We start from the raw sequence: 72,089 nt of genomic DNA, 5'->3' as shown, positions 1-72,089 counted from the left end.
GGATTGCTTCAAGTTTCTCTCCTCTGGTTTACTGTATATTGTTTTTACTGTGTTTAGGTATGGGCCTTGAATTCCTGAGTTTTCCAAGACTTTTACCTTGAAGGGGGTGCTGAATTTTGTCAAATGCTTTCTCAGCATCTAAGGAGATGATCATATGGTTCCCCCCCTCCCAGTTTGTTTGTATGGTGGGTTTGTTGATGGATTTCTGTATATGAACCATCCTTGCATTCCTGGGATGAAGCCTACTTGATCATGATGGATGATTGCTTTGATGTGTTCTTAGATTTGGTTTGCTAGAATTTTATTGAATATTTTTGCATTGATATTCATAAGGGAAATTGGTTCTCTGTTTCTTTGTTGGGTTTTTGTGTGGTTTAGGTATGAGCGTAATTGTGGCTTCAAAGAAAGAATTGGGTAGTTTTCCTACTGTTTGTATTTTGTGAAATAGTTCAGAGAGTGTTGGTATTAGTTCCTCTTTGAACATTTCATAGAATTCTGCACTAAACCCATCTGGTCCTGGGCTTTTATTGTTGGGAGACTTTTAACGTTTGCTTCTATTTCTTTAGGGTTTATGGGACTATTTAGATGGCTTATCTGATCTGGATGATTTCACTTTGGTACTTGGTATCATCTATCTAGATTATTGTTCATTCCCTCCAGTTTTGTTGAGTATAAGCTTTTGTAGTCGAATCTGGTTGTGTGTGTGTGTGTGTTTTTTTTTTATTTCTTCAGTTTCTGTTATCTCCTTTTTCATTTCTGATTTTGTTAATTTGGATACAGTCTCTCTGACATCTGGTTAGACTGGCTAAGGGTTTATTTATCTTGTTGATTTTTCTCAAAGCTGCCAGTTTTTTGTTTTTTGTTTTTTTTTCTTCCTTTTGATTCTTTTTATAGTCCTACTAGTTTCTACTTGGTTGATTTCAGCCCTGAGTTTAATTTAATTATTTCCTGCCTTCTACTCCTCTTGGGTATATTTGATTCTCTTTGTTCTAGACCTTTCCATGTGTTGTCAAGCTGCTAGTGTTTGCTCTCTCCAGTTTCTTTTTGAAGGCACTCAGGGCTATGAGTTTTCCTCTCAGCACTGCTTTCACTGGGTCCCATAATTTTGGGGTATGTTGTTACTTCGTTTTCATTTAATTCTGAAAAATCTTTAATTTCGTATTTCTTCCTTAACCAAGTTATCACTAAGTAGAGCGTTGTTTAGGTCCTGTGTATGTGGACTCTTATCGCTTTTGTTGTCATTCAAGACCGGCCTTAGTCTGGTGATCTAATAGGACCCACAGGATTATTTCTATCTTCTTGTATCAGTTGCTGCTTGTTTTGTGACTGATTATGCGGTCAGTTTTGGAGAAGGTACGATTAGGTGCCAAGAAGAAGGTATATCCTTTTGTTTTAGGATGAAATGTTCTATAGATATGTGTTAAATCCATGTGGTTCAGAACTTGTGTTAGTTTTCCTGTGTCTCCATTTTCTGTTTCCATGATTTGTCTATTGAGATTGGGACGTTAAAGTCTCCCACTATTAATGTGTGATGTGCATTGTGTGTTTCAGCTTTAGTAAAGTTTCTTTTATGAATGTGGCTACCCTTGAATTTGGAGCATAGATATTCAGAATTGAGAGTTCATTTTGATAGATTTTTTTTCTTTGAGTATGAAGTGTTTTTATCTTTTTTTGATAACTTTTGATTGAAAGTCGATTTTATTCAACATTAGAATAGGTACTCCAGCTTGTTTCTTGGGACCATTAGCTTTGAATATTTTTTCCCAGCCTTGTACTCTGAGGTATTGTATGTCTTTATTACTTTGGTATGTTTCCTATATGCAGCAAAATGCTGGGTCCTGTTTACGTATCTATTCTGTTAGATTTTATTGGGGAATTGAGTCTTTTGATGTTAAGAGATATCAAGGTGTAGTGATGCTGTTATTTTTGTTGTTAGAGGTGGAATTATGTTTGTGTGGGTATCTTCTTTTGGGTTTGCTGAAAGATTACTTCCTTGCTTTCTCTAGGGTGTAGTTTTCCTCCTTGTGTTGGAGTTTTCCATCTATTATCCTTTTAGGACTGGATTTGTGGAAAGATATTGTGTAAATTTGGTTTTGAGAGTTTTGCTGGATATAGTAGCCTGGGCTGGCATTTGTGTTCTTTTCGTGTCTGTATGACATCTGTCCAGGATCTTCTGGCTTTTAGATTTTCTGGTGAGAAGTCTAGTGTAATTCTGATAGGTCTGCCTTTATATGTTACTGTTTTTAATATTCTGTCTTTGTTTTGTCCATTTAGTGTTTTGATTATTATGTGATGGTAGGAATTTCTTTTCTGGTCATGTTTATCTAGAGTAGGCTTCTTCATGTTCACGGGCATTTCTTTTACGTTAGGGAAGTTTTCTTCTATGATTTTGTTGAATATATTTACTGCCCCTTTGAGTTGGGAGTCTTCACTCTCTTCTATACCTATTATCCTTAGGTTTGATCTTCTCATTGTGTCCTGGATTTCCTGGATGTTTTGGGTTAGAACCTTTTGCATTTTCTTTGACGGTTGCGCCAATGTTTTCTATGGTATCTTCTGCCCCTGAGTTCTCTCTTCTATCTCTTGTGTTCTGTTCATGATGCTTGCGTATGACTCCTGATCTTCTGTCTCCAGGGTTGTCTCACTTTGTGATGATGGTTTTGTTCAATTCCTTCACCTGTTTGGTTGTGGTTTCCTGTAATTCTTTAAGAGATTTTTTATGTTTCCTCTTTAAAGGCTTCTCTTTACCTGTGTTCCGCCAGTATTTCTTTAACTGAGTTATTTATGTCCTTCTTAAAGTCCTCTTTCATCATCATGAGATGTGAATTTAACTCTGAATCTTGCTTTTCAGGTGTATCGGAGTATCCAGGAGTTGTTGTAGTGTGAGAACTGGGTTGTTGGTGCCAAATAGCCTTGGTTTCTGCTGCTTAGGTTCTTGTACTTGCCTCACTCCATTTGGTTAGCTCTGATGTTAGTTGGTGTTCCTGCCTCTGATTGTAGCCTATCCTATCCGTGAGCCTGTGATATTAGGTGTGTCAGCACTCCTGGGAGACCAGCTCTCTCTGGGCGGGATTTGGGTCCTGTGAGCTGTGCCATAGGGTTAACTCTGGGGCGCAGTGACTGGAAGCTCAGTAACATTTGTTATGAAGTATGTAAGAGTAGTCTTTCTAAGAAACAGGCACACTATTTATCAAGTTTGTATTCAGCTAGGACTATAGTTCAATGGTAGAGTGTTCATCTTGACAGTTTCCAAGACCTGGTTTCAGTATCCCGCACAAAAATAGTGCAACATATCTGCAGTATTGAGCCCTTGATAAGATATTCCTGAGTGAGAATGTTAATACACAGATGTTGATTCATCTTTAATTAGTTTATGGATTTCTTCTGTCTCTAAAGTCCTAGGGAAAACTTTTAGAATTTGGCAGAGTGATCCCTAAGATAATTTGTAAAGAAAATAAAATTATACCTAGAAAATTTAGTAATGCTCCTACCATTTGAAATACTAAATTATACTTAAGCTTCAAATGTGACATTTGTTCATTGGAAGAGTGCATGTGTATGCTACTGTGCTCTTGTGAAGGAAGCTTGAGGACAGCTCATAGGAGCAAGTTCTGTTTCTCCACCACAGTTGTTCTGGGATGAAATCAGGCATCAGGCTTGCAGACAGACACCTTACTCACGGCTTAATCATTCTGGCCCTAAAATTGTACTTTATGAAAAGTTTTACACTGTTTTAAAGTTTATATATGAACCTATAGGTAGAATAAATACATAGTATTTTACACAGATGGATGTTTTGCCTTTGTGTATGTTTGGTCATCAGTGCACAAGAAGGCCATGGAGGGCCTTGGTTCCCAGGCACTGTAGTTACAGATGGTTTTGAGCTGACAGGTGGGTATTTGAAATCAAACTCAGGTCCTCTGGAAAGCAGCCTGTACTCCTTATTGCTGGGCCATTTCTTCAGCTCCAGCGTAGATGGTCTTGAAATAAGGCTATCATTATTGTAGACCTTAGCTGTAGTTATTAGCCCATGACACTACAAAAATTCATTAAGTATTTAGAATTTAGATGTATATCCTATTCCTATGAAAATTATAAATATGAATTAAGTGTGGAAAATGAGAGACCATTTCAAAAACAGTATATGTAGTATGTATTATCTCTTTTTAAAAAAATTTATTTATTTATTATATGTAAATAAGTATATATAAATAAGACTGTGGCCATCTTCAGACACACCAGAAGAGGGCATCAGATCCCATTAGATGGTTGTGAGCTACCAAGTGGTTGCTGGGAATTGAACTCAGGACCTCTGGAAGAGCAGCTAGTGCTCTTAACCACTGAGCCATCTCTCCAGCCCAACTTTTCTTTCTAAGATAAAAATATCTACAAGTACTGTTATCTGTTGGGGATTGGACTAGTCTGAAATTTAGCAGATGTGTCAGGTGGAAAAAGTGGGTCTAAAGAAGGTAGAAAGACTTGTTTTCTTGTTTTTAATTTTAAAAGATTCATCTTAATTCTAGCTATTATGTGTGGCGGTATGTGCTTGTGAGGGAGGTGGAGGACAGAAGAGCACTGAGTCTCTGGGCCGGAGTTAGGGCAGATGGGAGCCTCCTGACCGGTGCTAGGACTGCACTCTGGCTTCTGCTACAGTTGTGTACTCAGTCAGTTCTAGTACTATCAGGCTTTTTCCTTGTAATTGCTTCGGCTAGACATGCCAGATATTTTCTCCCCTTTGTGTGTGTGTGTGTGTGTGTGTGTGTGTGTGTGTGTGTGTGTGTGTGTGTGTGTGTGTACACAGGAAAACTTTCAGTAAAAAAAATCATTCACAAGATGGTATATATTTCTATAAGTTAGAGCAGGCTTTTCAGTGCCTGAAGAATGAGGTCATTGACCTTTTTTCAGTCTAGATTTATGGATTTAAAGTGAAAATACTTAATATCGAAAGTCCAAAGTACTATTTGAAATTAGTTGAAGAAGGCTGTCTGGTCCTCTAGAGGGTTGGGATCTGGGAAATGGAGCCAATAAATGAGGCTGACTAGTATATCATACAGTAAGTAGCTTTATTCAGAGCATCAGACAATTTATAATAACGCTGAAGATTAACATGAGTCCTGTGAATAAATTGTACAATTATCCAGATAAGCTCCAGGAGGCAAAAAAACCCCGTGTTTTTCTGCAGAGACATTTAAACAATAGTCAGTTATAATGAATAATTTGAAATAAACTCACTCTAATCCATTTCACCTGGGAGGGACACGAAAACACATTCCAAGAGCAGTTCTGTGTTTTGAAGAAACTGAGGTCCAGAATTGCTTTTTTTGGAGTTTTCTCATAAGCACTTGGAATTCCACTCACATGACTCCAGTTCATGGATATGTTCTGACAAAGGTTATCTTGTTTTAAGGGTAATTTTGGTCCATGGTTCTTTGCTTACTCTAGGAGGGCTTTTGCTCGTTGGAGAATGTACTCTATAATCTGTGAACTCTCTTCTTTGGAAAGAACACTTTGCTCATATTTATACACAATGTTTGCACAGTTTCAAGAGTGTTACAGATATCTGATACCTAGCTGCTGTTTCTGTAGGGACTCAGGATGTTGGGCCAGAACTTCTAATTTAGATTTCTTCCAGACACAAACTGAGGAAGAAAGTCAGGTGTGACTCTCTTAAGGAAACTTTGTGTTTTGTTAGCTTTGAGGCATAAATTTAAAAGAGCATTTGCTGTTTTAAATACTGTTCAGTTTTAGAGTTGCTAGTAAGATTTTATATGGATGCATTCCCTGTTGAGTTATGTGGTCTACAGTAACTTTATACAATAATTATTTTTCATTATCCTCAAGGTACTGTTTTTAAGGGTAAAAAATAAGTACATTAAAGTTTTGTTGATAGGTGGGGTAGGGTGGCTACATTTGTCAGATCCAGGACATATGTGCCTGTGTCACAAGTCTGAAGTAGCTTCATTTATAGATGTTACCATGTGTGGGGATGTGCATGAGTGCTTAATGGTTTTAGAAACAGTTGGTTTTTGAACTTTGTTTTTCAACAGGAGAATCTTATGTACGTGACTGATCCAGAATCTTTTGAAGTAAATACAAAAGATATGGATAGTACACTTAGTCGAGCATCTAGAGCAATAAAAAAGACTTCAAAAAAGGTGAGTTCTAGTGAAGTTCTGGACTTCTGGAACTTCTAGTTCTCTAGAATGTACTTTTCACACTAAATTAAAAGAGTGCTGCATTCAGCACCGATAACAAAATAGTCTAGAGCTGTTGTGAGACCTGAGTTCTGAATCTAGAACATGTGGAGCCGGGCACTGAGATATCGATAATCCTAAGTATGGGGCAGCAGAGTCCAGGGCATTTCTGGAACTCAGTGGTCCTTAGTGTAGCCTGTTTGGTGAGGCCAGCAGAGATCCCACCTTTAACAAGAAAAAAGTTAGAAAACAGCTGATACATGGCAGGACCCCTGTGACCTGCATGTGTATGTGCGCGCGCAAACACACAAACACACACACACACACACACACACACACACACTCTCTCTCTCTCTCTCTCTCTCTCACTCACACACACTCTCTCTTTCTCTCTCTCACACACACACACACACAGAGTCTACAACAGAACTGATCTACAGTACTCGGAAATGACTCACAGATTACATTTTATAGTGTTCAGTGGCTTCTTTGTCACAGCACTTACAGATTGCTGATGTATTCTTGGTGCAATGAATGTTGTATGAACCAGACTTGAGTGAGTTGTTGGTGTTTTAGACATAAATGCATTTACATTCATCTTAAATAACGTCAAGAACAGTTTTCAGCAAAGCATGACTTGAGTTAGGAAATGTATTCATGTTTTCATCTTATATTAGTAATGGAAAATAGAAGTTGGCTGGGTGTGCTGGCCTGCCTGGGCTATGTAGAGAGAGAATATGTTTCAAAAAACCAGAAAGAATAGAAGTAGAATTTCAGAGAGCCACATGACGTTTGCAGCGTTATAGCTTTGTTTTGTTTCCCTTTGAAAGGGAGGTCCTGTTCTACCTTTATATATGCCCTCACTTAACACATGTAACATAGGAGACAAACTAGATAGACTATGATTTAGAAGAACTCCTTCACTTGCAGTAAAGAAACTAGGGTTTTGGATTGCATGTCTACACTTTGGCAGAATAAGAGAAACTCCTTAGCTGGGGTTTAGCTGAGGATAAAGCTTTTTAGCACACAGAAAGCCTGGGTTCAATCCCACCCTACAAACAGGAAAATAGAAAACAAGCAACACAACAAGCCCTAAGTTCTTGTGTTCCAGGCTGGCTACCTTCCTTCCCATCCTCTCCTACTGGATTTCAGTGCCCCTACCTGCAGGAGGCGGGGATAGTTTATAGCATACTTCATTTCTCGCTGCGTGTGCCAGAGAGAGTTCTACCACATCCTGTTTGTGGAAAGTGATATATTTGGCTTCCTTTATGAAGACAGATTTTTATGGACCATCTTAAGTTTGTCTAGCTATAACTAATACTATTGCTTTTAAACCTCAGGTTACAAGGGCATTCTCTTTTTCCAAAACTCCCAAGAGAGCCCTGCGGATGGCTCTGTCATCATCCCATAGCTCAGAGGGAAGGAGTCCTCCGAGTAGTGGCAAACTTGCTGTGAGCCGTCTGTCCAGCACATCTTCCTTAGCAGTAAGTATTGGTTTAACATGGTGATGGACTCTCCTAGATGTATACGTTGGTGAACTTTTTAATACTGTAAAGTAATCTATTTTTCTAAAAAAACTTTTTGATAGTTTTTTTAATTGAAAATTTTAGGGTAGCCTACGAAGTAATGGAGTTTGTTTTATTGTCTAAACATGTAACTTTTACTTATAAAAGCAATTGAAAGATACACCCCCTTATCCTTTAGACAGAGTCTGTGTAGCCTTGGCTATCATGTAGCTGCTATGTAGACCTGACTGGCCTCAAACTCTCAGATCTGCCTGTGTATTTTAGCCTCCCAAGTGCTGATATTAAAGATGTGTGCACCCATGCCCAGCTAAGAGTCTCCTTTTACCGAGTTAGTTGCATGCCTACTATGTAGTTTATTGGATATGAGTTTTTTACTGGAACCGAGACATACTCTAATTTCCATAAGAAGAAAATCATGTTTTGGCCTGGCTTATCACTTTATAAATGTTATATTTCTATTTGAGTTCCAATAACATTGGGCAAAGGTTTATTTCTTGTCAATTATTTGATGTATAGTATAATCTGTGCAACCAAAGAATAGAGATTTCTCTGGAATCTCAAGTTGGGCAAATACTTAAGTGTTCCTGAACAGTCTGCATTCGGTTTTAGAATGATCGGGTGAAGACATTTGTAGGAGTGTCACATCACCAAAGTAGCCGTGTTATTGAATGGTTAGTAACCTGCGCTATTAACACTAAGGCTCGGGAAGTGAAGTAGCTGTCAGGTCAGTAATGCTTACCTCAGAGGACTAAGTTATAGTAAAATAATGCATCTATGTCATGTATACTGCCATGCAGGAAGGCAGGTGGGTACTGGTTAGAGCATGAAGCCCAAGTCCGTAAGCCTTGTTTTGGCATTACCATTGTGTAACTTGAAGCACGTTTTATTAAAGATCTGCTTCACTTTTCACAGCAGACAAGTCTCCAGCACTGGTGATAGAGGGTGAACTAATTGTATGTTCCGTGTTAGGGTCTGGGACACAGTGTGCTCTAGTGTTAACGAGTGGTTAGCTGTGTGCCATGCAGAGCTAATGCAGGCAAGGAGCTAAGACAGGTGAAAGCTGTCTTTTAGAAGATGGCTGAAGTCTGTAGCGCTCCACAGAGGACGACTCGGCTCATTGGTAGGGTTTGTCTCCGGTGCACAAGGCAACCAACACATGCTAACCACACACCTGCAGTCCCAGGATGCAGCGGAGTGGAGGCAGAGCCCCAAGTCCAAGGTCAGCCTCCGCCATGTAGTTATGGAAAGGATTCTGTCTTTAAGAAAAAAAAATTTAAACAGAAAAAGAAAATTAAAAAAAAAGTGTGCAAAATTATAAACACAGTGCAGACAAGCACTTGCTTGTTAGGTTATACATTTTCTCAAGGCCAAAGGTTTATCTAGTGTAATTTTTGTTGTAAATAATGTAAATGCCATTGCCTTTAAATTATAGTAAATGTTTTTTTAAAAAAGAATTGTTAGAAAATTCATATTACTTGTAGTAGTACTTGAAATATACTGTAAATGAGAAGTACCTAAAATATCTTTAAGGCTTCCACGCTCTCTCCTCAGTGGCCTGCTGTATACTAACACCCATAAGCAATGGTGGATTAAGTCCATGCGGCGCTCTCAGGCCCACTGTAGGGCATGCTCAGCGCTCCGGGTGTCCATCTCCCCACCATCCTACCTCCCCAGCTAGGGTCTTCAGAATTACTAGGGGAAGGTAGCAAATTGTTTTTTTGTTTTTTGTTTTTTGTTTTTCAAATTTCAAAAAAAGTTAGTCTCTGCTGACGCAAAACAGTGATGGAAACAAGTCTCATGAAGTCTAGTGGGAGCTCATTGTATTTGAAACTCGTTCTTGGAACAAAACACTCTGTCATCGAATCCCTTTCTGTGGGTTGGATCCTTTGACTTTACAACTTCTTCGTTGCTCTGCATTGATAGTGAATTGGATTAAATAGGTTTCGCATATTGCCAAATAAAGGTATTTTTACAAACATGTATTAGGTTCACGAGAAGCATGTTTTATTACACATTTTCTTCGATAGGAGAATGATCGTGTAAAGGAGAGTGGCGTGGTGATACATAGATCCTTACACTTGTGGCTTTTATAGAGTAAATCATAGAAACTGCCTGGGGAAGACAGTTTCCCTGTTGAAGTTCTTATCCTATCACTTGAATGGTAGTATTTTAGTTATTTTACTCCCTTTGGTGAGAACTTAGAGCCAGTTATCTTACTAGCCCTCAGTTTAGATAAAGTTAGTCATTTATATGCATTCTAATAAAAAGTAGACTTTTAGTTTATCTTGATTATACCCACTCTTGGGCTTTAACCTTCTGCATGTTTTGGATATAGTTTAAGATTCTAATGATGATTAACTTTGACCTTTGAAAGAATAAGTTTAGATTGCTTAGCAATCTGATAATTATTATTATTCAGAATGCTGCAGTTCTGTTCAGTTTTCATGTGGAGTGAAATATACACCCATGAAAATGCACACATATACATACATATAGGAGCTGTGCATATAATACAGCACTCTGGGAATATATGACTTAAAATTAGATGTCTTTTTATCCTTCCTAATTCTGTGTTAATAATTAAGAGGGTTCTGGAGAGGGGAGCCCAGAAATTAAGAATGTTTCCTGCTCTTTCAGAGCACCCAAGTTTGGTTCTCAGGACCCATGAGAGTGCACAGCACACCCTCCCACACACACCAACCTTTAATTAAGAATTAAGAAAGAACCAGTTGGATGATTCAGCAGGTGTAAGGTGCTTGCCTCCGAGCCTGAGTTCCAAGTTCTATCCCTGGAAGGGGAGATCCTGACACTCGTCCTCTGTCAAATAAACAAGTTCCTCCAGCATGTATGTATGTATGTATGTATGTATGTATGTATGTATGTATGTATGTATGTATTTATTCGGAGTTGAGGGCCTTGCTCTTGCTAGGTAAGCGCTCTACCACTGAGCTAAATCCCCAACCCCTCCAGTATTTATTTTTTAACTAAAGAGCCTACTGATTTTCCAAAACTTAACACTGAGCCATCAGTGTCTCATAGAAGAAAAGACTCCAGCGCTGTTACTAAGCCAGTGTCTTCTGGTGAAGTTAATTAACATCTGCTGAATCAGTCAGTCATCTAGCTTTTGTTTGAGAATGCTAAACTAGTTTTAATTGTGTTTTATTCCTTTCCTCTGATCTTAAGTTTTATATTTAGAGTCTGGAACTGTTGGTGTCTTGATTGTCATGTTAATTAGCAGAGGGTAAGAACATAGGCTTGGCTCTCAACTCTGGTACTCTGCAACTCTAAGTTTTGAGGAGAATAATGTAAATTATATTTGTTTTTTCTTTCATAGGGTATTCCATCGCCTTCCCTTGTCAGCCTCCCTTCTTTCTTTGAACGGAGAAGTCATACATTAAGTCGATCTACAACTCACTTGATATGAAACTTAAATCCCAAGGGACCTCATACTTCAATAAGATGCTGACTTACATGGTACTTTGAATTAGCACTTGGTAAAAGTTGTAGAGAAGATAAGTAACACTAACCAACAGTTTTATTTTCTTGAAATACATTTTCAAGATAGTCTATGTAAAAAAATACTAATTTTGATGTAATTTATCTCTTTGTTTGAATCTCACATCAGAAGACCAGTGGCTTTAAGTTATTCATGATAATCAGTAGCTTTGTAACCCTGATACAGTAAACTATTGTGTATTTGTACAGTAGCTTGAATGAATTTTGGGAAGTACATATTTGTGTATCTCAATTTGTACAGAGACTAAACATCAATTCGATTCCTGCTGAATAAAAGCCTCTGATTGTCGTCTGGAGGCTTGTTCTTCAGCTGGATTGTTTGATGTACTCAACTGCGCTTTTGCAGTTTATTTTCTTTTTAAATAAAAGATCTAACACATGAATTTTAAAAGACACACCGTTATTAACCATATAATTAAGATCACTCGAATTCTTTTTGCAAATTGAGATAAGAGAAAGATTACAAAACATTGTATATGTTGCAAAGACAAGATATTAGTGTGTACTTTATAATTGTTTCAGAAACTTTTTTTTTTATTTTATTTCCTTGTTCTAGACACTAGCAAATCTTGGTTTAGTTTTGACTACTGTATTGAATTTATTTCAAAGGATAAGACCACGGGGAAGCTGTTAAGAATTGCTTCTGTTCTCTGTATAGTTGTTCTGAGGTTGTCTTCACTCTTGCTAAGTGCCTGTGAAATGCATGGATGTAATGTATGGTCAACTCTTTATTGTGCCCATGTCATTAAATACAAGATTTGGAAGTTTATTGTCAGAAATTTTGCAAGTCTGCCATTATCTTGTACTATAACATTTCTTATAGTCAGTAAGGCAGAATGACTGGGTTCCTTTGGCCAAATGTATTTTATTTCCTACATGTTCAAGGGAATATTGCAAGATTCCTTGTTACGGACTTTTCAGTAATCTGCTTTGATAGTTTAGCTGACTGGATTTTTTTTCTATACCATGCATGTGCTACTTCACAGGTTAGTAAGTGGCCTTGTTTTGCTGTATTTTTAAAAGCAGTTATATTAGCAAGAACTTTGTAAATAAATAGCTTTAAAATGCAAGTATCTTATGTGTCCTGTCATAATTTCTTCAGGGGAATTTTTGTAGACATGTGAATGCTTTCTTAGTCTGGGTTGTTTGATATTTTATTCATGTGTTTCACTAATGGTTTTGAATATTTGTATACTGGGCTATTTGTAGTATAGGGGTTTTAAGCTCAGCTTTACAGGAGGGGGTGTAAATCCCGTATTTCATTTAAATTTTGTGTTTATGTCTATGTATACACTTTTTCCCCAGGAGAAAACACACAGCCTTTCTTGTTTTATCAGAGATGGAGGTATTGCCCTGCCACCAAAGACTGCATTTTCCAGGGGAAGAAATAGCAGAAGTTTTGAACTATTACTATTATTGGGTGTACCATTTGAAAATATCACATAAGCGAGTAATTAATTTTAACTTAAGCTGCTGTGTCTGAGTTTTATCATTAACTGTCTGCTGTAGGGCTTTGGTGTGTTCTCATTATCAGATAAAGGCAAATTGCTCGTGTAGTAAATACATTAGGAGTCTCTATCATGCAGAATTATCAGCAACTTTCCCCTCTGCTGAGAAAGAAACACTGCCTTATTTATCACAAAAGCCTTTACAATTGTTTTAAAGCTTCAGAGCATCAGATAGGGTTCTTTCAAGAATGCAAGGGTGGTTTAACATCAAGGTGTTTATTGATATGATTTATATTGACAATAAAGGTGAGATAATAATTCATCACCAAGTTTCAAAAGGTTGCTTAATAATATTCTTCCACAGTTACGTTCTGAGGACCACTCGGCAGCACAAAAAGCAACTGTATTTGATGCTGGCGATTAGACCCACTTTCTCATCACATAGGCAAGCAAGCTACCATTGAGGTGTCTGTGTTGCTAGCCCTAAAATCGTTCATTCCTTTATGAACTGTAACAAAGAATCATGTTGGTATGTAACCAAGAAGAAATGACACGGTGGAAATCATTAGTGTGAGGAACTGAAAACTAAAAGCCTATTGGTGGTAGCTAATGCTCGCTGACTCATTCTATTGACGATTAGGAGTTGGTACCTTGGCTGTGGAATGTTCTGGAGTTGATACCTTGGGAATGTGGATGATTATGTACAAATATCTCACATAAATTCTAAAATTTAAGATGTGGTCTTGCCACCCAGCAGAAATATCTTTAAACATGTCTCAGTTTCAAGCAACAGAAAAAGCCTGACTTGAAGGTAAGCTTGCAGTTAAAACAGGCAAAGTGTGAAAGATAAACAGATGACCAAGTAGAAAATAATAGATCGATAAAAAATACATACCCACCTAGATGCGGGTACTCAGGGCCAAAGGGGTGCCCACTGTTGTGCATGCTCTACGTGTACATGTGAGGACCTCAGCTCAGATCCTCAGAATCCATGTTAAATTCTGGCATAGCTCTGTGTGCCTTTAAGCTCAGCACTGGGAGCAGACGGTGGATCCTGAGACCTCACTGCAATCCAGCCCAAAGGTGAGCTTCTGGCTTAGTGACAGTCCCATCTTAAGGCAATGATATCTACAGCGAATACAAGTAGAAGGCACTGCTGCTCTGCTGTGGCCTCTGTAATTGTAAGTGTATGCAGCACACACACACACACACACACACACACACACACACACACACACACACACACACACACTGAGAGCAAAGAATCAGTAATGGATAATAGACCAGCATTATATTTAATAAAATATGTAGTGAGGGGCTGGAGTGAGGACTCAGCACTTAAGCACACGGTAAATTAAAAGAACTCTTCTAGCTTACTGTGTGGTTCTGCGGGTACATGTGCAGGCAAACATTTATACATAAAATAGTGATAAATATTTAAAATATTGTGAAACTGATCTTTTGAAGTGTAAACAGACTAACATAAGAAAAATTTAAAAATTGAAAATAATCCATTAGATAAAGATGCCATTATTGATCTTAATATTTACTACTTTGGTGAAAAACTGGGAAATTGTATGCCATTTTTTCCTAGTAGCAAAATAAAATGTCTGTAATCCTTATCCAGGGAATTTAGAAATACTAAAAGTAATACCACCCATTGACACGTACTCTTTTCCCACCTTGTGGGAATGGAGCAATACTGCAAAGTCAAGTCCATTGACGTAGGATTAGGTAATGAAAGCTCACCTGTACTATATATCGTACTTGAAGTTAACTTAGCTGTGTGTGTAGTGATTTCCAGAAAACCGTTTTGAAGCAACATTCAGGACAATAGTTTTGTGTTTATAAGAGAGTATGATGTGGTCCTTGGAGCCTGCTACAAACTCCAAGGAATTTCAACTAATGTAGGGACATCCGTAGCTGATCTTCTGCATAGATCATAGTCCTCGCCTTCTGGATGGTTCTTTGTTAAGGGAAATCCCAAATTGTTGAGGTCAAGGAAGAAAGGTAAGGAACAGAAACTTGATTACGTTGTGAAACCAAAGCTAGGGAGAAGGAATGCTTGATACAGAAAAAGCAATGGTCAGTCAGAGGCTGTTTGAGTTGGTCACAAGTGTGAGGTGACATTCTTGCCCAAGCTGCGGCTAGGAGGATAGCACAGTGACCTGGTGGTTGTGGATCCCCTGGTATGTACCGTGCTGTCATAATCGGATGAAATGGCCTATCTTCATAAGATCTCTTAGGAATCCTTTGTGCTTTCAATAAGGCTGGCATCAGTTTGTATCAGAGCAGCTGGGCTAGTCTTCTGCTTGTGAACTGGAGCTGGGACACCCTTTCATTTGGTGTTGTCTTCTTAATCAGTCTACACTGTATTTCTGACAGAGTCAGAATCAGATATAACTCATAAAACTTAGACAAGAGCCTGTCCCTCAGTCAGCTTTCTCAGTGGTCCCATCTTTATTCCTGGCTTCTGGTGAGATGGGTAAGTACATGTTTAGTCTCTTCAGAGATCTCAGAAGGTTTATTTAGTAGAGCCCTGTGTGTTGCTGCTGGTCGTATTAGAATTTTCCAGGAATACAGTGATATAATCAAGTCCTGAGTCTGAGGGCCTGAATCAGGGAGCTGAAAGGTAAACACTGCTTTTGCTGACCCTGCTTAGCTTAGGCTGACCCACCTCTACTTCCCGAGCACTGAAATGTCACGTTCGTGCCAAGACGCCTGGGTTATGTGGTGCTGGGGGTGGACTGCAGAGCTTCCTGTATGCTACGCATATGCTGTGCCTCATCTGTCAGGCTAGTGGGCACTTGAACCTAGTTATTAGGCTGAGAAGACAGCTGAGGAGACTCAAGCATTCTCTGGGTATAGCCCACTGGCTTGGACTTTCTCCTTAGCTGTGACCTCTTACTTAGGTGTGATACTTAGAGCTTGGGAATTCAGCCTGCATGTTAATCCTGCCACTCACAAAGTAAGGAGCTGTTTTTTTTTAATTGATTGGCTTTTAATCCAGGACACCTAGATTCTTTTAGGTCATTTATGCCGTGAACAAGTTGTGAAGTAGAACCCTTGAGCATGGTCATTTCTCTTGTCAGTGACATTGGGCACAATTAACCATGCCGTTCTGTCGCTTTGGAAGTGTTCACAACAAGCTGCTTTGCAGAGTTTTTTAGCTCCTTCTCTAAGTGCGCAGGAATGTCAAAGGCTGATATAAAGGTGACAACACAGACTAGCAAAGCTACTAGAAAGCAAGTCACTGATGTCTTAATCAGTTTAGAGAGCCAGCTTCAGGAATTGTAGTGCCAGTTGAGGAGTCTCATCCTCACAATTCTGTTTCTTTGGAAACATTGGTGGCACTAAACTTTAGATGGCAGTTCTTCAGAAGCAGAGCCAATTAGTATATAGAATTTAGTAAAATAGTCTTACAGGGAGTGGCTCACTTGATTTTGGAAGCTGGTATAATTCAGTCCATGTTTGAAGCTCTGAGCACCAGGGGAGCCAGTGATTAATTACTGGATCAAGTCCAGAGGTGTGAGAGTGAAATCCCTGGCGAACATGGAGACCCTCGAGTAAATGTGGGACGCTGGCTGTTCCCTGGTTTTTCTCTAGTTAGGCTTTCAGTAGCTGGATGATACCCTCTCACATTGGTGAGGGTGAATCTTCACTCATTCTGCTGCCAGTATCTTATAGGAATAATACGGATACACCCCAAAATTATGTTTAACTAGCTATCTGGATATCCCTTAATCCAGTCAGGTGGTCACGTGAAGTCAACTGACATTCTGATGTGGTTAGTGAAAGGTAGTCCTGCTTTCTCTCCAGAGGACACTGGTTGACAGCCAATCTCCTAAAGGCATCTCTTGATCACTAAGTGACTTGTTCCCCCAACTTCCCTTCTGCCTTGTTTCCAACAATTCTCATTTCTTCCAGAGACTTCTCAGCACACACAGCACGTATATGTCTACCAGCTGTCCTGAAGGATTCAGGTTCTTCTCAGAGAGAGGATGCAGTCCTTCTGCTGGGGTCCTTCTGAGTTTTCACTGTGGAATCACTAACATCCACGTTTCCTTTTGGTGGTTCGTTTTGTAGAGGCAGTCTCATGTAGCCCAGGATGGCCTTGAATGCATTTCATAGTCAGGTCTGGCCTTGGACTCCTGATCCTCCGACTCTGCCTTCTAGGCACTGAGCACGGTTCAGGCATTCTACACTACTGCTAGGTGTCTGTATTTCTAAAAAGCGCTCCCCACGCCCCGCCCCACCACTAGCATAAAGTTGAATCCCTTTTAGTATACTTTCTTTTTCTTTAATTTTTTAATTTATTGATGTTTTGCCTACATGTCTATCTCTACCCCAACACAATTATTGCCTGGTGTACACGGAGGCCAAAAGAGGGCATCAGATCCCCTGGAACAGATAGGTGTGAGCTACCATGTGGGTGCTGGAAACAACCTGGATCCACTGCAAGAGCAGCTAGGTCTGCCAACCCCTGAGCCATCTTCATTTCCCTCTCTTATTGGGGTTTTATTTCTTTTATGCTAATTTTTTCATTCATACAAGTATGTATTGTACCTTGAGCAATTTTTCCCCCGTATACTCTTACTCTCCCTTTTCTCATCTATTTTAAACTGATAAAAAGTTTTTTATATTATGGTATACAGCCTAGTATTTTGGTATATATATATATATATTATGTCCACACCCAACAATAATAAATTTTTGTATACTTGTGTATTTAATTCGTGTACCTTTTCACTGACTAATTTCCTAGCAATTTCTGCTTGCTGTTGTTTGACTTTGAGACAAGTCTCGGTTATCCCAGCCTAGCCTCAGAGTTCTGATCCTCCCACCTCTGCCTCCCAAGTGCTGGGACTGCAGGCATGTGCTTCCATGTATTTGTTTCCTGTTGGTGACATTAAAACGTAACCAGCTTAATTACAAACTGATAATGGATTGTGTGTGTGTCCAGACTGCTCTGTATATCTACGCCTTTTCTCTAACCAAACAAAACAGCTCTCCCAACCTCCACAAATTCCCTTTGTCTGGAGATGAGAAGTGTAGTATCACTGACTGCAGGTCAGTGGGGCAGGGTGCTTCTAGGAGAGAGCCCATTCCTTGTCTCTCCCACCTCAGAGCTCGGACTGTTTCTTGGCTGTCACTGCAGTCTGCAGAGGTCACACTGCCTTCCCTCCCAGAAGAACAGGAGAGATTAAATCAGGACAGCCCCACCTGGCCATTCCTAGAACATTGAATCTCAAGCACAGTCACTTTTACAAAGTTCCTTTACCACCTAACGCACAGAGTCCTGGGTTTTGGGGACATGTCGCATGTGTGGTAGCAGCTGAATGGTTTTCATCCGTAAAAAACATTGTAGTGTCAAGGCATAATTGTCAAGATCAATGGACAAGCCATTACCAGACAATTCACTCTGAATAACCAGTGGATATATGAACAATTACTCCATGTAGTAGGAAATGAGACTATATAAAAATGAAGTAATGCTTCTTCAAAAATCTAGGTGTGATGTGCTGCCGACAAGGGTGTGCTGTGCACCACAGTTTACATAAATGATTCTCAATCGAATACACATACCCACAGCCAGACCTTAGGCAGAGAGAGATCTTGGAATATTCAGCCCCAAATGGGATGTCTCCATCAGATCTTCCCCTCAGAGCTCAGGGAACCTCTTAAGAGGAGGCAGAAAGAGTTTAAGAGCCAGAGTGGGTGGAAGACACCAGAAGAACAAGGTTCTTTAACAACATGGTACAAACTTACAAACTCAGAAACTGAAGCAGTCTGCACTGGGCCTGCGAGAGTTTGCAGTAGGCCCCTTTTGTTTACACTATGGCTTCCAGTCTAGTGTTTTTATGGGTTTCCTGAGGTGTGAATGAATGAGTCTGATTTTGTGCCTTCTCTTGGGCTCTTTTTCTTCTGTTGATTTGTCTTGCCATATTTTATTTATATCTTTTAGAAGCCTGCTTTTTGTCTAAGAGTCAGGGTGGGAGTGGATCCAAATGGGAGAGAGGTAGGTAGGAACAGGAAGGAGAAAGGGGAAACTGTGGTTGGGACATGTTATGTGAGAGAAGAATTTATTTTCAATAAAAGGGGGGAAAAGGATCCAAAATCCTAAATGGTCCAAAATTGGGACTACAAAAGTTTCCAGCATGGCACCAAAGTACAGAACGCTATACCTAGCCTGTCCCTTTAAAGACAGTGCATTTATTTGTTTGTTTACTAATGGGCATGTGCGTGCCATTGCACACAGAGCACAGGGAACGATTTTCAGGCGTGTGTTCTCTTCCACAGTGTTGGCCTCAGATCTCAACCTGGAGTCGTCAGGCTTGGCATTGAGTTCCTTTGTCTAATGAGCCATCTTATGAGCCTCCCACCTCACCTCTTTTGGTGAACTGAAAACACTGTATAAAATTACCTTCAAGTTCTGTGAATAAAGTATACACAATATATTATTTTCACATTTCATTTGCACTTAGGTCACATCCCCAATATATCTCATTATGCACACACAGACACTCCTAAATATGAAGCAGATCTTGTCCTAAGCATTTATTTCCAATGCGGGATACTCAGAACAGAGTAGCCCCAAGGTGTACTTTCTTGTGTATATGGAATCGTTCCTCACCATTGTGAGAACAATGTGTTATTGTTCTCTAGACTGTGTTATTTTAGCTTGCTAGTTGCAAACACTCAAAAGCTGGAAAATACCATGGAAATACCTCAACTTCTTAGTCACATATTTATCTAGTAGTGGCCTCCTGTGACAGCCAGGCACACACTGGCAGCCCATTGGTCGATTTCATGCTCTGGCCCGACTGCTGAAGTTGAAGACCGGGGACATGTCTACTGCTGCCTCAGGCTGCACCACCCTGTAGACTGTTGCCAGTGCAGATCCCTTCTCTGCATGCAGACGCTGTATGTTGGGGTTACATCGATATTCTTCACAAAGTGATTGCAAGAGATGTATAAGCTCATATTTTGCTCTCAAAAAATTGTGCATCAAAGATTTCTAAAAAAAATTTTTTAAACGTGTGACCCTATAACACAGCTATGCACATTTGATTGTTTTCTTATCGTCAGCCTCCAGACGGCGACTCACTGAGTGACTGGATCTGTTTGTTTTAGGATTCCACCAGAACTGTACACGAGAAAGCAGACGCTGCAGACGCTGCAAACGCTTTGAGGGGCTCTCTGAAAAGCACTCAATAGTTTAACAAGGGACGTCGATTTCTTTCCCTGAAGCTTCTGCCTAACACGCCACATATCTCTTATCTCTGGATTCAATTCTTTGTATTTTACCTGCCTGTTTATACATACAAAGTTGTCTGCAGGATGTAAGCCCTCGAGTGATGTAAAACTCCATAGCTGCGTGTTCAAAGATCCTCACAGTCTATAAGTGTTTTATCTAGACTGTATAATAAACACCAAGTAATTAAGAACGACAACAAAAACCAAGACTGACATTCTCTAATTCTTGCCATGCCATTTTGTATGCTGACGTTGGCGTCAGTCATCACCTGCCCTACCCTACCTGAGCCAGAAACCCTGGGCTGCTCTCGCGCATGCTCATCTCTTTCATCATTCCTTCTAGCGGGCACTTTGATTCCAGGCTCTTACAGTTTTGTGAATGAATCTATTTCCTCATCAGCAGTCTATTGCTGGGCTTTACTTGAAGCGTGTACAGCTTTCTCCCGGATCTGCTTGGTAGCCTTCAGTTCTAACCCGAAACCCACAAAAGCAGAACCTGGAACAGAAGCTCCTGCATAAGTTTACCCGTGTATTTCACTCTGACTTGAGATAGAGGAGGAGGAAAAGCTAACAGTTTGCTTTATTGGGCTGGCCATGCTACAAACCTCTGCTGCTCAGCCCCGTGGGAACTCTCTACCGTTATGTGAGTTCTCGTAGCCTTCAAACCCACAGTTCAGAAGCATGATTTCAGTCCTTTGTGATCCCGGGTTGTGCTTGGTGTGAAGACCCAGCAGCTCGGGCACCTCAAATACTCAGAAGTCCCAAGGCACATCCTCCAATCCTGGCTTCAGCAAGAACAGTAGAATCTGAAAGGCTTAGGTGTGTGCAGTGAACTACTCTGTCTACCCCCGTGTGTGTGTGTGTGTGTGTGTGTGTGTGTGTGTGTGTGTGTGTGTGTGTGTGTCCCTGGACACCTATTCCCATATCGATTCTTCCTACAACGAATGTGATCTATTTTGGCCCTGCCTCTGCTCTCCCCTCTCCCAAGGATGTTGGCCTCCTATGCCTGCTTTTTCCTTCAAAAAGCCTCCGTGAATCCCCCAGCTGGGTTAGTTTCTTTTCTCTCCCCACATCATTTAGTGTTTCCTTTTGGCAGAGAATGAATGTCTTACACATGGAGGCAAGGGATCTACCCCTGAGGCACCCTTCCCCTCAAGCCAGAGTCCCAGCCTTACCTACTTTAGTCATCAAACCAGCAGAGCTCCTAGCACAGGCTGCTGCAGCACTAATGGGAGGGCACTATAGAGGGGAAAGTTGGCCAACTCACCACTAAAATGAAGACCAACTACATTTGATACACGCCTGAACCTGTCCTTAGGGTGCCGGTTCCTTCCAGGTGTTAATCTGGTAAGTTCCCAGCACATGTGCCTTGGGAGAAATAGGGATTGAGTTTTTTTTAATTATATTTATTATGTGTTTGTGTCTGTCTCTCTATCTCCCTGTCTCTCTATCTCTCTGTCTTTTTCTTTGTGTGTACGCATGCCTGTGCATGCCATGGTAGATCAAGAGGACAACTATGGGTCTCTCCACAATGTGGTTCCTGTCATCAGGCTTGCTGACAAGGGCATTTACCCTCAGAGCCATCCCACAAGCCCTAGCAGTAAGGATGTTAAGCACCGTGTGAAGGAGTGTTAGGTAAGAGGGTGGGAACCACAAAGGGGCCGCCCAGGCAGCATATCACATCAGTGCACTTACACATTCCTACTCACTGCAGAGCTAGTCACAGCAGCTAAGTTATGGAAACTAACCCAGTGCTCGACAAATGGATAACGGCAATGTGGCAAGCACACAGTGGGGTTTTCCACCCATAGGAGATGAAGTCATGTTGCTTGCAGGGAAATGGACATACATTGGAATTAAACAAGTTAAGACAGATATGCTGTCTCTCACTTCTCATACATTATATATAGATACACAGAATCGTGTGTGTGTGTGTGTGAGTGTGTGTGTATGTGTGTGTGTATGTGTGTGTGAGTGTGTGTGTGAGTGTGTGTGTGTGGGTGAGTGAGTGTGTGAGTGAGTGTGTGTGTGGGTGAGTGAGTGTGTGTGTATGTGTGTGAGTGTGTGTGTGTATGTGTGTGTGAGTGAGTGTGTGGGTGAGTGAGTGTGTGTGAGTGAGTGTGTGGGTGTGAGTGTGTGTGTATGTGTGTGGGTGAGTGAGTGTGTGTATGTGTGTGTGAGTGTGTGTATGTGTGTGTGAGTGTGTGTATGTGTGTGAGTGTGTGTATGTGTGTGCGTGAGTGTGTATATGTGTGTGTGAGTGTGTGGGTGAGTGAGTGTGTGTGTGAGTGAGTGTGTGGGTGTGAGTGTGTGTGTATGTGTGTGGGTGAGTGAGTGTGTGTATGTGTGTGTGAGTGTGTGTATGTGTGTGTGAGTGTGTGTATGTGTGTGTGAGTGTGTGTATGTGTGTGCGTGAGTGTGTATATGTGTGTGTGAGTGTGTGGGTGAGTGAGTGTGTGTGTACGTGTGTGTGAAGTAGAAGTGTAATTGTCCAAGGGGGACTAGCAGGAAGAGGAAGGAATGAGAAAAGGCAGGAGAGATAGAGGAGAGTGTGCAATACAAGGCTGTGGGAAAATGTCAGTCTACACCTACCCACTATAATGAAAATGAAAGAGAAAGGTGGCAGTAGCTGTTAGCTTGGCCATCTTGGAATGGTCCACTGTTGTCATGTGCCTAAGTGTGAAAACCAGCAGGCATGTGGCAGCTTCCGGCAGAGAGCCTCAGCCCTCCACAGTAGTTTTCACCACAAAAGGAGCCTCCAGCAGTCACACATGAGCTCAGATGGAATGGGGCCATGGACCAGTGTCATCGTGCTGGGTTGGAAACTATAACAAGGCATTAGTGCTATACCTCCCCAAAGCTGGAGTCTTGCTGCCAAGAGATGAGGTAATTCTGTCAGAGAGGTGTGGGAAAGACCTGGGGAAATATCATAGGCTGATAGATTATTTTTTAAAACTTCTAAATAAATCTGCCGGGTTGAATTCATTTGCATACATATATATATTCAATTTGAAATGCTGTGCTTTGACAATTTCAGTTTTCATAGACATAATTTTGCCAAATTATTGCAACTTTATTTTTAAGACAATAGCATGACTTAATTTGTTTAGAAAAATAATACTTGTAACTCTTTCTGGTTTCTTTCTTGTTTCCTTGTTTTTCGTTGTTTCTTTCTGAGACAGGTCTGAGGTGCCCTAGGCTATCAAAATCACTACGGAGCTCCATATTAAGGATGACTCTACCACCACAGCCACTGTTCTGGGGATTAAAATGTGTCCATGGTAGAAACCTGCTACCAACTGAGCTACATCAGTGGCCCCAGACTTGTGTGTTTCCAATGGTTGCAGTCTGAACTGTAAATGGGAACCAATGCTGCCGCTCTACCGCTGTCAGCTTCAGGTATTATTAAATGAACCATAAAATCTTAAAGATTTTAAGTAGGGTACTCAGGTAGAAAGAATTGTTCCTCTACAACCAAATGACAGACGTAAGCATCACCTTAGAAATACTTAGAAATGAAGCATGATGATTTCAGAACACTCCTCACCCTCCACCTCACCCCGGGCTAGCAGCAAAGAGCGAACTTTTATCAGATTCACCATTCATTAGACTCCTCTGTGGGCTTAATCACACTTACAGCACAATAATAATTAATGTTCATCTAGATGTCCTTGAGCGATGCAAAACCCTGGGACCTCCACAATCACGGGAACACAGCTAAGTGATGTTCAAGATTAATTTTAATTTGGGTATTTTAAGCTAGGTCTAAAGGCATTTGTGATAAATGTATTTGTTTTCTCACCATATTTCAGAACAGCCCTTGTAGTGTTTTCCATAAATATATTCTATAAAACAAAATGTAAAGGAAAGTGGGTAGAGGGGGGGCTGCTGGTAGGATGGCTCAGTGGGTAAAGACTGATGATCTGAATTCTGCCCCCAGAATCCACATGGTGGAAGAAGACAGCTGACTTCGGTCCTCTACTTATATGCTGATGTACTCCCACTCACATAAATGAAAATTCACAAACAGCAAGAGGGGAGGGAGTAGGGTGGTAAGATGAAGCTAGGGATGAGGGCAGTACTCTCTCTCAGTTGTTCATAAGGGGTCTCGAGCCCCTTCAAGCTCTTCCAGTCCTTTCTCTGATTCCTTCAACAGGGGTCCCATTCTCAGTTCAGTGGTTTGCTGCTGGCATTCGCCTCTGTATTTGCTATATTCTGGGTGTGTCTCTCAGGAGAGATCTACATCTGGCTCCTGTCGGCCTGCACTTCTTTGCTTCATCCATCTTGTCTAATTGGATGGCTGTATATGTATGGGCCACATGTGGGGCAGGCTCTGAATGGGTGTTCCTTCTGCCTCTGTTCTAAACTTGGCCTCCCTATTCCCTCCCAAGGATATTCTTGTTCCCCTTTTAAAGAAGGAGTGAAACATTCACATTTTGGTCATCCTTCTTGAGTTTCATGTGTTCTGTGCATTTAGGGTAATTTGAACATTAGGGCTAATATCCACTTATCAATGAGTGCATACCATGTGTGTTTTTCTGTAATTGGGTTACCTCACTCAGGATGATATTTTCCAGTTCCATTCTTTTGCCTATGAATTTCATAAACTCATTGTTTTTGACAGCTGAGTAATATTCCATTGTATAGATGTCCACACTTTCTGTATCCATTCCTCTGTTGAAGGGCATCTGGGTTCTTTCCAGTTTCTGGCTATTATAAATAAGGCTGCGATGAACATAGTGGAGCACGTGTCTTTTTTATATGTTGGAACATCTTTTGGGTATATGCCCAGGAGAGGTATAGCTGGATCCTCAGGCAGTTCAATGTCCAATTTTCTGAGGAACCTCCAGACTGATTTCCAGAAGCACCACTTTTACTGCTCCATCTGATGGCCTCTTACAACTCTTTGCAGCTACTGGAAACCATGGATGAAGGATCCACAACTTGCATTTTCCACCATAGGAATGGCACACCAAGTGTGAATCTTGCTCCTTTGAATCACATTTGCAGCAGTTCTTTATTTTCTGGAGCAGGGCACCCCTAGGCTTTCTCTTTTCACAAATTGGAAGCTTAGCTAGGTAGGGTCTTGTTCTGAGGAAAGTCTTCTCTTTATTTCAAAGAGGAGCTGAAGGCCCCTACTGAATAGCACCAATCTTGTCAATGGCATCCTCTCTTTCAACACATGGAACATTAAGCTTTCTCATGCTCTTTTTCTTCCCAACTGCACATTTCATACTGTTCTTTTTGTTCTCCTTCCTGCTGCTTTTCATTGTGGACCTACATAAGATTTTTTAGTGATAATTGTACCACAGACTCAACATCCTGCTGTTTTAAAAAGCTGTGTTAAGGAAGAGTATGTTTTGGCTCTAGGCTCTAGAGGACTAGATGTCCACAATGGTGAGGGAGGCATGGCCACAGCGAGCCAGGGCAGAAGGCTAAGAGATCACATGTCAACTGCACAAAAGGAAACAGCAGACTGGACGTGGGGGGTCTCTCAGTTAGGGTTTCATTGCTGTGAAGAGACACCGTGGACCACTGCAACTTATAAAGGAAAACACGTCGTAATTGGGGCTAGCTCACGGTTTCAGAGGTCTAGTCCATTATCATCATGGCAGGAAGCATGATGGTACACAGGCAGACCGGAGAAGGAACTGAGAGTTGTACATCTTAATTCCCAGACAGCTGAAGTGAGTGCCACAGTAGGACTAGCTTGAGCATCTGAGACCTCAAAGCCCACACCCACAATGGCACACTTCCTTCAACAAGGCCGCCACCCACTCCAACACCTCCTAATAGCCTTACTCCGTGGGCCAAGCATTCAAACACTTGAGTCTATGGAGGTCATTCCCACTCAAACCACCACATAGGGTGAGGCTATAAGTGTTCAAATTAACCCCCCCCAGAGCCTCCTCCAGCAAATCTATAAAAATTCCATAACTATCTTAAATAACACCACCAATAGGAGATCAAGTGTTCAAAGCCCTGGTGGGGGAGGAGTGTTTCTCATTCAAACCACTACACATGGTAAAGAAGATGAGTCATTACAATTTATTTCTGATAATCCCGGCAACGTTCTGCATTTGGAAAGTTCAGTGATGTGAGTGCAACTCCACAGGGTAGAACTCGATGCACTATTTTTCTTCTAATCTCTACACCATAGTCATTAGTCATTTCACACCTGATTTCCTGCTCCCTCGAGAGACTTCACTGATGGCTTTCTGATCATTCGCCACAAATTACATCTTTCCATTTATGTGTAGTGACAAGAATACTGTCCTCTGACGCAATTCTGTTCAGTTCAAGGAGATAACCGACACACTGAACCTCATTTGAGCTCTGGCCTCATACAGCTGGAGTGGCTCAAGAGGAGGTGGTCCATAGGTATCTTGCTTCCTTTGGGTCTTAGAACCTCATCTCTGTCTTTACTTCTGCTTCCTGGAGTTCTATGGTGGAAGAGAGAAGTCAAGGCCCTGGGATGTTGGTTGACTGAAGATGTCAGATCTTGGGGTGTCTTGGTGGATTAGTAATTCCTGGTCCTGGAATGTTGGTTGACTGGCAATGTTGGTTCAGGTATTGCTACTGCCTCCTAAGCCTGGGATTTTTTTGACTTGTCTGCCTGAGGTACGGTATTCTTCTTATTTTAGATGTCAAATTTCTAAACACTCTTTTGAAAGCCACCCTCCAAGCTCACTGTAAGGAAAAATCACAGTTTTGGTTCTTACTGGGGAAATAAAGCTCCCAATTATCCCAAAGTGAGCGGCTCAATGGTCCTGCATTGTGGATCTTAAAGAAGGTTTTATGAATATTCATGGGGTGAGTAGCATATTCATGAACTGCCATGGCCCCTTTTCCTTCCCAAATCGTGGTGGAATAGACTTCCCTTGTAGGGCATCTCTTCCCATGGTTCTCCAGAAAGCCCACAAGAGGTTGGGTCAAAATTACAGTGTGATGAGCATGACAGGCAGTCAGGGTCATCTGAGGAGGCAGATGCTCACCTTAGTGTATATCTGCGGCAACTGTGGAAGTCTGTTTTGGCCCTTCTCGTCTTACACAGTGGGAAGGGCCCATCTGCAGCCTGCGGGCAGTTCCATCACAAAAGGCCGCTCTGACGTCAGCAAATACAGCTGCCAAGGACAGCTGCAGTTTTCCCTGGTTACCCTGAGCTTATCTCCTCACTTAGCTAGTATCAGTTCTTTTATAAAGCCTTTTCATAATGTTGATTTTCAAAGCTTAAAAACCTGTTTTCTTCTCCTCCCTCTCCTTCTCCTCCCCCTCCTCCTGTGCAGGTACTTTGTGTCTTTTATCATCTTCCTTTCACATTTCTGGTGGCTTCCACTGAAATAAGAAAAAAAAAAAAGTCCAGTCTCAATATCCCATTATATTTTAAAGTTGTTTATTTGGGTGCATTGTGGGTAGGGTAGGGGTATATGCCACAGCTCTACTGTTGGGCTCATGTGATAATCTGAAAGAGTCAGTCTTCCTCTGTCACATAGGTCGCAGGGATGGAAGTCAGACTTGGTGACAAGTGCCTTGATTTGCTGAGCTGTCTCTTTGGCTCTTGGTTATGGCTAAATCTTGTACAGCAAGTGGACAGAATGTGCTGATGTGCTTAAATGCGTCAAATGTGGATACTGTCCAGTCCAGGTAGATGACATTTTATTCAACTGATGTATCTATTTTACCCATTTAATCCATTACACAGACACCTATTTATTTGAAATAGATTAGGGAACATTAATAGCTGCCCCCTCTCCAGGAACTGAAGTTACTCCGTCTCTTTGTTACTTTGATTCCTGTTGAACTGTATCTTTCTGTTTTCTCCTATGGTAACAGTCACATCTTGCCATCTGATCCTACAGTACAAATATTTGCTTTAGGAGGAATTGCAGGTTTTGTTCCATATTCCCTCTGTACAAGGAAAGCTCCTTAGAAAAAACCCCACTGTCTCACTGGAGCTGTTTGATTTGTGCACATATTCATGGGTGAAAGTTGAGAACCTGTTACAGGGGGGTCTGGCGTTTTTTCCTGATAATCCCGAATCCTGTGCAAACACAGCCTCGACATGTTCCACACTATCTTGTCAGTTTCTGCTCGTCATTCTATGCAAACGTCTCCTAAGAATGCTGAGAAGCCTATGGGGAATGTGCAAGAGCCAACAAAGAAAACTATTGACAAAGGCGATTGGACAGCAGGGCAGTTTTTAACGTTGATGAAATTGCACTCTCATGCCCATTCGGAAAGCAGACCAAATGCCAGAACAGAAAGCAGGCAGGACAGACTAGCGAGGCTTTGAAGTGAATATGGAACTAAGCTGGTGTGTACCGCTTCGAAGGCCCGTGCGTCTCTTAGGGACCGCGGAAGAGGGAATTGCCTGTTGGGTGATATTTGGGTTATAAAAGATTGGGTGAGCAAGGTAGTGATCAGCGATTATAGGAAGAGCTAGCTCTCTACCATCATCAAAACAGTACACCTTGCAAACGCGGTACTTTTGACAATAGCCCAATCTCCGGGTGCCCTTCTGTGTTGATGGGTTTGGAGAAGCTGTCATAGTGCCCTTTTTTTCCCTCTCATCTTCCGCCATGGCTATAGTCTCTGCACTTAAAAGACGCTGCAGCCTTCAAAGGTATCTTGTCTGTAGATGGGCAATGCCAAGTGTGCTGCTTATCGGCTGATGTATGGGCTGATGACGGAGAAAAGGGATTTATGGGAAGTGTGGACATTCAGAAGGTCTTCCCATTTGTCACGTGGGTTTGGCATGTAGCTTAAGGAACAATGAGCCGGCGAAGGGAGAAGCCAGTCCTGCCATTTGGTGCTGACATCCAAGGCTTCAGGGAATGATTAAGGCAAAGCAGAAATCCTAAATCCTCAGAAGAAAAAGTTAGTGGAGTTAAACAGTGTGAGAAGGCGGGGTTCTGGGCATCTTCTAGGCAGGGTCCTTGGGCAGAACTTGGTGTCTTTGTAACAGGGGTGCTGGCAGCTGTCTTTCCTTCCCAGTTTCTTCCACTATGTAAGGGCAGCATTCTGGATGATGGAACAACAGACACTAGCTTAATTTTCCTAAACAGGGTCTTGAGGCTGGTGAGATGTCCCAGCAGATAAGGGATCCTGCAACCAAGCCACATTCACTGAGCTCGGTCACCTAAACTCAAACAGTAGAAGAGGACTGACTCACATTGTCCTCTGACTTTTACATGCATGTACTCTCTGCCAATAAAGAAATTAACCTTTAAGGCTGGAGCCATGGCTCAGTGGTTAAGAGCACTGACTGCTCTTCCAGAGATCCTGAGTTCAATTCCTAACAACCACATGGTGGCTCACAACCATCTGTAATGAGATTCGATGCCCTCTTCTGGTGTGTCTGAAGACAGCTACAGAGTACTCATATAATTAAAATAAAATAAATAAAAATAAATTAATCTTTAAAAAACAAGATAAAATAGAGTCATATGTAGCCCAAGCTGATTTAACTTACTACATAGTTGAGGATGTCCCTTCAGTTTTGGATCCTTCTGTCCCTACTTCCTGAGTGGTGGGATTACCAGGTGTATACCACCATGACTGGTTTCTGCCGTGCTAAGAATCAATCCCAGGATTTTGTGTATTCTGGACAAACACTCTACCAACTGAGCTACACCCCAGCCTAAGCCTAAGACACTACATTAGAAGTGGAGAGCAGTTCATGTCTGACAGCATCCTACTGAAGTCTTGATCCTAGATTTCTTTGAATTTATGATTCTCCTCCCCTCCCCTCCCCTCCCCTCCCCTCCCCTCCCCTCCCCTCCCCTCCCCTCCCCTCCTCTCCCGTCCCCTCCCCTCCTCTCCTCTCCTCTCCTCTCCTCTCCTCTCCTCTCCCCTCCTCTCCCCTCCTCTCCTCTCCTCTCCCCTCCCCTCCTCTCTTCTCCTCTCCCCTCCCCTCCTCTCCCCTCCCCTCCTCTCCTCTCCTCTCCCCTCCTCTCCTCTCCCCTCCTCTCCTCTCCTCTCCCCTCCCCTCCTCTCTTCTCCTCTCCCCTCCCCTCCTCTCCCCTCCCCTCCCCTCCCCTCCCCTCCTCTCCTCTCTTCTCTCCTCCTCTCCTCTCTTCTCTCCTCTTCTTTTCCTCTCTCTCTCTCTCTCTCTCTCTCTCTCTCTCTCTCCCTCCCTCTCTCTCCCTCTCTCTCTCTCTCTCTCTCTCTCTCTCTCTCTCTCCCTCTCCCTCCCTCTTTTTAAAAAAGACAGACTCTCATGTAGCCTGGGCTGCCCTTGACTCATTAGCCAAGAACGATGTTGAACTTCTGCATGTTCAGCCTCCATCTTGTGAGTGACTGGGTTACACACATGTGCTGCGTTCATGCGGTGCTTCGGATCAAGCTTGGCTTCGGGCGTGCTGTAGAAGCATTCTGCCAACCGAGCTACATGCCCAACCCAAGGTCCATCTTAGACCTGCAGGCAGCCCTCACCAGCACCAGTCTTGATGGTTTCTTGATCCGTATTTCCTGGTACATTAGATACTCTAATTCTGCAGTTCATTAATTTTGAGTGTTTTACCTGGAAGTAAAAGTGGTAAAACACAGGTAAATGTGCACCACGTATGTACTTGGTGTCCACAGAAGCCAGATCCTGTGATGGTTTGAATAAAATAACCCCTAAAGGTCCACAGCGAGTGGTGCTATTAGGAGGTGTGGCTTTGCTGGAGGAAGTAGGTCTTAAATCTTTTGTCTTGTTGCCTGTGGATCAAGAAGTAGAACTCTCAGCACATTTTCTAGCACCATGTCTGCCTGCACACTGCCATGCTTCCCACTATGTTGATGAACTAAATCCTTGAAATTGTAATCCAGCCCCGGTTAAATGTTTTCCTTTATAAGAGTTGCCATGGTTACGGTGTCTCTTCATAGCGATAGAACACCAAGACAGATACCCTGTGGCTGGAGGTACAGGTGGTTGTGAGCATTCGTGTGGGTGCTGGCCATCAAACTGGGCCCTCGGAAGAGCAATCCGTGCTCTTAACTGCTGAGCCATTTCTCCAGCCCCAACTTCTGTGTGTGAATTTGTTTTTGTAGCATCTCAACCAGCAGCCCAGGCAGAAGCCCTCCTGCCTCAGTTTCCTGAGTGCTTTGATTGTAGGTGTGTGCTACTGTAGTGTGCAACTTCTCTCCTTTATAAATTCTTCTAGTGAGTTACTTTGTCACAGCAGCCCACAGGGACTAATACATAGAAATGTTTAACATGGTTAGAGAGTGGGTCATGTTATCTCTACCTTGGTTTACCTAATCACGACCAAACAGGGTCACTGCCTGTGGCTCTCAAGATAGTGTCTGGAGGGGAGAATCCTGCATATTTACAGTCTGCAATAATGACGTGTACACTCTTACGTCATCCTTTGCCAGGAGGGCGGAAGTGAATCTTGTTTATGCATGGTTTATAATTTTCATGACGTTTGCTCTAGTGAAGGACCAATGAGGTTTGGCTTTATTTAATAACGGGAATATAGCCTTCCGTTACCGCTTACCCCCCCTCCCCCAGCCAGCTCGTCTAACCCAGAACAGCCTCCTAACCTTGGCAGAGGCCTCCCTATCTCAAATCCTGACATTGAGATTAGCTGGGAATTGGTATAGGGAAGGAATCCACCCTGTGACAGGGTGGGGATGTATCTCAGTGCTACAGTACTTGCCTGGACTGCACATGTCTTCTGCTCGGTCACTATTGCTGTAGTGATAAAATCTACTGGTGCTGATATAAGTGTGTTGCATCCTTTACGAGGCAAACGTGAAAGCTTATGGCATTCAATAAGATAGGAATTTTAACCCGATGAGTATTTTAGAAACAGCCTCAATACCTTCTTCCCTAGGCTCAAGGCCATTTGCCTCACTGGCTTATCTTCAGTTGCCCCAGAACTGCGGTTCCTGGTTAGCAGAATTCTCTCTCCTTTCCCATGAAGTAAGAGCACCAGCGTAGCATTGTCTCAAAACAGTGCATCTGCAAACAAGTGCATGGGCTACAAATGGCGAGTCACGCCCACTTTCAAGATTCCTAGATTGGAATGCTGACATTCACCGGAGGGAAGATGAAACACATGTCTGCTGGTGGCCATTCTATGTGTTGAAAAGAACATGGCTTTAAAATTCAAAACATTTGAGCCGAGGCAATAGTTCAGTGGTAACATGCTGGCCTGTAAGGAAGACCTGAGATCCAGCCCCAGAGCTTGCATTAAAAAAAAAAAAAGGTAGTGGAGTAGTAAGCACATATAATTCCTGCTTTGGGGAGGCAGAGACAGGCAGATTTCTGGGGCTCACTGGCCTGCTGGCCAGCCTAGCCTACTTGGTGAGTTTCAGACCAGTAAGAGGCCATTTTCAAAATAAACAAACCAGGTAAATGGCACTCAAGAAACAATACTTGAGGCTACCCTCTGGACTTGACATGCACACATGTATGCATACCTGTGTACTGGTGTTCTACTAGCTGTCATGTCGTTGGTACACTTCTATAGTTTCCTTATTATTTTTTATCTTATTTTAAATCTTCTTTTCAAGATAAGGTTTCTCTGTGTAGCCCTGGCTGTCCTGGAACTCGCTCTGCAGATCAGGTTGGCCTCAAATTTAGAGATCTGCCTGCTTCTGCCTCCCCAGTGCTGGGATCAAAGGTATGTGCCCCTCTCACCCCATGCTTTCTTCTTATGATGTCTAGCAGGATTCAATAAAACTTGTCTGAAAAGATAGTATCCCAAGTGTCAGTTATTTCTGTCTTCTTGTATGTATACTGAGCATGTCAACATTCTCAACAACAGGACAAGCTGTGGCAGCCTTGCTGATTGGGATTCTAACAATGATCCACCAGAAATAAGTATCTGGAGGCACAACGTAGTGGTAGGCTCCCACACAGCACATTTTAGCTTTCATTACGATTCTCACCCGGGTCATAGCAGCAGATCCTCTGATAGTTTGCTGGAGTAGCTACATGCAGTTAACTTTCTCCTGAGGAGTAAAGAAACTCACAAATATTTCATCCTTACCGAGCTCCGAGGGCAAAAGGCACGGGCTAAGCCAGAGGACTCATTTTACAGACAAGGAAATTATTTTTTCTCTCACCGTCTGAGTAGTTCCTCCTGGGACTCAGAGAGCTGATAGAATGCATGCTTCCCCATTTTCCTTTCTCCCAGGGAATAGCTGGATGATTAATGAGATAATGAATGTGAGGAGAACTCCCTGGAGGAAAAGCATTTCATAAACATGAAGTGTAGACTCTGCTGACTCACAGATCCCACCGGCTAAGAGGTGTGGATAAATCTTTCGGTGTGAATCCTAGCTACTTAATCTACATACCTTACATACCTTTAAAAGCTGGATTCAGGAGCCTCTCCTCGATGTCTAACTGAGTCTACATATAGCAAGATTTATCATCTACTTTATAATTAATACCAAGTGTTTATGAAATTCAATGATTCTTCTGTTAAGGTTTAGCCCAGTGGCAGGCAGAAAAGCACCCAGGACCGATCTGGAATGGAGTGGCTTATGAAGCCTGGAAGTACTTTGCTGGGTTCTCATAATCATTCAAGATAAAAAAAAGGGTTCTGTCTCAGAATTGTTCTCTTGAGAGCAAATGGATGTTTTCAGTGCCTGGAATTTTTCTAAAAGAAGAGAAAAGATGTGGTAAAAATGTAAGAAGCCCAAAGTAAGGGATCAAACCTCCCAGCTGGAAGATTCGGATTAGCGCTTCAACCAGCTGTTCTCCTAAGAATATAAAACATGTCAGGGACCTATGGGTGCTACTGGAGATGTGGCCTGAAACTCTGGATTCTGCCTCTGGCTTTGTAGGATGAAATGCAAAACAATCCTAGAACAAATAAATAAATGATTTTCCCTAGCAACTCTTGTGTCAGGTGAGAGCCATGGCATTTTTGTTAGATTAGAAGAAGAGGCAAAGAAAGAGCAGGGTAATTGGTACACATTTAAGAGTGGCCTTTTGAGGAATGGCTGTGGGTTGTGGGTGACATCAGTGGAAGAGCCCTTACCTGGTGTGCACAAGGCTGATGTCCAGCCCTGATGACAAGCTCTTGAGAAGTAAATATCTGTGGGAGCATGGCTTCCTTTGTTCAGCTCTGTCTGTTTATTTTTTTCAATGAATTTATCTTTTAAATTTTTTTGTCTGTTAATAATTCTCATAATCCCTTTATTTTTATAGATTTAAAAATCAGCTTATTAAATAGCATCTTGTCTATGATCCCTGAACATTTTCATAAATGTTTGACAACAGGGCAGCCATTTGGAAGGGGATTAAATTAGACCCACGTCTTCTCACACTATGCATACACAAGAATAAATCTCCAAAGATTAGAGGTTTAAATAAAAAAAAATAAGAGCAATATAAACATGAGAGAGAAAACATGAGTAAATTCTTCTTTCACCTGAATAACGGCATAAAGAAATCTTCTATAGCATTGAATTGGAATTCAAGCTCAACAAAAGAACTGATTGAAAAATGTAAAGCATATAAAAATATTTTTTCAAGTCTTTCCTGACTGAATAAAATTACAAGTGCCCAACTAGGACAAAATACCATGACAGACTTATATTCTAAATTGATGTCTACAGAGCTTGTAGAGATAGAGAGACAAAGACCAAGACTTCATAGTCAAATGTAGATGGGTGAAGACTATCAACAAGCACAAAGTACAAAATAACATCAGCGTAAGAAGTCTGTTCAAGTTCACTTATAAGTTTTCGTCAGGTGTAGAAGCTAGGAGGCAGGTTCTGTTCTGTTAGTGAGGCAGACACTTCCTCCTAAGCTTCTGGTAAGAGTTCATAAGAGTGCCACTGTGTTTGTCTCTCTTCTTGTTGCTGTGAGAAAATACCTGACTAAAATGACAGATGGACGGACAGACAGACAGATGGACAGACGGAAAGAGGGAAGAAAGGTTTCTTTCTGTCTCATAGTTTGAAGAGACACAGTCCGTTATTGTGGTAGGGAGGCATAGCTGATGGAGCATGAAATAGTTGGTCATGTTATGTCAGGAAGCAGAGGGAGATAAATATTGATATTGAGCTTCCTTTCTCTTTGTTTTTGTTGGTTTGTTTGTATCAGTACCCCTGCTTATGTGGTTTTTTTGTCCATATTCAGGGTCATGTTCCATATGTAGTCTAATCTTCCTGGATACACTCAGGATCTACTTCCTGTAGATATGTAGAGGTGTTTCCCCATGTCTCTAAATCTAGTCAAGTTGACAGTGGAGATGACTAAACACTGGGAAGCAAGTTGGTCAGACTTAACACAAGGTATAATCACCTGCAGGTCATTTTTAAGAATCTACTCTGAAGACTTTCTTCAAGCACAATGATAGGGTGAAGTTACATGTCCCAGCATTATTTGTAATGGTAAGGTATCAGGAGCAAGCTAACTTCCGGTGGTGGAGGACAGTAACTGGATAGCTTCCAATCCATGCGAGGGAGCGCCAAGTTCCTGAGAATGAGCAAGACCACAGTGAGTAGAGATGAAGCAATTTCTAGATCTTACTAAGTGGCAAACTAACAACGAGAACAAAAACAAAAACCCCACCCCAAACCCCATATCTAGCATGCTTCTTCTCTTCATGTGACAAAGATGGATACAAAAATGTAAGAGGAACGCATCTGTGCAAGAGAAGTAGGATCAAAGAGAAACAAGAAGCTAGATGTTGATTACCTAGAGAAGCTGGTGGGGAGGGTATGGGAAGGAATGAATGGAGCTGGGCTAGTAGTAAAACGGGAACGATGCTTCTCTTGAGTTCTCTTGTTAGAACTGGGCAGGTGTTACAAATCCATACATTTCCCTCACTATATAGTTACAGTCAAGTGGAGAAACACAAAATGGAATGTAATCAGTAAAAAAATGAGCCTGGCTGTTGTTGGATCTGAAATATCCCCAGGATCATGTTTTAAGCTCCCCGCCCCCAGTTTTTGCTGCTACTTTAATGGCTGTGGAGACGGAGATGGTGGGGTCTGGCTGTTGGAAGCAGGTGAGTAGGGGCGGATCTTTATAAGTTCAAACCCAAGCTCTCTTTCCTAGTCAATTGCCATGTGTAAAGTCTTCCCACATCCTCCCCACTTCTATGTCTTCCCTGCCAGAATGGATTGAAAAATGCTCAGAGACTGAGCCAAAATGAACCCTTCCTTCCACACTTAGAACGTTTCTGTTGGTATTCTGGTCATAGTGACACAAGCTAACTAGTATACTGGCTGTGTTACAAATGGGTGTCATAATCGCACTGACGAAGACTAACTCATTTAACTTGGAAAACAACACTTTGCCTGGAAAATGTGAGATAAAAGATGATTAGAGTTGTATACAAATACTGGGAGCCAGTCAGTAAGTTTGTTTGCTATAGGCATAGCCTGGTAACCACGCAGATACTTTGCATGGATACTAGTATTGAATCTATCACTGATGATGAGAAACAAGTCTCCAGTTGTTGGAAAAGGAATTACAGAAACAGAGGGGAAGAAGAGAATGGACCTCATTGTGTTGGCTTTGAATCGGAAGAATTTCTCTCTCTCTCTCTCTCTCTCTCTCTCTCTCTCTCTCTCTCTCTGTGTGTGTGTGTGTGTGTGTCTTGCTCTCTCCACATTCTCTCTCTCTCTCTCTCTCTCTCTCTCTCTCTCTCTTTCTTTCCCTCTCTCTCTCTTTCTCTCTCTCTCCCTAGCTTTTTCTACTGAAAAGGCTTGGGAGAAAGAATATCTAACAGCCATGAGCACACTTGGTGATATAATATTGGTTGTAAACACCATTTTTCAATAAAAGGAACCAGAGCTCCTTGGTTATGTGGTTGGCTTGAGACCTAGGAAGATAAAATAAAATGTGAGACTAGAACAACATGTATCATCAGAAAACAAGAAACAGGCAAGGAGAGCATGTCACTGAGGATTGCTGCCAGCCCCAAGTGGAAAGAATTGAATAATAAAATATACAAGTTTAATGTTGGATTCTAACCAATAAAATAAATATCATTGAAATCACATGGGCTTAAATAAATAATGAAATGTACAAATAAATGGGAAAGGTCAGGTGTTTACTTGGGTGTTTCCTATAGAAAAACAATCTATTACACAAAGACAGAAGGCATCATGGGAACGCAGTACTTACTAGGTAAGTGCAGCTGTAAGAACCACTAATTCAGGAAGGCTGAAGTCATAGGACAACTGTGTGTGGGCAAATGTCAACACAGCCATTACTGATGTGGGAGATCCCTTGCAGGTACTGCTCAGCCAGTGACCAAGGTTAACACTCAATTCATTTACCCTTGGGTGTGCTCTGAGGAATGCAAACAGTTTACACATTATTCTCATCCCAAAGGCTCAGTGTCATAAGCAAGTGAAAACTAAAACTAGTCCATGGTAAAGAACAGTTCCAAAATAACTGACCAGGACTCCATTAAGAGAGTGGAAGGACAAGGGAAGCACTGTTGTAGAGATGTGTGCAGAAGAATAAACTGTCTTGTGATGTGTCAACTTCGCTGATCTATGCAGCTCTTGTTTGCTGGACCTGGGATCCGAGAACCTGAAAGAATGAGGCAGACTATAGTCTGATACTGAAGACAGCCATACTTCAGTTTCTGTGTACTTTTATACACAAATGTAACAGTAACGATCCACATGATGTTTGAAATCAGAAAAACATGTGAGCAATGCTAGATATTAACAGGGCATCCCTTTTCCAGGACTTTCTCTGGACAGACCAATTTAAAGACAATTGCCTGGCACGTACTATAGATTATATCTAGGAAAGAACAAAAGCAAGGCAGAAGGGTATGTCCAGATTCAGGGCACACTGACCAGATTGGGTTGTATAGCTATGATCTGACATCCAACAAGAATAAATATTTCTTAAGGTGAATGGAAATGTTTGTCACAGGAAGCATGAAATCAAGTCCAAGAACAATTCAGGAAACACAATCCACCTGATGTAAGAGGCCCTCTGTCTTTTTTTCCTGGAGTCTCTTTCATAGTTCTCCCAAAGCATGGTTCACCATAGAGCCTTCTCTTGACCATGTTCCAACAGTGATGCCTGGTAGGATTCTAGAAAGATAGGTGTTGGGCATAGAATGGATATAGCCCAAATAGGGCTTCCTTAATAGCATTGATGCTAATGCCTTGGTTTTGCTAGTTACTCAAGTTATTAACACTATGGAAAGTGGAGTAAATGGTATAAATGAACCCAGTGCTATTTTTTAGAACATCTTTGTAATTCTAAAATTATTCTTAAATATAGCAACCAGGCATCATGTGTTTTAGACTGGACTTGAAATCACTATGTACCTGAAGATGACCTTGAACTTCTGATCATCTTACTTCCACCTGAGTGTTTCCAATAGAAAAATGCACTACCACACCCAGTCCTATGTAGTTCTGGGGTCAGAGCCCAGTGCTGCATGCATTGGTAGATTCTATCATACCCCAGGCTTAGATCAATTTAGTTACAAACTGATTGAAGATAATTTATATGGTTAAAAATATTGTACAGGTTCCAGTTTCCCTCTGAGCCCAGAGCTGACCTTGTGGCACAGCTCTCTGTACTCAGATTCCTCTGGAGACTGCTGGTCTCCCAGGAGTGTTGACACATCCAAGAGAACAGACAGGGCTACTACTTCTGCTCCAAAGGACCCTCCTGGAGCCCTTGGGACACAGGAGCCACGGAGCAGTATGGGATAGGATTCTTCCTGTTTTCATGTGTGCTTGGAGCTGACCCTGTGCCACAAGTCTCAGTACCCAAATCCCACCAGGAGAGAGCTGGTCTCCCAGGAATGCTGACACATAGACTTACAGACAGAAGGGTCAAACCACTGGCAGAGACAGCAAGACCAGCTAACATCAGAGATAACCAGATGTCGAGAGGCAAATGCAAGAAACTAAGCAACAAAAATAAAGAATGAAGGCCACTTGGCACCTTCAGAATCCAGTTCTCCTACCAAAGCAAGTCCTGGATATCCCAACACACTGGAAAGGCAAGATTCTGATTTAAAAATCACATCTCATGATGATGTTAGAGGACTTTAAGGTCATAAATAACTCTGTGAAAGAAATACAGGCAACATAGGTTAACAGATAGAAGCCCTTAAAGAGGAAATTCAAATATTCCTTAAAGAATTAATTACAGGAAAACACAACCAAACAGGAGAAGGAATTGAACAAAACCATCCAGGATCTAAAATTGGAAATAGAAACAATAAGGAAATCACAAAGGGAGACAACCCTGGAGATAGAAAACCTAGGAAAAATCAGGAGTCATAGTTGCAAGCATCAGAAACAAATACAAGAGATAGAAAAAAGAATCTCAGGGGCAGAAAATACCATAGAAAACATTGACACAACAGTCAAAGAAAATGCAAAAAGATGCTAACCCAAGACATCCAGGAAATCCCAAGACACAATGAAAAGATCAAATCTAAGGATAATAGTTATAAAAGAGAGCGAAGATTCCCAACTTAAAGGGCCAGTAAATATCTTCAACAAAATTATAGAAGCAAACTTCCCTAACCTAAAGAAAGAGATGCCCATACAAGAAGCCTACAGAACTCCAACTAGATTGAACCAGAAAAGAAATTCCTTGTATCACATAATAGTCAAAGGACCAAATGCACAAAACAAAGAAAGAATATTAAAAGCAGGAAGGGGAAAAGGTCAAGTAATATGTAAAGGTAGACCTATTAGAATTACACCAGACTTCTCACCAGAGGCTATGAAAACTAGAAGATCCTGGGCAGATGTCATACAGATCCTAAAAGAACACACATGCCAGTCCAGACTTCTATATCCAGCAAAACTCTCAATATAGATGGAGAAACCAAGATATTCCATGACAAAATCAAATTTACACAATATATTTTTACAAATCCAGCTCTAGAAAGGATAATAGGCGGAAAACTCCAACACAAAGAGAGAAGCTACACCCTAGAAAAAGCAAGAAAGTAATCTTCTTTCAACTCACCCCAAAGAAGATAGCCACACAAACATAATTCTACCCCTAACAACAAAAATAATAGGAAAAAACAATCATTGGTCCCTAATATCTCTCAACATCAATGGATTCAATACCCCCCTCCCCAAAAGACATAGACTAACAGATTGGATATGTAAACAGGACCCAACATTTTGCTGCATACAGAAATGCACATCAGTGACAAAGATAGACACTTCCTCAGAGTAAAAGACTGGGAAAAATTTTTCCAAGCAAATGATCCCAAGAAACAGGCTGGAGTAGATATTCTAATATTGAATAAAATTGACTTTCAATGAAAAGTTATCAAAAAGATAAGGCAGGGCACTTCATGCTTATCAAAGAAAAATCCACCAAGATGAACTCTCAATTCTGAATGGACATTCCAAATGTAAGGACACCCACATTCATATAAGAAACTTTACTAAAACTCAAAACACACATTGCACCACACACAACAATAGTGGGAGACTTCACTCCACTCTCAGAGATAGACAGATCATGGAAAGAGAAACTAAACAGAGACACAGTGAAACTAACAAAAGTTATGAAAGAAATGGTTTTAACAGACATATATAGAACATTTCATCCTAAAACAAAAGAATATACCTTCTTCTCAGCACCTCATGGTACGTTCTCCAAAATTGACCATATAATCAGTCACAAAGCAGGCCTCAACAGATAAAAGAATATTGAAATAATCCCATGCATCCTATCATCACCATGGACTAAGGCTGGTCTTCAATAACAAAAACAACAGGAAGTCAACTTACACATGAAAGGTGAACAACATTACTCAATGATAACTTGGTCAAGGAAGAAATAAAGAAAGAAATTAAAGACTTTTTAGAATTTAATGATAATGAAGACACAACATACCCAAAATTATGCGACACAATGAAAGCAGTGCTAAGAGGAAAACTCATAGTTCTGGGTGCCTCCAAAAAGAAACAGGAGAGAGCATACATCAGCAGCTTGACAGCATACCTAAAAGCTCTAGAACAAAAAGAAGCAAATACACCCAAGAGGAGTAGAAGGCAGGAAATAATCAAACTCAGAGCTGAAATCAACCAAGTAGAAACAAAAAGAACTATACAAAGAATCAACAAAACCAGGACCTGGTTTTTTAAGAAAATCAACAAGATAGATAAACCCTTAGCTAGACTGAGCAGAGGGTACAGAGAGACAGAGTATCTAAATTAGCAAAATCAGAAATGAAAAGGGAGACATAACAACAGAAACTGAAGAAATCCAAAAAAACAAACAAAAAAAAAAACCCAAAAAAACAAAAAAAAAAAAAAAACAACAAAAAAAACCCCACATCAGAATCTACTACAGAATCCTATACTCGGGGCTGGAGAGATGGCTCAGAGGTTAAGAGCACTGACCACTCTTCCAGAGGTCCTGAGTTCAAATCCCAGCAACCACATGGTGGCTCACAACCATCTGTAATGGGATCTGATGCCCTCTTCTGGTGTGTCTGAGGAGAGCAACAGTGTACTCACATAAATACATAAATACATACATACATACATACATACATACATACATACATACATACATACATAGTCATAAAAAAAGCCTATAGTCAATGAAACTGGAAAATCTGAATAAAATGAACAATTTTCTACACAAACACCAAGTACCAAATTAAATCAGGATCAGATAAACCGTCTAAACAATTCCATAACTCCTAAAGAAATTTTATCAGACCTTCTGCACTAATACCTAATACTGTCCAAACAATTCCATAAAATAGAAACAAAACGAACACTACCCAATTTGTTCTATGAAGGCACAATTACTCTTGTACCTAAACCACACAAAGACCCAACAAATAAAGAGAACTTCAGACCAATTTTCCTTATAAATATCGATGCTAAAATACTCAATAAGATTCTTGCAAACTGAATCCAAGAACATATCAAAATGATCGTCCATCATGATCAAGTAGGTTTCATCTTAGGGATGCAGGGATGGTTCAATATAGGGAAATCCATCAAAGTAATCCACTATATAAACAAACTCAAAGAAAAAAACACTTGATCATCTCATTAGAGGCTGAGAAAGCGTTTGACAAAATTCAATACCCCCTTGATAAAAGTCTTGGAAAGATCAGGAATTCAAGGCCCATACTTAAACATAGTAAAAACAATATACAGCAAACCAGTAACCAACATCAAGGTAAATGGAGAGAAATTTGAAGCAATCCCACTAAAATCAGGTACTAGACAAGGCTGCCCACTCTTTCCCTAACTATTCAACATAGTACTTGTAGCTCTAGTCAAAGCAATTAGAGAAAAAAAGAGGTCAAAGGGATACAAATTGAAAAGGAAGAGGTCAAAATATCACTATTTGCATTTCTCCATCAGAGAACTCCTATAGCTGATAAACAACTTCAGCAACATGGCTGGATATAAAATTAACTCAAACAAATCAGTAGTCTCAGATATCAAAAGATGGAAAGATCTCCCATGCTCATGGATTGGCAGGATTAATATAGTAAAAATATCCATCTTGCTGGAAGCGTTCTACAAATTCAATGCAATCCCCATCAAAATTCCAACTTAATTTTTCATAGAGTTAGAAAGAGCAATTTGCAAATTCATTTGGAATAACAAAAAACCCATGATAGTGAAAAGTATTCTCAACAATAAAGGAACTTCTGGGGGGAATCACCATCCTTTACCTCAAGCTGTACTACAGAGCAATAGTGATAAAAACTATATGGTTGTTGGTACAAAGACAGGAAGATAGATCAGTGGACTAGAACTGAAGACCTAGAAATGAACCCATATATTTATGAGGACTTGACAAAGGAGCTAAAACAATCCAGTGGGAAAAAAGATAGCATTTTCAACAAATGGTGCTGATTCAACTGGAGGTCAGCATGTAGAAGAATGCAAATGGATCCATTCTTATCGTCCTGTACAAAGCTAAATCCAAGTGGATCATGGATCTCCACATAAACCAGATACACTCAAACTAATAGAGGAGAAAGTAGGAAGAGCCTCGAACACATGGGCACAGGGGAAAATTTCCTGAACAAAACACCAATGGCTTATGCTCTAAGATCAAGAATCGACAAATGGGACCTCATAAAATTGCAAAGCTTCTGTAAGACAAAGGACACTGTTGTTAGGATAAAATGGCAACCAACAGATTGGGAAAAGATCTTTACCAATCCTGTATTGGATAGAAGGCAAATATCCAATATATACAAAGAACTCAAGAAGTTAGACTCCAGAGAATTAAACAACCCTTTAAAAATGGGGTACAGATCTAAAGAAAGAATTCTCAACTGAGGAATATCCAATGGTTGAGAAGCACCTAAAGAAATGTTCAAAATCCGTAGTCATCAGGTAAATGCAAATCAAAACAACCCTGAGATTCCACCTCATACCAGTCAGAATGGCTAAGATCAAAAACTCAGGTGACAGCAGATGCTGGTGAGGATGTGGAGAAAGAGGAACACTCCTCCATTGTTGGTGGGATTGCAAACTGGTACAACCACTCTGGAAATCAGTCTGGAGGTTCCTCAGGAAATTAGACATAGTACTACCTAAGGGCCCAGCTATACCACTCCTGGGCATATACCCAAAAGATGCCCCAACATACAACAAGGACACATGCTCCACTATGTTCATAGCAGTCTTATTTATAATAGCCAGAAGCTGGAAAGAACCCAGATGTCCTTCAACAGAGGAATGGATACAGAAAATGTGGTACATCTACACAATGGAATACTATTCAGCTATTAAGAACAATGACTTCGAGTTCTCTGCACCCAAATCCCGTGGGAGGGAGAGCTAACTAAACCTTCAGAGAGGCAGACAAGCCTGGGAAACCAGAAGAGACTGCTCCCTGCACACACATCTCGGACGCCAGAGGAAAAAGCCAAAGACCATCTGGAACCCTGGTGCACTGAAGCTCCCGGAAGGGGCGGCACAGGTCTTCCTGGTTGCTGCCGCTGCAGAGAGCCCGTGGGCAGCACCCCACGAGCGAACTTGAGCCCCGGGACCACAAGTAAGACCAAATTTTCTGCTGCAAGAAAGCTGCCTGGTGAACTCAAGACACAGGCCCACAGGAACAGCTGAAGACCTGTAGAGAGGAAAAACTACACGCCCGAAAGCAGAACACTCTGTCCCCATAACTGACTGAAAGAGAGGAAAACAGGTCTACAGCACTCCTGACACACAGGCTTATAGGACAGTCTAGCCACTGTCAGAAATAGCAGAACAAAGTAACACTAGAGATAATCTGATGGCGAGAGGCAAGCGCAGGAACCCAAGCAACAGAAACCAAGACTACATGGCACCATCGGAGCCCAATTCTCCCATCAAAACAAACATGGAATATCCAAACACACCAGAAAAGCAAGATCTATTTTCAAAATCATATTTGATCATGATGCTGGAGGACTTCAAGAAAGACATGAAGAACTCCCTTAGAGAACAAGTAGAAGCCTACAGAGAGGAATCGCAAAAATGCCTGAAAGAATCGCAAAAGTCCCTGAAAAAATTCCAGGAAAACATAAATAAACAAGTAGAAGCCCATAGAGAGGAGACACAAAAATCCCTGAAAGAATTCCAGGAAAACATAAATAAACAAGTAGAAGCCCATAGAGAGGAGACACAAAAATCCCTGAAAGAATTCCAGGAAAACACAATCAAACAGTTGAAGGAATTAAAAATGGAAATAGAAGCAATCAAGAAAGAACACATGGAAACAACCCTGGATATAGAAAACCAAAAGAAGAGACAAGGAGCTGTAGATACAAGCTTCACCAACAGAATACAAGAGATGGAAGAGAGAATCTCAGGAGCAGAAGATTCCATAGAAATCATTGACTCAACTGTCAAAGATAATGTAAAGCGGAAAAAGCTACTGGTCCAAAACATACAGGAAATCCAGGACTCAATGAGAAGATCAAACCTAAGGATAATAGGTATAGAAGAGAGTGAAGACTCCCAGCTCAAAGGACCAGTAAATATCTTCAACAAAATCATAGAAGAAAACTTCCCTAACCTAAAAAAAGAGATACCCATAGACATACAAGAAGCCTACAGAACTCCAAATAGATTGGACCAGAAAAGAAACACCTCCCGTCACATAATTGTCAAAACACCAAACGCACAAAATAAAGAAAGAATATTAAAAGCAGTAAGGGAAAAAGGTCAAGTAACATATAAAGGCAGACCTATCAGAATCACACCAGACTTCTCGCCAGAAACTATGAAGGCCAGAAGATCCTGGACTGATGTCATACAGACCCTAAGAGAACACAAATGCCAGCCCAGGTTACTGTATCCAGCAAAACTCTCAATTAACATTGATGGAGAAACCAAGATATTCCATGACAAAACCAAATTTACACAATATCTTTCTACAAATCCAGCACTACAAAGGATAATAACATAAGGAGGCAAGCTATACCCTAGAAGAAGCAAGAAACTAATCGTCTTGGCAACAAAACAAAGAGAATGAAAGCACACAAACATAACCTCACATCCAAATATGAACATAAAGGGAAGCAATAATCACTATTCCTTAATATCTCTCAATATCAATGGCCTCAACTCCCCAATAAAAAGACATAGATTAACAAACTGGATATGCAACGAGGACCCTGCATTCTGCTGCCTACAGGAAGCACACCTCAGAGACAAAGACAGACACTACCTCAGAGTGAAAGGCTGGAAAACAACTTTCCAAGCAAATGGTCAGAAGAAGCAAGCTGGAGTAGCCATTCTAATATCAAATAAAATCAATTTCCAACTAAAAGACATCAAAAAAGATAAGGAAGGACACTTCATATTCATCAAAGGAAAAATCCACCAAGATGAACTCTCAATCCTAAATATCTATGCCCCAAATACAAGGGCACCTACATACGTAAAAGAAACCTTACTAAAGCTCAAAACACACATTGCACCTCACACAATAATAGTGGGAGATTTCAACACACCACTCTCATCAATGGACAGATCATGGAAACAGAAATTAAACAGTGATGTCGACAGACTAAGAGAAGTCATGAGCCAAATGGACTTAACGGATATTTATAGAACATTCTATCCTAAAGCAAAAGGATATACCTTCTTCTCAGCTCCTCATGGTACTTTCTCCAAAATTGACCATATAATTGGTCAAAAAACGGGCCTCAACAGGTACAGAAAGATAGAAATAATCCCATGTGTGCTATCGGACCACCACGGCCTAAAACTGGTCTTCAATAACAATAAGGGAAGAATGCCCACATATACGTGGAAATTGAACAATGCTCTACTCAATGATAACCTGGTCAAGGAAGAAATAAAGAAAGAAATTAAAAACTTTTTAGAATTTAATGAAAATGAAGATACAACATACCCAAACTTATGGGACACAATGAAAGCTGTGCTAAGAGGAAAACTCATAGCGCTGAGTGCCTGCAGAAAGAAACAGGAAAGAGCATATGTCAGCAGCTTGACAGCACACCTAAAAGCTCTAGAACAAAAAGAAGCAAATACACCCAGGAGGAGTAGAAGGCAGGAAATAATCAAACTCAGAGCTGAAATCAACCAAGTAGAAACAAAAAGGACCATAGAAAGAATCAACAGAACCAAAAGTTGGTTCTTTGAGAAAATCAACAAGATAGATAAACCCTTAGCCAGACTAACGAGAGGACACAGAGAGTGCGTCCAAATTAACAAAATCAGAAATGAAAAGGGAGACATAACTACAGATTCAGAGGAAATTCAAAAAATCATCAGATCTTACTATAAAAACCTATATTCAACAAAATTTGAAAATCTTCAGGAAATGGACAATTTCCTAGACAGATACCAGGTATCGAAGTTAAATCAGGAACAGATAAACCAGTTAAACAACCCCATAACTCCTAAGGAAATAGAAGCAGTCATTAAAGGTCTCCCAACCAAAAAGAGCCCAGGTCCAGACGGGTTTAGTGCAGAATTCTATCAAACCTTCATAGAAGACCTCATACCAATATTATCCAAACTATTCCACAAAATTGAAACAGATGGAGCACTACCGAATTCCTTCTACAAAGCCACAATTACTCTTATACCTAAACCACACAAAGACCCAACAAAGAAAGAGAACTTCAGACCAATTTCCCTTATGAATATCGACGCAAAAATACTCAATTAAATTCTGGCAAACCGAATTCAAGAGCACATCAAAACAATCATCCACCATGATCAAGTAGGCTTCATCCCAGACATGCAGGGATGGTTTAATATACGGAAAACCATCAACGTGATCCATTATATAAACAAACTGAAAGAACAGAACCACATGATCATTTCATTAGATGCTGAGAAAGCATTTGACAAAATTCAACACCCCTTCATGATAAAAGTCCTGGAAAGAATAGGAATTCAAGGCCCATACCTAAACATAGTAAAAGCCATATACAGCAAACCAGTTGCTAACATTAAACTAAATGGAGAGAAACTTGAAGCAATCCCACTAAAATCAGGGACTAGACAAGGCTGCCCACTCTCTCCCTACTTATTCAATATAGTTCTTGAAGTTCTAGCCAGAGCAATCAGACAACAAAAGTAGATGAAGGGGATACAGATCGGAAAGAAGAGGTCAAAATATCACTATTTGCAGATGACATGATAGTATATTTAAGTCATCCCAAAAGTTCCACCAGAGAACTACTAAAGCTGATAAACAACTTCAGCAAAGTGGCTGGGTATAAAATTAACTCAAATAAATCAGTTGCCTTCCTCTATACAAAAGAGAAACAAGCCGAGAAAGAAATTAGGGAAACGACACCCTTCATAATAGACCCAAATAATATAAAGTACCTCGGTGTGACTTTAACCAAGCAAGTAAAAGATCTGTACAATAAGAACTTCAAGACACTGAGGAAAGAAATTGAAGAAGACCTCAGAAGATGGAAAGATCTCCCATGCTCATGGATTGGCAGGATTAATATAGTAAAAATGGCCATTTTACCAAAAGCAATCTACAGATTCAATGCAATCCCCATCAAAATACCAATCCAATTCTTCAAAGAGTTAGACAGAACAATTTGCAAATTCAACTGGAATAACAAAAAACCCAGGATAGCTAAAGCTATCCTCAACAATAAAAGGACTTCAGGGGGAATCACTATCCCTGAACTCAAGCAGTATTACAGAGCAATAGTGATAAAAACTGCATGGTATTGGTACAGAGACAGACAGATAGACCAATGGAATAGAATTGAAGACCCAGAAATGAACCCACACACCTATGGTCACTTGATTTTTGACAAAGGAGCCAAAACCATCCAATGGAAAAAAGATAGCATTTTCAGCAAATGGTGCTGGTTCAACTGGAGGGCAACATGTAGAAGAATGCAGATCGATCCATGCTTATCACCCTGTACAAAGCTTAAGTCCAAGTGGATCAAGGACCTCCACATCAAACCAGACACACTCAAACTAATAGAAGAAAAACTAGGGAAGCATCTGGAACACATAGGCACTGGAAAAAATTTCCTGAACAAAACACCAATGGCTTATGCTCTAAGATCAAGAATCGACAAATGGGATCTCATAAAACTGCAAAGCTTCTGTAAGGCAAAGGACACTGTGGTTAGGACAAAACGGCAACCAACAGATTGGGAAAAGATCTTTACCAATCCTACAACAGATAGAGGCCTTATATCCAAAATATACAAAGAACTCAAGAAGTTAGACCGCAGGGAGACAAATAACCCTATTAAAAAATGGGGTTCAGAGCTAAACAAAGAATTCACAGCTGAGGAATGCCGAATGGCTGAGAAACACCTAAAGAAATGTTCAACATCTTTAGTCATAAGGGAAATGCAAATCAAAACAACCCTGAGATTTCACCTCACACCAGTGAGAATGGCTAAGATCAAAAACTCAGGTGACAGCAGATGCTGGCGAGGATGTGGAGAAAGAGGAACACTCCTCCATTGTTGGTGGGATTGCAGACTGGTAAAACCATTCTGGAAATCAGTCTGGAGGTTCCTCAGAAAATTGGACATTGAACTGCCTGAGGATCCAGCTATACCTCTCTTGGGCATATACCCAAAAGATGCCTCAACATATAAAAGAGACACGTGCTCCACTATGTTCATCGCAGCCTTATTTATAATAGCCAGAAAATGGAAAGAACCCAGATGCCCTTCAACAGAGGAATGGATACAGAAAATGTGGTACATCTACACAATGGAATATTACTCAGCTATCAAAAACAACGAGTTTATGAAATTCGTAGGCAAATGGTTGGAACTGGAAAATATCATCCTGAGTGAGCTAACCCAATCACAGAAAGACATACATGGTATGCACTCATTGATAAGTGGCTATTAGCCCAAGTGCTTGAATTACCCTAGATCCCTAGAACAAACGAAACTCAAGACGGATGATCAAAATGTGAATGCTTCACTCCTTCTTTAAATGAGGAAAAAGAATACCCTTGGCAGGGAAGGGAGAGGCAAAGATTAAAACAGAGACTGAAGGAACACCCATTCAGAGCCTGTCCCACATGTGGCCCATACGTATACAGCCATCCAATTAGACAAGATGGATGAAGCAAAGAAGTGCAGACCGACAGGAGCCGGATGTAGATCGCTCCTGAGAGACACAGCCAGAATACAGCAAATACAGAGGCGAATGCCAGCAGCAAACCACTGAACTGAGAATAGGTCCCCTGTTGAAGGAATCAGAGAAAGAACTGGAAGAGCCTGAAGGGGCTCGAGACCCCAAAAGTACAACAATGCCAAGCAACCAGAGCTTCCAGGGACTAAGCCACTACCTAAAGACTATACATGGACTGACCCTGGACTCTGACCCCATAGGTAGCAATGAATATCCTAGTAAGAGCACCAGTGGAAGGGGAAGCCCTGGGTCCTGCTAAGACTGAACCCCCAGTGAACTAGTCTATGGGGGGAGGGCGGCAATGGGGGGAGGGTTGGGAGGGGAACACCCCTAAGGAAGGGGAGGGGGGAGGGGGATGGAAAAAAAAAACAAATGCCGAATCTTAAAAAAAAAAAAAAAGAACAATGACTTCATGAAATTCGTAGGCAAATGGCTGGAACTAGAAAATATCATTCTGAGTGAGCTAACCCATTCACAAAGGAACACACATGGCATGCACTGATATGCGGATATTAGCCCAGAAGCTCCGATTACCCAAGAAACAATTCAAACCACATGAAGCTGAAGAAGAAGGACGACCAAAGTGTGGATGCTTCAGACCTTCTCAGAAGGGGGAACAAAAATATTCATAGGAGGAGATGTTGAGACAAAGTTTGGAACAGAGACTGAAGGAATAGCCATTCAGAGCCTGCCCCACTTGGGGATCCAGCCCATATATATATATATACACATACAGTCACCAAACCCAGACAATATTGCAGATGCCAAGAAGTACATGTTGATAGGAGTCTGATGTAGCTGTCTTCTGAGAGGCTCTGACAGAGCATGACAAATACAGAGGCAGATGCTCGTAACCAACCATTGAACTGAGAACGAGTTCCACAATGGAGGAGTTAGTGAAAGGAGTGAAGGAGCTGAAGGGGTTTGCAACATCATAAGGACAACCATATCAGCCAACCAGAACCCCCAGAGCTCCCAGGGACAAAACCACCATCCCAAGAGAACACAGGAATGGACCTATGGCTCCATCCACATATATAGCAGAGGATAGCTTTGTCTGGTATCAATGGGAGGAGGCTATGAGGCTTGATGCCCCAGTGTAGGGGAATGTCAGTGTGGGAAGGTGGGAGGGAGTGGGTGGGTGAGTGAGGGAGCACCTCATAGAAATAGGGGGGAGTAAGTTGGGGAGATGGGATAGCAGGATTCTGGAGGGGAAACCAGGAAAGGGGATAACATTTAAAATGTAAATAAATTTTTAAAACAATATTGTACAAATTTACAGTCATGTGTCAGTTCCAAGTTTTTAATTAATTAAATTTAGTTTCTGGTTTTCATTAATAATATATTTATATTAATTAGTCTATCAATTCATTGTGATGATAGGAGTCAAGCCCAAGGCCTTGTATCTGCTAGGAAAGCACTCTATCACTGAGCTACATCTCTAGCCTTGATGTACCCCCTGCCCCTTTTGAGCAGCTTTTTGAAAGGATTAGGAGGTGTGGCCTTGTTGGAGTAGGTGTGGCCTTGTTGGAGGAAGTGTGCCACTGGGAGTAGGTTTTGAGGGGCCTAGTCAGGCCAGACATAGAATTCTCGGCTCCTTCTCCAGCACCACGTCTGACTGCCTGTCTCCATACTTCCTGCCATGATGATGATGGATTAAACCTCTGAACCTGTAAGCCAGCCCCAACTAAATGCTTTCCTTCCTAAGAGTTGCTGTGGTCATGGTGTCTCTTTACAGCAATAGAACTCTGACTAAGAGAGACACCTTCCTTTAGCTCCTACTAAAATGCTAATGAAGCCTAAAGGAAAAGGGTTTATTGTGGGTCCTAGTTCAAGGATACATACAGTTCATCATGATGGGAAGTCAAAGGTAGCAGGAACTTGCAGCAGTCGGTTGTGTTGTGAGGAAGAAAGACAAATGCATGTGTCTGCTCAGTTCCAGGCCCTGTTCTCATTTCTTTGGGATATAAACACAGAAGAGGTTTGATGTATCATATGGTACACATTTACTTTTTAATCTCAAAATGTATTGTACATTCAAAGAAAACACGTATCTATATGTAAACACAGAACTATAAGCATGATGATTTAACTTCATGTATTTAATTGAATGGGCCATAAGATACCCAGATATTTATCTAAATATCTGGGGGCAGATATTTTGTCTGTGAAGAGACTGTAGAGTGGGGAGAGGAACAGAGTACAGTGTCTTCCCCCCTGTGTTGAGCAAAGGGATGGGAGGATTCAACCACCTCTATCTGACTGCTTGACTGAGTCACCAGCCTCCTGTCCTTGGACCAAGTTTATACCATTGGTCACTTTTGGTTCTTTCTGGACTTCAACTGAAACTGCACCATTAGCCATTTTGTGTTTCAGTTTGTAAATAGTTGATCATGGGACTTTAGATTTCATAACTGCATGAGTGAATCCTCTTTATTTCTCTACATACATATAGTCAATCTCTCTCTATAAAACTCTCTATAAAACAATAAATCTTCACATCATATATCTAAGCCTATTGAATGTGAGTTGCAATGACTTAAAATGAAGAAGCAATGAAAAATTTGGCAATAGTAAAAGTTTCCAAGCATGCTACAACCAAAAGTTAATTTGAAATCAAATTTATAATGAATCATTTCTGGCAATTCCTGCTGGTGTTGCATTGCATGAACTCATTGCTGCCTTGATTCTGACTGAACACGACATCATACTGATGACATGCATACTTCACATTATACATGCCATCAAGCCACACCATGTGGATAAATGCTGCCCAAAACACCTTGGTTCAAATTCAAGACTTGTTATTTTATATCACGTATTTATGTGGAGCAGCACTGGCTATTATAAAAATCAAAATATTCATTATCCAACAACCATAAGAAAGAAGAAATGCTTTATGTCTTGAAGTAGCAAATACTCAACAAACATATTAATATTATTAGAATACACATTTGCTTTCATATCAAACATTTTAAAAATTATTCATTTTATTTGGTGTGTTTGGCTGTTTTGCCTGCATCTCTGCATGTGCACCATTTGCATACAGGAGCCCCTGGAGCTACCCACAGCACCGTGTGGGTACTGAGAGTCAAATCTGTGTCCTCTAAAAGATCAACAGAATCTTAACTGCTGAGCCCTCTCTGCAGCCCCTGCTTCAATACATGGTAAAATTATGTTCATTGAAGATTTGTTTTAAAGTTTGGGCTGGAGAGAAGGTTCAGTGGCTTAGAGTTTGCACTGTTTGAATGCTTTGATTCCTAATGTCCAAGTCATGAAACTTACAACTACTGCCTGTTACTCCAACCCCAGATCTAGAGGAAAGAGGTCTGTCCTCCTGGAGCACCCACACTCACATGCACACACACTCATGCACACACTCACACATACACATACATGCACACATTCACATGTACACACTCATGTATACATACTCACATGCACACACTTATGCACACACACACACTCATGCATACATTCACATGCACATATTCACATACACACATGCACACACACTCATGCATACACTCACACGTACACATACATGCACACATTCATGTGTACACACTCATGTACACATACTCACACGCACACACTTATGCACACACACACTCATGCACACATTCACATGCACACACACAGCTCCTCCTTCCCTTAAAAAGTAAGAATAAAAACTTAAAAAAAAGAATTGTTTAAAAATAAAATTCTTTGTATTTTTAACAAGTAAATGTTTGATTTGTACTTCTATTTTATGTACTTGTATGTCTGGGGATCATGCACACTTTTCTCAAGTGAAAAGGAATCATTAGTAGAAATCATTTAGGAAGCTCTATTATATATAGTATAATTTCATACTGGATGTACAATTCAGCAATCAGAAGGTAGGGACTGAAGGATCTGGAAGTTAAAGTCAGCCTCTGCTGGACAGGGAGTTCAAGCCCAGCCTGGACTATAGGAGACTGAGTCAAAAAAAAAGCAAAAGAAACAAAAATAATATAATCTCTCTGTGTACACCCCTTTAAAAACCTCGTCTTAGAAGTCACATGTCACCATGGTCTAGCTGTTAGAAGGTTACTAGGTCCAACCCCACCTGAAAGGGTGGGGCTCTCAAGGACACAATCCTCACAAAGTGAGTTTTAGAGCATCTCAGAAGCCATTAACTTCAAACTGTAACAGGGAAGGCACAAGGAAGAACTGGGGTGTGGTGGGACCAGAAGACGGTCATTTGTAGCTGGGACCCACGGAGTAAAGAGTGTTGATGACCGTTTAGGCTCAGCTATGAAATTAAAGCCGGTTAGGGACTTTGATGGCGAAAACCGAAGCAAGTATCACTCAAAAACTGTGTGGTTGAGGTGGGAACCGACAGTACTTAAGACACAGAAGGCAGAGCTCAGGAAAAGAGAAGCAGGGGGCGCTGGAGACACAGAAGGATGGTTAAGAGGGAGGACCATGGAAACAGGAAGGAAAGAGTTTCAACGACAGAAGTCACAATGGGATTGGGAGATCTGGGAAGCTGAGTAGAGGAGTTAGTCATGGGCTTAGAAGTTTCAAGGTCTGGTGGGCTGGCAGGACTGGGTTTCCTGGAATGGTTGAAATGGAAGATAGGTGCTTGGATGAACACTGCATAGGCCCTGGGGAAGCGGAGATGCTGGCTTTAGCTGTCAGAAGTCTAGACGGGAGTTTTGTTCTACCTCGTCTCTGAGTCTGAGGCGACTTTGCAAGCAGTGATTATCTGAGCCGGACATTAACTCCCCATTCTTCCATCCAGTTTCGAACATGAGGCTAAATCCTGGACCGTTTGCACGGAACTTCTGTAGGCACAAGCACAGTCTTCATTTCTTGAACATGTACTTGTTCCTGCGAGGTCTAAAAATGGAATTCCATTTTCACAGTTGCAGATCACATAAAATGCATTACCCATCAGCAGTCTCATAAATATTCAGCCATTGTACCTTTCTCCAAACAGCAAGAGATTTATTCATTATACTGAATTGCAGTCTCACCCTTCCTTCCTGCTCCTTTGTAAGGAGAATGCAATATTTAGGCAGTTTTGCAACACCCCAGCCTTAAGGGAATGTAAACATAGGCATAATTGATTTTCTCAACTTGCCTTGCTCCGCCCTATGTTCCAGGGTTGTATGCGTCATGGCTGGAATGACTGACAAATGGGCCCTGATTGCTAATTAGGAAACGGAATGCATTAAAAGCATCGCACATCTATCCAGCTTGCTCACAGTGCAACCCCTGGAAATATCAGGCCTCTCAATGCTCCAGTCTTTGTTTAATTATCTTCTTCTTTGACCCAAACATACAGGAACTAGCCTAGCCGGACGAAGTCCGACAGGTCAGGGTGATCGCCGATTAAATGGCGGGCTCACTCTGCTCCACCTTGACTCATTTTTCCTCCCCGTGAGGTGGCATTCTTCCTCAGAAAGCATTTCTTCCCATCATGTATTGGCTGAATAATGATGGCTGCTGCTCTTATCCCTGCTTGAAGTCCAAATGTGCGGGGTAATTTCACTTCAAGGATTGGTGAAATAGGAATTCCATCCTCGGCTTTTTTCTGACTCCAGAATAAAGAGGTCTTTTTTTGTATCAGAGCCCCTAATGGCGAGGCAAGACCCCTGGGGTTCCCATTCTTCCAGGCATCACCTCAGCAATCAGCCTCTGGCCCCAGAAGACAAGGCCATCTTTGCCTTTGTGTCTGAAATGAGAGTTCGCCACTCACCCCAGGAAATCCGTGGGCACCCGCAGGCTGAAAAGTGAAAATTGATTTCCTTTCACCTTGTCACCGATCTGAATGTCACCTCAGAAAGTCTCAGGATTTAATTGATCTATGACAACCTCATAGACATGGCAACCTCAGCCCCCTCTTGAATAATTAAGAATATTAACGAGGTTGAAGGCAACTGGCATCCCGGAGAAGGAAGGATCTGCTTCTTCTCTGGAGATCTTTTCATTAAGCATTTGAGTAGAACTCAAAGCTTGCAAGTGCTTTCAACTAGTTTCACTTTGTCATTTGGAGGTGGTTTGGAAGCATCCAAGGAAGCTAGACTACAATATTTGTTTGTTATTTTTTACTCCAAACTCAACACTTTCTGAGACTGACTGTATGTAACTACGGGTGAGAAAACAGAACGTTGACACTTTGGATACTCGAAATGAATTCTGGGCTCCACGAAGAGTCTTTGTCCTTATAACAAATAGAGAAGAAAAGTCAGTCATTTGTGCATTGATGGGACAATTGTTTATATTCATTCTGCACTGTTTAATTACCCAGTGGACAAATTAGGCATGCTTGTGGGGCCCTGCAAAATAGGGTATTATATTGTCTGCAACTTAGATTAAAATCATTCAGCATGGAAGTATGATCCATATGTGTGTGTTTAGTTAGCCTGACTTACCTCCAGGGGCAGCTTGCTAATAGTTGAAGTACCCTAATCAGAAATACACACTTCAGGGGAGGCTAGTTAGCATTTGAAAGAGTCTAAATCAGGTACCTACTATCAATATAGATCTCTCACTCATCTCAATAAGCACTAGAGGGTTTATTAGGAAGCCTGAGGGATGCCAGCAATAATTTTAAGTTAGTCAAATAAGCTATAGATTGGCTAGAAATCTGTCAAGAGTGGCCTTGCATGGTGAGCGCATAAAAATTTAGTGTGCTTGGCCTAGGGCTCTGCTGTTAGACAAACTGATTCCTGCTACTAAGATGCTCCTGTATTTACCTCGAGTGAGCCTGTCATGAAAGATGTTTGTTGCAGTGCTAGTAAGAACAAGGAGAGGGTGATTATTCATGGGACCCATGAATTAAAGTTGGAACAGTATGGATGGCTGGAAAACTGACAAAAGTAGTGGGCTGGGGGATTAATGGCTGCAATGAATATCAGCCACGGAATAGTCATGGAAACATTGCTGAGGAAACCAGATATTCATAATGCTGTTTATTAGATGTTCCCATGTGGAATATTTGGAATTTCTGAAACTTCTACAAAATTGAAACTAGAAAATTAGAGGACGTTTAGTTCAGCAACATGGCTGCTCTGGGCAAGGGAATCACTTCAAAGATCTTATAGGTCTATATGATCCAGCCAGAATGCAGACACACCCTGCATTACAGTATGATCTAGGTGGAATACAGACAAGCCCTTAGTATATGCCTTTAATCCCTAACAGTAACATTGAAGTTAGTTTGTAGAAGGAAGTAGCCATGATGTAGAAGGAAATAGTGATGACTAGGGGTTGGGGATTTGGCTCAGTGGTAGAGCGCTTGCCTAGGAAGCACAAGGTCCTGGGTTCGGTCTCCAGCCCCAGAAAAAAAAAAGATAAAAAAAAAAGAGACTTCCTGGTTGCTGCCGCCACGGAGAGCTCTTGGGCAGCACCCCGCGAGCAAACTTGAGCCTCGGGACCACAGGTAAGACCAACTTTTCTGCTGCAAGAGACCTGCCTGGTGATCCCGGGACACACAGAGGCAGAATTCCCTTAGGACCGGGCACCTCCTGTGTTTACCAGGAGTCCCACACCCGAGGACCCCGGCCCGCAGCAGCTCTCTGCTCCCAGACCCCGTGGGAGAGAGACCTCACTGCCTGGTCAGGTGGGCACTCCTGAGGCTGCAGAGCGGAAGAGACCACCAACACTGCTCACCCCTGCCCACATCCCTGGCCCAAGAGGAAACTGTATAAGGCCTCTGGGTTCCCGTGGGGGAGGGCCCAGGAGCAGCAGGACCGCTGCGTCTGAGACACCGCCGGAACCTGAAGGAAACAGACCAAAAAAACAGTTCTATGTACCCAAATCCCGTGGGAGGGAGAGCTAAACCCTCAGAGAGGCAGACACGCCTGGGAAACCAGAAGAGACTGCACTCTGCACACACATCTCGGACGCCAGAGGAAAACACCAAATGCCATCTGGAACCCTAGTGCACGGAAGCTCCCGGAAAGGGCGGCGCATATCTTCCTGGTTGCTGCCGCTGCAGAGAGCTCGTGGGCAGCACCCCGAGAGCAAACTTGAGCCTCGGGACCACAGGTAAGACCAACTTTTCTGCTGCAAGTGACCTGTCTGGTGAACTCAAGACACAGGCCCACAGGAACAGCTGAAGACCTGTACAGAGGAAAAACTACACGCACGAAAGCAGAACACTCTGTCGCCATAACAGGCTGAAAGAAAACAGGAAAACAGGTCTACAGCACTCCTGACACACAGGCTTATAGGACAGTCTAGCTACTGTCAGAAATAGCAGAACAAAGTAACACTAGAGATAATCTGATGGCGAGAGGCAAGCGCAGGAACCCAAGCAACAGAAACCAAGACTCATTGAGTCCTGGATTTCCTGTATGTTTTGGACCAGTAGCTTTTTCCGCTTTACATTATCTTTGACAGTTGAGTCAATGATTTCTTTCTTTCTTTTTTTTATTAACTTGAGTATTTCTTATATACATTTCAAGTATTATTCCCTTTCCCGGTATCCGGGCAAACATCCCCCTCCCCCCTCCTCTTCCTTATGGGTGTTCCCCTCCCAACCCTCCCCCCATTGCCGCCCTCCCCCCACCAGTCTAGTTCACTGATTTCTATGGAATCTTCTGCTCCTGAGATTCTCTTTTCCATCTCTTGTATTCTGTTGGTGAAGCTTGTATCTACAGCTCCTTGTCTCTTCTTTTGGTTTTCTATATCCAGGGTTGTTTCCATGTGTTCTTTCTTGATTGCTTCTATTTCCATTTTTAATTCCTTCAACTGTTTGATTGTGTTTTCCTGGAATTCTTTCAGGGATTTTTTCGATTCTTTCAGGGATTTTTGTGATTCCTCTCTGTAGGCTTCTACTTGTTTATTAATGTTTTCCTGTGTTTCCCTAAGGGAGTTCTTCACGTCTTTCTTGAAGTCCTCCAGCATCATGATCAAATATGATTTTGAAACTAGATCTTGCTTTTCTGGTGTGTTTGGATATTCCATGTTTGTTTTGGTGGGAGAATTGGGCTCCGATGATGGCATGTAGTCTTGGTTTCTGTTGCTTGGGTTCCTGCGCTTGCCTCTCGCCATCAGATTATCTCTAGTGTTACTTTGTTCTGCTATTTCTGACAGTGGCTAGACTGTCCCTATAAGCCTGTGTGTCAGGAGTGCTGTAGACCGGTTTTACTGTTTTCTTTCAGCCAGTTATGGGGACAGAGTGTTCTGCTTTCGGGCGTGTAGTTTTTCCTCTCTACAGGTCTTCAGCTGTTCCTGTGGGCCTGTGTCTTGAGTTCACCAGGCAGCTTTCTTGCAGCAGAAAATTTGGTCTTACCTGTGGTCCCGAGGCTCAAGTTCGCTCGCGGGGTGCTGCCCACGGGCTCTTTGCGGCGGCACCAACCAGGAAGACCTGTGCCGCCCCTTCTGGGAGCTTCAGTGCACCAGGATTCCAGATGGCCTTTGGTGTTTTCCTCTGGCGTCCGAGATGTGTGTGCAGAGAGCAGTCTTTTCTGGTTTCCCAGGCTTGTCTGCCTCTCTGAAGGTTTAGCTCTCCCTCCCACGGGATTTGGGTGCAGAGAACTGTTTATCTGGTCTGTTTCCTTCAGGTTCCTGCGGTGTCTCAGGCAGGGGTCCTGCCGCTCCTGGGCCCTCCCCCACGGGAGCCCAGAGGCCTTATACAGTTTCCTCTTGGGCCAGGGATGTGGGCAGGGGTGGGCAGTGTTGGTGGTCTCTTCCGCTCTGCAGCCTCAGGAGTGCCCACCTGACCAGGCAGTGAGGTCTCTTTCCCACGGGGTCTGGGAGCAGAGACAACATCTTTAGTCATAAGGGAAATGCAAATCAAAACAACCCTGAGATTTCACCTCACACCAGTGAGAATGGCTAAGATCAAAAACTCAGGTGACAGCAGATGCTGGGGAGGATGCGGAGGAAGAGGAACACTCCTCCATTGTTGGTGGGATTGCAGACTGGTACAACCATTCTGGAAATCAGTCTGGAGGTTCCTCAGAAAATTGGACATTGAACTGCCTGAGGATCCAGCTATACCTCTCTTGGGCATATACCCAAAAGATGCCCCAACATATAAAAAAGACACGTGCTCCACTATGTTCATAGCAGCCTTATTTATAATAGCCAGAAGCTGGAAAGAACCCAGATGCCCTTCAACAGAGGAATGGATACAGAAAATGTGGTACATCTACACAATGGAATATTACTCAGCTATCAAAAACAACGAGTTTATGAAATTCGTAGGCAAATGGTTGGAACTGGAAAATATCATCCTGAGTGAGCTAACCCAATCACAGAAAAACACACATGGTATGCACTCATTGATAAGTGGCTATTAGTCCAAATGCTTGAATTACCCTAGATGCCTAGAACAAATGAAACTCAAGACGGATGATCAAAATGTGAATGCTTCACTCCTTCTTTAAAAGGGGAAGAAGAATACCCTTGGCAGGGAATAGAGAGGCAAAGATTAAAACAGAGACTGAAGGAACTACCATTCAGAGCCTGCCCCACATGTGGCCCATACATATACAGCCATCCAATTAGACAAGATGGATGAAGCAAAGAAGTGCAGACCGACAGGAGCCGGATGTAGATCGCTCCTGAGAGACACAGCCAGAATACAGCAAATACAGAGGCGAATGCCAGCAGCAAACCACTGAACTGAGAACAGGACCCCCGTTGAAGGAATCAGAGAAAGAACTGGAAGAGCTTGAAGGGGCTCGAGACCCCATATGTACAACAATGCCAAGCAACCAGAGCTTCCAGGGACTAAGCCACTACCTAAAGACTATACATGGACTGACCCTGGACTCTGACCGCATACGTAGCAATGAATATCCTAGTAAGAGCACCAGTGGAAGGGGAAGCCCTGGGTCCGGCTAAGACTGAACCCCCAGTGATCTAGACTTTGGGGGGAGGGCGGCAATGGGGGGAGGGTTGGGAGGGGAACACCCATAAGGAAGGGGAGGCGGGAGGGGGATGTTTGTCCGGAAACTGGGAAAGGGAATAACACTCGAAATGTATATAAGAAATACTCAAGTTAATAAAAAAAAAAAAAGAGAAAGTGATGACTACTTGAGTGGCAGACAAAGTGATGAATCCAAGAAAGATTTGACAGAATGGATCAGAGATAGGGTATACCCAATTCACTGAGAATGGCAGAGGAAGGAATGGTTATGAAAGAGCAGTACAGAGAGAGAGAGAGAGAGAGAGAGAGAGAGAGAGAGAGAGAGAGAGAGAGAGAGAGAAACAGTTTTTTTCTTTTATTGAATTTTTTATTTACATTTTAAATGTTATTCCTTTTCCAGGTTTCCCCTCCAGAAATCCGCTATCTGATTCCCCCTCCCCCTGCTTCTAGGAGGGTGCTTCCTCACCCACCTACCCACTCCCTCCCACCTCCCCACCCTGACATTCCCCTACACTGGAGTATGGAGCCTTGACAGGATCAAGGGCCTCTTCTGAGAGGAGGCAGTTTACCAGAACAGTCTCACAAAGACAGGCTGCTGGCAAAGACAGAATAAGCCAGAGAATGAGGAAGCACAATATTAGAACAAATTGCCAGAGTTAGTTTGAGGCCAAACACAGCAATACAGTGAAAAGCCTGGATATGCCAGTTTGAATCAGTCAGCTAAAAGAGGAGTTTTGAACCAGAACAGTTGAGTTGAACCAGTCACAAACAAACACCACCACCAATCCTGCTTGGAGACTCTGCTGGGGTAGGTTTGGGAAGTGTGGCCTTGCTGGAAGAAATGTGTCACTGGGATCAGGTTTTGCGGTTTCACAAGCCTTGTGCCCCTTTCAGTGAACTTTTACTTGGTGCCTGTGGTTAGAGATGCTGTGGTCAGGGGTTTCTGCTGCTGTGTCTGGTGCTGGCTTCAGTGCATCCGTTTGCCATGATGGCTCACTCTTATCCTCTGGAATGAAAATCCCCAAATCAACCCTTCCTTCTATAAGTTGCTTTGGTTGTGGTTCTGTGTCATGTATATTTGCTGCCTGGGACTACGGAAGAAAACCAAGGCATATACACTTAATACGTTCAACAAACACACCACTCATTTTCTATGCTTCAGATCAAAGTGAGCATAACTCTTGCCTTCAGTGTGGTTTCAGTACTTGGCAAATGCAGATTAATGGCCACATTTAAAGTAGTTGGGATGGAGCCACTTAGGGACGTTGTGGAAGTAAACACTTGGAAGCAGTGTCTTGTGGATAACTTACATCTTGGATGCAGGAGACAGAAGGATGAGCAACATCACTAATAGATGAAAATAGGGAGGGTTAGAGAAAAATAGTTGAAGAATTGTGTCAGGACAGAGAGGCAGGTGAAGGGACATGAGAAGGGGAGCCCCTCCACATGAAGTCCATTTGAAGACTTTCTCCAGAAGAGAAACAGGAATTCTAGTACAATTACAAGGGCTCAAGGTCTCTCTCCCACTCCAACTGTAAACCTACAATGTTCTTGGGATATCACCAGAGACCCATTTACAGGGAAAGGATATTTATTGAGTTCTTGTACCACGCTCTCGCTCCCGGTTCTTCTTTATCAGAGTATGATGTCTTCCTATCCAAGGCATCCCCTGAGTCACCCAATAACCCCACTGGTCGAAGGGAAGAGGAAAAGTGATAAGGGAGATAGCTCAGTGGTAAAGAGCACTTACTGTTCCTGCAGAGGACCTGGGCTTGGTTCCTAGAATCCACACGATGGCTCACAAATGCTAGTAACTCAGGTCTAGGTGCTCCCTTGTCTTCTTTTGTCCTCCAAAGGCTTCTGCACACACACAGTGCACATAAATAAATATTGAGAAAGAGACAGACACACACAGAGACAGAGAGACAGAGCTCGAGAGAAAGAGACAGGGAGATGGAGACAGAGAGAAGGAGGGAGAGAGAGAGAAAGAGAGAGAGAGATGGTTTTTTGACCACCTTTAAACATAGAACGAGTCAGCAAGGTAACAAGATGGTGCTTGCATATGCAGAGCATACAGAAGTGGAAAATGGTGTAACTGGAGAACACCAATATGGCATATAGGGTTAGTGCTAGGACAGTCGGTTAACTGTGGCTATTTTAAGGAGAACACACCTATACTTGGATGTGTGCTACTCTTTGCAACCCTCATCCTCACCCAGATCCCATTCTCTTTGAGTTTCCCTTTTGCAGATCACACTTACATGCAGATAAGACACACTCTCCACACAGTCGTCTGTCTTTCGGAATCCTTTTTCTTCTTACCTCCTAACAAAATAAAGATCTTTAGTTCTGTGCCAAAAGGTCTGGGATAGAAATTATTTTCTGCACTAAAGCAATAGTTCAGATTTGACTTGAGTTGAGGTCTCTAAAAGATTAAGCATACTGACTTCCAAGGTTGACAAGGGTGGCAGTGTGGAGCTGTGTTTCTGTCCCTTCACTGTGACATAATGATAACAAAGAAATGAGTGTATATAGATGTTTCAAGGAGGGAATGGTGAACGGTGTCAAATATTGCACAAATCAAATGAGACAAAGAATTTAACCATCTATTTAAAGTGACTTATTGGTAGTATATGCAGGAAATTTGTTTTTGATGAAGAAATTGAGTCTTTAGTTTGAAAGATGAGGAATGAGGAGGGAAAAAAGAAAGAATAGAAATGAGTCAAATGCTGAAAAGTGAAAATATGGAGTAGTAGAGATTACTGCCATGGAGCTTTGGAGAAAGAGTTGGCTACATTCTGCTTTATATGGTAAAGGGGTAGAACTCTATGTAAGTGACTTTCAAGGGCTGGGGAGAGGTAAGTGGTTTGCCAACATGAGGACATGAATGTGATCCCAGAATCCATGTAAACAGAGGCCAGGTGTGTCTTTGCTGTCACAGTGCTGGAAAGGCAGAGCTGTGCAGATGCCTGGGGCAGCTTCTCACCTCTGCACAGTCAGCCCAGCATACCTGGGGAATACCAACCAAACCAAGGTGGACAGTTCCCAAGGAATGACCTCCAAAGTTGAGTTGTGGCCGATACACACACACACACACACACACACACACACACACACACACACACAGAGAGAGAGAGAGAGAGAGAGAGAGAGAGAGAGAGAGGCAGAGAGAGAGAGACAGAGAGAGAGACAGAGAGACAGAGAGACAGAGACAGAGAAATAGAGAAACAGAGAGAAAGATATAGATATATAAAGAGCGACAAAACAGAGAGAGATATAAAGAGACAAACAGAGATAAAGAGGCTTTCCAAGAAAGGAAGCAGGGTAAAATGATTCAAAGAAATGCTAAAACAGTAAAGGAGACGTTGTTAAAAATGATTAATTTCAAACCTTTTTGTTTAGAGGAAAACAAATGCCCATTGCTGTATCAGTGTGTAGTAGATCTGGATGGTAGAACGTTGACTTCTCTAACAACTGTGGAAGCCCCAGGTAGCCAGAAGGTGTCTTGTGCACATGGCTCTTGAAGGAAAGCTAGGGAGAGGCGCCATGACCAGAGAGGCCTGCTGTCTCTGCTGTAGCTGACAGGCCACTTTATATAGGACAGTTCCAGGAATGACACTGCGCTCAGAGTGAGTCAGCACCTCTGGGACTGTCACAGTTTTACTGGAAGTACCACCTTATCTTCATGAACAATTGCTTTCAGGAAATATGATGGGAAACAATTTCAGAGCTCTGACTTCACATTTACTCTTCAGGGTCGTTCTTCGCCAAGCATTGTTTTCATTAAAAAAAGTACATGTGGCGTCAGTGCAGGGCAATCAGAAGCTGCCAAAGTCCACCCCAGACCAAAGGTGAGGCATGAGCTAGTCTGGAGCCAAAAGGATGGCTTCTAAGGTCAGATGGTTTGGGCATAAGTTCCAAATGATGTTCATTATCTGTGTGGCCTTGGGCAAGTGGCAAGTTATTTAGCCTTTCTGAGATTCAGTTTCTACAGCTGTATAATCAGAGACAAACAAGCTTTACAGAAATGTTTTGAAATAGTTTAAATATATACATATATACACATGCATGCATGCATACATACATGCATATATACATACATGCACCTGCACACATATATTCATATGCACACACATACATGCATACATAATACACACATGCATAAGGCACAAATACACACATGCATACAAACATACATATATATACACCCATATACATGTGTATACATACACACATATGGATACATACATGCATAATGCATACACATATGTGCACATATATATGCATGCATGTATATACATATATATGCATGCATATACCTTTTACACTTAAGTTAGGGAACCAACTTAGGTGCCCAACAGTAGAGGCATAGAAAAAGGAAATGTGATTTATCTATCTAATGGAATTTCCTTCAGTCACCAAGAACAAGCTATGTGCTTGAAGGAAAATGGATGCAACTGGAGACAATCATATTAAGCAAATTAAGTCAGTCTCAGAAAGACAAATATTGTAGGTTTCTTCTCATTTGTAGATCCTAGATGCTATACAGCTACACAAAATCATCATGCACATACAACCTGGAGGTAGGAGTGAAGCTGTCTAGGCTCCACCCTTGAGGGCAGTGCTTCCCAACCTGTGAGTCATGGCCCCTTTCACAGGAGACGCCTACGACCATAAGAAAATACAGACTTTGCATTACAATTCATAAGGGCAATGAAAATATGGTTATGAAGTAGTAAGGAAAATAGTTTTACGGTTGGGAATCACAACAAAATGAAGAACTGTATAAAAGGGTTGCGGCATTAGGAAGGTTGAGAGTCACTGCTCTAGGCCATCGATGAGAGAAGAGAGGGTGGAGAAAAAGAACAGTTATACTCAATGTAAAATATATTGTTATGTGAAAACAGAAGTGAATAAATGCAAAATAAACACTGATTAAGAAAATAGAGGTGAAACTGGGTTTTCAATCTTAGATAATTCATGAACTCAGCCTTGGGGTTCTCAAATTCAACTCCAGACTATGTTATACAGTGAACTCTAGGCCAGTGTGAGCTACCTAGAGAGGTTATTTCCACACAAACAGGAGAATGATTGTGCTTCCTTTTCCTTGCACAGGGAATGCTGCTGGCATAAGACTAAAGTTGTGCCCTTATGAAATGATTTGATGGCTCCTCTAATTTAATCTTTGTCTTGATTACTTTTTGTAGCTGGGATAAAACACCCCAGCGAAAGCAACTTAAGGAAGAAAGGGTTTATTTTGGCCCTATCACTGCTTAGAAAACATGGCGGTGGCACCAGGAGGCTGGGTGGTCACATTGTATCCATCCTCAGGGAGCACAGAGTAAACAGGAAGTGGGGCCAAGGTATAAAGCCTCAGACTTGCCAGAGACTCCCTTTAGAGTCTGCCCCTTAGGAGTTAGGGGAACAACAATATCAGCCACCCCCTCCCTCGGCCACTGCAAAGTTCCAACCAAAGAGTACACATGGAGGAACCCCTGACTCCTGCTGCATATGTAGCAGAGGATGGTCTTTTCTGGTAGCAATGGGAGGGGAGTCTCTTGGTCCTGTGGAGGCTTGACGACCCAGTGTAGGGGAATGCTAAGGCCGGAGAGGTCAGGTGGGTAGAGGATCACCCTCATAGAAGCAGGGTGGATGGGTAGGAGATAGGAGTTTTAACTGGGAAGGGGGATAACATTTGAAATGTAAATAAGTAAAATAACAAACAAACAAACCTCTATGGCCTTCTGTGGCACACCGTCAGCTAGGACTGAGTGTTCAAACGTGTGAGCTTATAAGTTGACAGTTCCTTTTAAACCAAAGCAGTTATTAGTGGGGTCAGAATATAAGTATCAACAGTTAAAAATACAGTTTATTCAGACACCCTGGTAGTTTTGGTTTTTCTTTTTCTTTCTTTCTTTTTTTTTTTCTACTACTAGCGACCAAACCCGGAGCCTCATTTGCGCCGGTCCTATGATGCTGGCCTGTGGTCCTATGTTCTACCATCCAGCTACTCCTGCAGCTCATGGGAAAATGTTTCTATAGAGCTGTGAAGGCTTCTGAATACCAAGAAAGGAAAGACAGCAAATTCAACCATAGAGAAATTAAAAGCATGTGCATGGCATAAAGCACCAGTGAACGAATGAACAGAACGTTTCTGTCTTGGATACATCCTCAGGAGAGCCATGCTCCCCTTTAACCCCCTTCCCTTCTGTTGGCACAGAACTAACTGTTCATATGGGAAATCGCGGAAATCAGGTGACTGTGCAAACACTCTTTTTTTTTTTTTAATTAACTTGAGTATTTCTTATTTACATTTCGAATGTTATTCCCTTTCCCGGGTTCCGGGCAAACATCCCCCTAATCCCTCCCCCTCCCCTTCTTGTTGGGAGTTCCCCTCCCCATCCTCCCCCCATTGCCGCCCTTCCCCCAACAATCACGTTCACTCGGGGTTCAGTCTTAGCATGACCAAGGGCTTCCCCTTCCACTGGTGATCTTACTAGGATATTCATTGCTACTTATGAGGTCAGAGTCCAGGGTCAGTCCATGTATAGTCTTTAGGTAGTGGCTTAGTCCCTGGAAGCTCTGGTTGCTTGGCATTGTTGTACTTTTGGGGTCTCGAGCCCCTTCAAGCTCTTCCAGTTCTTTCTCTGATTCCTTCAACGGGGGTCCTATTCTCAGTTCAGTGGTTTGCTGCTGGCATTCGCCTCTGTATTTGCTGTATTCTGGCTGTGTCTCTCAGGAGCGATCTACATCCGGCTCCTGTCGGTCTGCACTTCTTTGCTTCATCCATCTTGTCTAATTGGATGGCTGTATATGCATGGGCCACATGTGGGGCAGGCTCTGAATGGGTGTTCCTTCAGTCTATGTTTTAATCTTTGCCTCTCCATTCCCTGCCAACGGTATTCTTGTTCCCCCGTTTAAAGAAGGAGTGAAGCATTCACATTTTGATCATCCGTCTTGAGTTTCATGTGTTCTATGCATCTAGGGTAATTCAAGCATTTGGACTAATAGCCACTTATCAATGAGTGCATACCATGTGTGTTTTTCTGTGATTGGGTTACCTCACTCAGGATGATATTTTCCAGTTCCAACCATTTGTCTATGAATTTCATAAAGTCATTGTTTTTGATAGGTGAGTAATATTCCATTGTGTAGATGTACCACATTTTCTGTATCCATTCCTCTGTTGAAGGGCATCTGGGTTCTTTCCAGCTTCTGACTATTATAAATAAGGCTGCTATGAACATAGTGGAGCACGTGTCTTTTTTATATGTTGGGGCATCTTTTGGATGTATGCCCAAGAGAGGTATAGCTGGATCCTCAGGTAGGTCAATGTCCAAATTTCTGAGGAACCTCCAGACTGATTTTCAGAATGGTTGTACCAGTCTGCAATCCCACCAACAATGGAGGAGTGTTCCTCTTTCTCCACATCCTCGCCAGCATCTGCTGTCACCTGAGTTTTTGATCTTAGCCATTCTCACTGGTGTGAGGTGAAATCTCAGGGTTGTTTTGATTTGCATTTCCCTTATGACTAAAGATGTTGAACATTTCTTTAGGTGTGTGTGTCTCAGTCATTTGGCATTCCTCAGCTGTGAATTCTTTGTTTAGTTCTGAACCCCATTTTTTAATAGGATTATTTGTCTCCCTGCGGTCTAACTTCTTGAGTTCTTTGTATATTTAGGATATAAGCCCTCTATCTGTTGTAGGATTGGTAAAGATCTTTTCCCAATCTGTTGGTTGCCGTTTTGTCCTAACCACAGTGTCCTTTGCCTTACAGAAGCGTTGCAGTTTTATGAGATCCCATTTGTCGATTCTTGATCTTAGAGCGTAAGCCATTGGTGTTTTGTTCAGGAAATTTTTTTCCAGTGCCCATGTGTTCCAGATGCTTCCCTAGTTTTTCTTCTATTAGTTTGAGTGTATCTGGTTTGATGTGGAGGTCCTTGATCCACTTGGACTTAAGCTTTGTACAGGGTGATAAGCATGGATCAATCTACATTCTTCTACATGTTGCCCTCCAGTTGAACCAGCACCATTAGCTGAAAATGCTATCTTTTTTCCATTGGATGGTTTTGGCTCCTTTGTCAAAAATCAAGTGACCATAGGTGTGTGGGTTCATTTCTGGGTCTTCAATTCTATTCCATTGGTCTATCTGTCTGTCTCTGTACCAATACCATGCAGTTTTTATCACTATTGCTCTGTAATACTGCTTGAGTTCAGGGATAGTGATTCCCCCTGAAGTCCTTTTATTGTTGAGGATAGCTTTAGCTATCCTGGGTTTTTTGTTATTCCAGATGAATTTGCAAATTGTTCTGTCTAACTCTTTGAAGAATTGGATTGGTATTTTGATGGGGATTGCATTGAATCTGTAAATCGCTTTTGGTAAAATGGCCATTTTTACTATATTAATCCTGCCAATCCATGAGCATGGGAGATCTTTCCATCTTCTGAGGTCTTCTTCAATTTCCTTCTTCAGTGTCTTGAAGTTCTTATTGTACAGATCTTTTACTTGCTTTGTTAAAGTCACACCGAGGTACTTTATATTATTTGGGTCTATTATGAAGGGTGTCGTTTCCCTAATTTCTTTCTTGGCTTGTTTCTCTTTTGTATAGAGGAAGGCAACTGATTTATTTGAGTTAATTTTATACCCAGCCACTTTGCTGAAGTTGTTTATCAGCTTTAGTAGTTCTCTGGTGGAACTCTTGGGATCACTTAAATATACTATCATATCATCTGCAAATAGTGATATTTTGACTTCTTCTTTTCCGATCTATATCCCCTTGACCTCCTTTTGTTGTCTGATTGCTCTGGCTAGAACTTCAAGAACTATATTGAATAAGTAGGGAGAGAGTGGGCAGCCTTGTCTAGTCCCTGATTTTAGTGGGATTGCTTCAAGTTTCTCTCCATTTAGTTTAATGTTAGCAACTGGTTTGCTGTATATGGCTTTTACTATGTTCAGGTATGGGCCTTGAATTCCTATTCTTTCCAGGACTTTTATCATGAAGGGGTGTTGAATTTTGTCAAATGCTTTCTCAGCGTCTAATGAAATGATCATGTGGTTTTGTTCTTTCAGTTTGTTTATATAATGGATCACGTTGATGGTTTTCCGTATATTACACCATCCCTGCATGCCTGGGATGAAGCCTACTTGATCATGGTGGATGATTGTTTTGATGTGCTCTTGGATTCGGTTTGCCAGAATTTTGTTGAGTATTTTTGCGTCGATATTCATAAGGGAAATTGGTCTGAAGTTCTCTTCCTTTGTTGTGTCTTTGTGTGGTTTAGGTATAAGAGTAATTGTGGCTTCATAGAAGGTATTCGGTAGTGATCCATCTGTTTCAATTTTGTGGAATAGTTTGGATAATATTGGTATGAGGTCTTCTATGAAGGTTTGATAGAATTCTGCACTAAACCCGTCTGGACCTGGGCTCTTTTTGGTTGGGAGACCTTTAATGACTGCTTCTATTTCCTTAGGAGTTATGGGGTTGTTTAACTGGTTTATCTGTTCCTGATTTAACTTCGGTACCTGGTATCTGTCTAGGAAATTGTCCATTTCCTGTAGATTTTCAAGTTTTGTTGAATATAGGTTTTTATAGTAAGATCTGATGATTTTTTGAATTTCCTCTGAATCTGTTGTTATGTCTCCCTTTTCATTTCTGATTTTGTTAATTTGGACGCACTCTCTGTGTCCTCTCGTTAGTCTGGCTAAGGGTTTATCTATCTTGTTGATTTTCTCAAAGAACCAACTTTTGGTTCTGTTGATTCTTTCTATGGTCCTTTTTGTTTCTACTTGGTTGATTTCAGCTCTGAGTTTGATTATTTCCTGCCTTCTACTCCTCCTAGGTGTATTTGCTTCTTTTTGTTCTAGAGCTTTTAGGTGTGCTGTCAAGCTGCTGACATATGCTCTTTCCTGTTTCTTTCTGCAGGCACTCAGCGCTATGAGTTTTCCTCTTAGCACAGCTTTCATTGTGTCCCATAAGTTTGGGTATGTTGTATCTTCATTTTCATTAAATTCTAAAAAGTTTTTAATTTCTTTCTTTATTTCTTCCTTGACCAGGTTTCATTGAGTAGAGCATTGTTCAATTTCCAAGTATATGTGGGCATTGTTCCTTGATTGTTATTGAAGACCAGTTTTAGGCCGTGGTGGTCCAATAGCACGCATGGGATTATTTCTATCTTTCTGTACCTGTTGAGGCCCATTTTTTGACCAATTATATGGTCAATTTTGGGGAAAGTACCATGAGGAGCTGAGAAGAAGGTATATCCTTTTGCTTTAGGATAGAATGTTCTATAAATATCCGTTAAGTCCATTTGGCTCATGACTTCTCTTAGTCTGTCTACATCTCTGTTTAATTTCTGTTTCCATGATCTGTCCATTGATGAGAGTGGGGTGTTGAAATCTCCCACTATTATTGTGTGAGGTGCAATGTGTGTTTTGAGCTTTAGTAAGGTTTCTTTTACATATGTAGGTGCCCTTGTATTTGGGGCATAGATATTTAGGATTGAGAGTTCATTTTGGTGGATTTTTCCTTTGATGAATATGAAGTGTCCTTCCTTATCTTTTTTGATGACTTTTAGTTGAAAATTGATTTTATTTGATATTAGAATGGCTACTCCAGCTTGCTTCTTCTGACCATTTGCTTGGAAAGTTGTTTTCCAGCCTTTCACTCTGAGGTAGTGTCTGTCTTTGTCTCTGAGGTGTGTTTCCTGTAGGCAGCAGAATGCAGGGTCCTCGTTGCGATTCCAGTTTGTTAATCTATGTCTTTTTATTGGGGAGTTGAGGCCATTGATGTTGAGAGATATTAAGGAATAGTGATTATTGCTTCCTGTTATATTCATATTTGGATGTGAGGTTATGTTTGTGTGCTTTTCTTCTCTTTGTTTTGTTGCCAAGACGATTAGTTTCTTGCTTCTTCTAGGGTATAGCTTGCCTCCTTATGTTGGGCTTTACCATTTATTATCCTTTATAGTGCTGGATTTGTAGAAAGATATTATGTAAATTTGGTTTTGTCATGGAATATCTTGTTTTCTCCATCTATGTTAATTGAGAGTTTTGCAGGATACAGTAACCTGGGCTGGCATTTGTGTTCTCTTAGGGTCTGTATGACATCTGTCCAGGATCTTCTGGCCTTCATAGTTTCTGGCGAGAAGTCTGGTGTGATTCTGATAGGTCTGCCTTTATATGTTACTTGACCTTTTTCCCTTACTGCTTTTAATATTCTTTCTTTATTTTGTGCGTTTGGTGTTTTGACTATTATGTGACGGGAGGTGTTTCTTTTCTGGTCCAATCTATTTGGAGTTCTGTAGGCTTCTTGTATGCCTATGGGTATCTCTTTTTTTAGGTTAGGGAAGTTTTCTTCTATGATTTTGTTGAAGATATTTACTGGTCCTTTGAGCTGGGAGTCTTCACTCTCTTCTATACCTATTATCCTTAGGTTTGATTTTCTCATTGAGTCCTGGATTTCCTGTATGTTTTGGACCAATAGCTTTTTCTGCTTTACATTATCTTTGACAGTTGAGTCAATGATTTCTATGGAATCTTCTGCTCCTGAGATTCTCTCTTCCATCTCTTGTATTCTGTTGGTGAAGCTTGTATCTACAGCTCCTTGTCTCTTCTTTTGATTTTCTATATCCAGGGTTGTTTCCATGTGTTCTTTCTTGATTGCTTCTATTTCCATTTTTAATTCCTTCAACTGTTTGGATGTGTTTTCCTGGAATTCTTTCAGGG

At 41.7% G+C, this 72,089-nt stretch overlaps 1 protein-coding gene and 1 long non-coding RNA gene across 12 annotated transcripts in view; one reads left to right on the top strand and one right to left on the bottom strand.

Moving 5' to 3' along the window:
- The window catches only part of Ect2 (epithelial cell transforming 2), a 62,265-nt gene extending 49,959 nt beyond the window's left edge, over positions 1–12,306 (top strand). For all 9 annotated transcript variants that reach the window (XM_063282047.1, XM_063282043.1, XM_063282046.1 and 6 more), the window contains 3 exons: positions 6,048–6,155; positions 7,535–7,678; positions 11,055–12,306. In XM_063282047.1, coding sequence (XP_063138117.1) covers positions 6,048–6,155; positions 7,535–7,678; positions 11,055–11,144 — 342 coding nt within the window. In that variant the 3' untranslated portion in view covers positions 11,145–12,306. The remainder of the gene's footprint in view (positions 1–6,047; positions 6,156–7,534; positions 7,679–11,054) is intronic.
- Positions 12,307–31,032: 18,726 nt separating this feature from the next.
- On the bottom strand, positions 31,033–64,308 carry LOC102555118 (uncharacterized). 3 transcript variants are annotated; one of them, XR_351582.5, is made up of 9 exons: positions 63,755–64,308; positions 62,626–62,689; positions 62,115–62,224; positions 54,201–55,702; positions 51,355–51,466; positions 37,306–37,441; positions 37,028–37,195; positions 35,195–35,368; positions 31,033–33,078 (listed from the first exon to the last, which is right to left on the bottom strand). It is a non-coding gene; the product is annotated as an uncharacterized LOC102555118 (long non-coding RNA). The 3 variants fall into 3 exon arrangements; XR_010064203.1 differs by lacking the exons at positions 51,355–51,466; positions 54,201–55,702; XR_010064202.1 differs by lacking the exons at positions 31,033–33,078; positions 35,195–35,368; positions 37,028–37,195; ... (1 more) ...; positions 51,355–51,466; positions 54,201–55,702 and adding an exon at positions 58,269–59,240.
- Positions 64,309–72,089: the final 7,781 nt, after the last annotated feature.

Source organism: Rattus norvegicus, chromosome 2, assembly GCF_036323735.1.
Source record: "Rattus norvegicus strain BN/NHsdMcwi chromosome 2, GRCr8, whole genome shotgun sequence".
Taxonomy (NCBI): domain Eukaryota; kingdom Metazoa; phylum Chordata; class Mammalia; order Rodentia; family Muridae; genus Rattus; species Rattus norvegicus.
The sequence above is the reverse complement of the archived record's forward strand: the minus strand, read 5'-3'. Positions and strand labels throughout refer to the sequence as shown.